The sequence below is a fragment of the Tachypleus tridentatus genome, chromosome 2, assembly GCF_004210375.1.
Source record: "Tachypleus tridentatus isolate NWPU-2018 chromosome 2, ASM421037v1, whole genome shotgun sequence".
In the NCBI taxonomy this organism is placed as follows: Eukaryota; Metazoa; Arthropoda; class Merostomata; order Xiphosura; family Limulidae; genus Tachypleus; species Tachypleus tridentatus.
The window spans coordinates 14,622,443-14,691,272 of record NC_134826.1 but is presented as its reverse complement, the minus strand read 5'-3'; the positions used below and the strand labels follow the sequence as shown (position 1 = coordinate 14,691,272).

General features: G+C 34.8%; 1 protein-coding gene across 2 annotated transcripts; it reads left to right on the top strand.

Annotated features, from left to right (window-relative positions):
* The first annotated feature begins 12,136 nt into the window (after window positions 1-12,136).
* On the top strand, window positions 12,137-67,003 carry LOC143238457 (ras-like protein family member 12). 2 transcript variants are annotated; one of them, XM_076478718.1, is made up of 6 exons: window positions 12,137-12,500; window positions 54,513-54,569; window positions 57,779-57,852; window positions 62,684-62,874; window positions 65,912-65,957; window positions 66,388-66,584. In XM_076478718.1, exons 1-6 carry the CDS (start codon window positions 12,428-12,430, stop codon window positions 66,430-66,432), a joined length of 486 nt encoding a protein of 161 aa, XP_076334833.1. In that variant the 5' UTR covers window positions 12,137-12,427; the 3' UTR covers window positions 66,433-66,584. The 2 variants fall into 2 exon arrangements, with proteins under 2 accessions (XP_076334833.1, XP_076334824.1); XM_076478709.1 differs by lacking the exon at window positions 65,912-65,957 and having other exon boundaries at window positions 12,145-12,500; window positions 66,388-67,003.
* The last annotated feature ends 1,827 nt before the right edge of the window (window positions 67,004-68,830 follow it).

Sequence of the window (68,830 nt, the reverse complement as noted above, 5' to 3'; positions counted from 1 at the left end):
CAACACACGTTCTTCTACTTAGTTTTAGCTTAGTTTCGACGACACCCACGTTCTACTTAGTTTTAGCTTAGTTTCCACAACACATACTTTCTTCTACTTAGTTTTTCGGTACAATTTACGTTCAATACAAGACTCTCGAGAGGACAGGGTCTTTAGCGTATTATGCGATGAGAAATAATGTGAACTAGCTGACTAGCAAATGGAGCTTGTTTGCATAGAAGTTATTCTGTTTCAAAGAAGCCAAGTCTTTATTAAAGTAATGCAATGTATTAACAATGTAAGTTCAATAGGCAGGCCATTTAATGGTAAAAAGCCGATTACTGCATTGCGGTCATACTGCTTTAGTGGGAGATCGTATGGTCTTGTGGGAATTGTAGGAAAGTCATCTTCCGAAATGCAAAGGGGAAGTGTTGTAGAATCCTGAACCCGAAATACTTTGTATATAAACATATCATTCAACGGGATGCAATCCATAGATTTGGTACATAAAACAGATTCTCAGAGGCAAATTTAGTGGAAATCGGTTGAATATTTACAAAAAAAATCAACATTTGTTTCTGTGTGTTTGGCCATCCTTGGTTTTCGAAACTTTGGAAGTAGGAAAGAGATAAAATAAGTTGAGAATGAATTGATTTTTAAAGACAGATTTGGCACCAGATTTTAGGATATCCAGTACAAATATTCGATGAAATGAGCAGATGTTTTGGAAAGCAAAAGCAATGAAATGCAAGACATCTTTTGCAGAAGGAGTGAACTAGTAAATCAATTAGTCGTAAGAGGAAGTTAATTCCTTGTTCCAATCAGGACAATTTAGCTTCTCCTCAGTGTAATACACGTATAATACATGGAAGAGAGAGAGGTTTCTGATTTATAATGTGGTAACTCTCATTATTTTTGTATGACATCATAATGTTCAAAATCAGTAGAATTCATAAGGGGCTGATACAATTTTCTTAAGAGCAAGGACAGTATTTCAAGATTTATGAAAATAGTGTTAACAGAATTCTGTAAACAAAATCGACATTTGCCATTTAAAAAGGCCAAAATAGCAGCGTTTGGGGCCAGTTTCTACGAATAATGTTTAAAACGTAAAACACTGAAAAGCGAGACAACAATACATGGAAACTGGTACTGCTTCCTAGCACGTTAAATGGCGAACAGCAACTATAACAAAAACTAACGTAATACAGGCAGAAACAACAACTTTCCGATACATAGAAAACATAGCATTGACAGCGAAAATTCAGTAGTATTTTAAAGGGAAAAATCCTGCACTAGTAGAAAACGTGCAATCAGTTATAAATTCCCTAAACTTAACAAAATTTCTCTGGAGTCTCCCTCTCAGTGGTAAGGTGTACTCTTGTAGTGTTCAGTCCTTGATATCCCCAGTGGGTTCAGTGGTAAGATTATACTTTAGTGGTGTTCAGTCCTTGATATCCCCAGTGGGTTCAGTGGTAAGATTATACTTTAGTGGTGTTCAGTCCTTGATATCCCCAGTGAGTTCAGTGGTAAGATTGGACTCTTGTAGTGTTCAGTCCTTGATATCCTTAATGGGTAAGATTGAACTCTTGTAGTGTTCAGTCCTTGATATCTCTAGTGGTTCAGTGGTAAGACTTCCTTGCTTTGCCCAGCATGGCCAGGTGTGTTAAGACGTTCGACTCGTAATCCGAGGGTCACGGGTTCGAATCCCGGTCACACCAAACATGCTTGCCCTTTCAGCCGTAGGGGTGTCATAATGTAACGGTCAATCCCACAATTCGTTGGTAAAAGAGTAGATCAAGAGTTGGCGGTGGGTAGTGATGACTAGCTGCCCTCCTTCTAGTCTTACACTGCTAAAATAGGGACGGCTAGCGCAGATAGCCCTTGAGAAGCTTTGCGCGAAATTCAATGCTTGTTGTGTTCAGTTCTTGATACACCAGTGGTATGGTTTTTTATTTAATACTTGTGGTGTTCAAACCATAATACGCCATCCTAGTGGTTTAGCGGTAATACCTGTACATTTGTAATATTCAGTTCTTGATACCCCCAGTGGTTTAGTAGTAAAACTGTAGTCTTGTAGTGTTCAGACCTTGATACCCCCAGTGGCTTAGTAGTAAAGCTATAGTCTTGTAATATTCAGTTCTTGATACTCCCAGTGGTTTAGTAGTAAAGCTGTGGTCTTGTAATATTCAGTTCTTGATACCCCCAGTGGTTTAGTAGTAAAGCTGTAGTCTTGTAGTATTCAGTTCTTGATACTCCCAGTGGTTTAGTAGTAAAACTGTAGTCTTGTAGTATTCAGTTCTTGATACCCCCAGTGGTTTAGTAGTAAAGCTGTACTCTTGTAGTGTTCAGACCTTGATACGCCCAGTGGTTTAGTAGTAAAGCTGTAGACTTGTAGTGTTCAGTTCTTGATACTCCCAGTGGTTTAGTAGTAAAGCTGTGGTCTTGTAATATTCAGTTCTTGATACCCCCAGTGGTTTAGTAGTAAAGCTGTGGTGTTGTAATATTCAGTTCTTGATACCCCCAGTGGTTTAGTAGTAAAGCTGTAGTCTTGTAATATTCAGTTCTTGATACTCCCAGTGGTTTAGTAGTAAAGCTGTGGTCTTGTAATATTCAGTTCTTGATACCCCCAGTGGTTTAGTAGTAAAGCTGTGGTGTTGTAATATTCAGTTCTTGATACCCCCAGTGGTTTAGTAGTAAAGCTGTAGTCTTGTAGTATTCAGTTCTTGATACTCCCAGTGGTTTAGTAGTAAAACTGTAGTCTTGTAATATTCAGTTCTTGATACCCCCAGTGGTTTAGTAGTAAAGCTGTAGTCTTGTAATATTCAGTTCTTGATACCCCCAGTGGTTTAGTAGTAAAGCTGTAGTCTTGTAGTATTCAGTTCTTGATACCCCCAGTGGTTTAGTAGTAAAGCTGTAGTCTTGTAATATTCAGTTCTTGATACCCCCAGTGGTTTAGTAGTAAAGCTGTAGTCTTGTAGTGTTCAGTTCTTGATACTCCCAGTGGTTTAGTAGTAAAGGTGTAGTCTTGTAGTATTCAGTTCTTGATACCCCCAGTGGTTTAGTAGTAAAGCTGTAGTCTTGTAGTGTTCAGTTCTTGATACCCCCAGTGGTTTAGTAGTAAAACTGTAGTCTTGTAATATTCAGTTCTTGATACTCCCAGTGGTTTAGTAGTAAAGGTGTAGTCTTGTAGTATTCAGTTCTTGATACCCCCAGTGGTTTAGTAGTAAAGCTGTAGTCTTGTAATATTCAGTTCTTGATACCCCCAGTGGTTTAGTAGTAAAGCTGTAGTCTTGTAATATTCAGTTCTTGATACCCCCAGTGGTTTAGTAGTAAAGCTGTGGTCTTGTAGTATTCAGTTCTTGATACCCCCAGTGGTTTAGTAGTAAAGGTGTAGTCTTGTAATATTCAGTTCTTGATATCCCCAGTGGTTTAGTAGTAAAGCTGTGGTCTTGTAATATTCAGTTCTTGATATCCCCAGTGGTTTAGTAGTAAAGCTGTAGTCTTGTAGTATTTAGGTCTTGATACCCCCAGTGGTTTAGTAGTAAAGCTGTAGTCTTGTAGTGTTCAGACCTTGATATCCCTAGTTGTTTAGTGGTAAGGTTTTACTATTGTGTTGTTCAGTACCTGATATCTTCCTAGTGATTCAACGGTAAGACTTCTACGCTTGTTATATTCAGTCCTCGTTACCCTCAGTGGTTCAGTGGTATATCTACAGGTTTGTGATACCTGTCTTGGGCGGAACATAAACAACCGACTGTTCAGCTTTGCACTTAAAAATAACCAAACCAGTCTTTGAAAAGTATTTTTCATCCATCATTTTATTTCCTTTTTCGATAAAATTCCGTGCACTATGAGTCTGTAGAAATCATCAAGTCAATTTAAGGTTACCTACTTTTAAAAATGGATTTACCTAAGTGACGACAGAATCGTTTTATTTATATTAATATGTCCACTGATAGGACAGCGGTATATTTACGTTTGTTTGTTTTTAAATTTCGTGTGAAGTTACTCGAGGGCTATCTGCGCTAGCCGTCCATAATTTAGCAGTGTAAGACTAGAGGGAAGATAGTTAATTATCACCACCTGCCGCCAACTCGTGGGCTACTCTTTTATCAACGACTATTGGGATTGGTCGTGCCATTATAACTCCTCCACGGCTGAAAGGGCGAGCATGTTTAGTGTTTACGTACTTACAACGTTAAAACCGAGGAAGGCCCGGCTATGGAAACAGTAGACAGTCTATGTGGCTTTGCTCTAAGATAAATAACTAAACAAACAAAATATTATTCAAAAAATATATAATATTTTTTTTTTCTGGTAGTTTAACAGTTAAGCATTGACAGGCACTATAGCTTATGAGATGTTATGTAACATTTCATATAAAAAAGTAAAGGTAGTGTTTTTGTCTTACGGGTCTACTTGTTTCATACTAACTAAACCTTTGCTAAACCTTGCACACAATGAATTCAAGTTATAAATCGTTGTCGTAGAACTGCATTATGTGCTGATGTCAAGTAAGTTAAGACTTACAAAAGGATGAGCAAATATTTCAGGTTTAGACCACGGTAAAGAACGAATAACTAATCTCAGACATTATATTTTAGAAATGTTTTAAAATAACTTTGATTACGTCGAAAGTCTGCTTAAGATGGATAGTAGAATCTGTAGACAAGTATGACAGTACAAAGTGGTGTTAACAAACATTATAGCCGTCGTCAACTTTACACGACTCAATGAGCCAAAGTTTTATGTTAATTCATACATAGGCTTAGTAGCGACATCTGGTTATCTGTTTAGAATATTCTTTCAAATATCTGTTCCAAAATACATACATTAGCGAAACTTGTCAGTGTCACGTTAGAATAGAAATGCTGTTCTAACACTAACGCATACATATTGTACAACATATATTTAAAATAAAGTAAAAACTTCATTCTTTGATTAACTCTCATAAAACGTTGAAATCACGGTAATTATAGCACACATAACGAGCAATTACAGATATCTGAAATATCCATACGAACTGAAAGTCAGTTACCCAATAGTTATAACAGAAAGACCAAACGTTATGAAACAGCACCTTAAGTGCCAGTTAAAGCTGTCAAAATAATGAAACTTTCTTTACTGAACCATTCTGTTATATTAACAACAATAAATGCTGCTGTTTCTCAGGTCGTTAAATGCGAAGATCTTGAAACTCAGTACGAAAATTTTTGGTTTTAGTTTACACTGATATTTTAAACAATCTATAAAATATCTGAGAATAAATGTTAAAAGGTGTGAAAAACACAAACAGAAGGAAATATATAGAAAATATTTATAGGCATAAAAAGTCTTACTTTTAATAAGATATGAACATAAATAAATCAGTTCTTTGCTTTAGAGTTGAATATTTTGGTTTCCATAACGAAAAGTCGAGCATCTCTATCACTTGTTACTTATTATTAATATTTATTTCGGACGACTCTCCAATTTATTATGTTACGTACGTCACATATTACTATTTCAAATAATCCGTAATTTGAATTTGAGCTTAGTAGCTAATTAACTGTTATTATGTATTAAATTTATATTATTTGCCAACAAGACTGAGAGACGCAATTTTGCCCGCCATGGCCAAGTGTGTTAAGGCGTTCGACTCGTAATCCGAGGGTCGTGGGTTCGAATCCCAGTCGCACCAAACATTCTCAACTTTTCAGCCGTAGGGGCGTTATAATGTGACGGTCAATCCCACTGTTCGGTGGTAAAAGAGTAGCCCAAGAGTTGGCGGTGGATGGTGATGACTAGCTGCCTTCCCTCTAGTCTTACACTGCTAAATTAGAGGCAGCTAGCGCAGATAGCCTTCGAGTAGCTTTGCACGAAATTCAAAAAACAAACAAACATACACACAATTTCCTTTTTTAATGCAAATATATTTTAATATATAAACATAAACAATATAATTTATAGTAACAATTATTAATAATAGTTATTACAAATTATGGTTTATATACAACAATTTTTACAAACTTACAAACAATACTGAGCCTTATTTCAGGTCTAGGACTGAATGTTTCAATGATGATTCAGGTCCACGACGAACAAGTTAATACTGAGTTGATACTGTCACACCCCTCACTAAAGCTTGCTAAGCTGATTAACCTCAGACGACTGACTTTCACCAATTATGATATTTAATGTCTCGTAATTGACTGAAGTTAAACGGTTGGTAATGTTCGAAATCTATAAACTTTCCCAGTAAAATGCTGTAATGTTTTGATCAATAAATGTTAATTAAAATTATACCTTTCTAGGCCTATAGCACATTGAGTGTAGCTTTCCAAATAATAATAATCTTCCTTGTCTCTCGGCGCGTCGATTTTTATATACCAATCACGCGAGTTTCTAGAATTTTCAACAATGATCTATTGCGTTTTTGTAAACAGACATTGTTGATTCTCATCTTTAAGAATCCTCTATAAGTATTGATAACAGGCAGGACATGTTCAATACACAGTTAAAAATCCATATCACGTGCATAAATGAAAAATATACGGAAACAAACGTAGGCACTAATATAAATATACAATAGTAAATCTGTTACGCACACTATACTATGTAACCTTACTTACTTATTGAGACTAGCCCACAGTAAACACCATATTAACATGGACAAGTGATGACGACACTGAGGCCAGAAGAAAATATTATCATGCCTCGAAGGACGAAATTTATATCCTAAAAAATCATTGTATGTTTAGGTGAAAGATCTTTAGCCAAATAATATCCATAGGGCAATACTGCATATTTTATGATTCTAGTTAAATATTGAATAATTGAAATACCAAGTGAAACAAACAGGGAAACTTAACTTAGTACTGAGTATTTTATTCTTTAAAATACCGCCATTTGTGATGTAATTTATAATAAAAAAACATATCTTTCTTCTATCTCAGACAAAAGTAATGTTTAAGTTTGCCCATTTTCTGGCCAGATAGAGAAGTGGGGCTTTCTTTGTGGTACGATGATATAAACTGTAATATGAAACATGGGCGTTCAAATTGGTTAACAAATCAATACAATGACAAGCTGAAAACTGCATTTCTGATTATACTAATTCTCTTCAGTCCGGATAGGTAGATGGTATCTTTCGATACAAAAGAATAGCGTGTTGTGTAGATAACAAAGTGTCTACCGTACCTAAATAAACTTAGAGTTTAATAACGTTCTCTAACAGGTTACTAGATATACATAGTGTTTTGAATCTTGTTTTACAAGGAGGCTATTAATTTGTTAACACTTTGTGTCTAAGCTTACAAACATTGTCACTAGATGGCAACATTGATATATCTACTGGACAACTGTACAAGTTTGTTTTTTAACGCAATAAAATGCTACGTAATGGTTTATTTGTGTTCTGCGCAATGTCAGAAAAATAACCTTAGATTTTAATGTTGCAAGTCAGCGAATCTAGTGCTGACCTAAAATTATTTTTATTTTGTTTATTGTTAAGTACAAAATCCGGCAATCATAACATGAAGTCTTATATATATAATTAGTGCATAGTGCAACATTCTGGTCTTTTGGGACCCGGCATGGCCAAGCGCGTTAAGGCGTGCGACTCGTAATCTGATGGTCGCAGGTTTGCATCCCGTCGCGGCAAACATGCTCGCCCTTTCAGCTGTGGGGGCGATATAATGTGACGGTCAATCCCACTATTCGTTGGTAAAGAGTAGCCCAAGAGTTGGCGGTGGGTGGTGATGACTAACTGCCTTCTCTCTGGTCTTACACTGCTAAATTAGGGACGGCTAGCACAGATAGCCCTCGAGTAGCTTTGTGCGAAATTCAAAAACAAACAAACAAACAAATCGGGTCTTTTGAATGTGACAATAAAAATCAGAGCTCAAATATTAAATGAAATCAGTCTGATGATAATATTACTTGCCTGAGCAAAAACCTTTACATTTAGTTTCTAGTGAGCTCTAATTAAAAACTAAAAGCATTTGCACTTTTCCTGCGAGACCGTCTTACAGTAGTCCATTAAATTAAATAAAAATGTGTTAAAGGTCTAAAGTGGAAAATCCTCAAGGCCAAAGAAAGGTAAGTAAACACTGCTAAAAGTATTTTATGCTCTAGTTATTACCTCAATGTTAAAACGGTCGAGAATTTAACATTTGCAAACAAGGACTACACGCTTAAATATGTTTAAATTTTAGGTTTATTTATTGTCACATGTTTGCATTTAGCGAAGTTGTGATCCTACAATAATATAGAATCCATCTTTAATGGTGTGATAACGCCTAAAACTGAAATGTTACACGTAAAAAGTAATGTGATAGTCGCAAAGTATCATTGTTCTGTTATAGCTTGGATATATTATTGCTTTATTTTTTAACATTAAGCACAAAACAATACAGTGGGCTTTCTGTATTGTATTAATCACGAGTATCGAAAACCGGTTTCAAGTATTGTAATTTGACAGACACATCGCTGGGAATGGATAAATTATTAAAATATTTGTAAACGTAACGTATGGTAATTTTATCTGTGACGTAACGTATATGACAAATATAAGCATATTTAACTGGATTTTACTGCCAGATTAATTATAAGAAAATAAGGATAGAGTAATATGATTCAGTACCTTTGAAATACTTTTATAAAAATATGGAGTCTGGATTGTTAGCGTGTTATTTCTAGGTAAAAAGAAAGATGAAAGAACTTGTAGGAAAATTTTGCATTTCCTGCTTTTCTTACCACACATCTCGAAGTTTGATGAGAATTCTATTGACTGATGTATAATGTGTTGAAAATTCATAATTTACTTAGCCGAAATACTAAATTGTAACTGAAAGTTATTCTATAATACAAATCGGAGAAAATTACATTGACCAAACCTGAAGTATTTTCTCTACCATATCGTGTTTCTACTCATTTAACATTGTTACTAATGGTTCGTGTTTCTAGTCATTTAACATTGTTACTAATGGTTCGTGTTTCTACTCATTTAACATTGTTACTAATGGTTCGTGTTTCTACTCATTTAACATTGTTACTAATGGTTCGTGTTTCTACTCATTTAACATTGTTACTAATGGTTTGAAACAATTTCCATAATATGATCCAGACAGTTTACAGAACATTTATGTAAACAGCATAAGCCCTTACCTACAAGAATACGTCTTTAAGATGCACAAACATATTACGTATGGTTTTGCGTTGTTTATATAATGATTTACTTGTCATTTTACGTGGTGTTTCACTTGTTGTGCTGGACCTTTAATGAAAAAATATAAGAAAAAATGACGTTCCCTGGATATCTATGGCTTGGGACTGGGTTAATGAAAAATACAAGAACAATGACATTCCCTGGATATCTATGGCTTGGGACTGGGTTAATGAAAGGTATAAGGACAATGACATTCCCTGGATATCTATGGCTTGGGACTGGGTTAATGAAAGGTATAAGGACAATGACGTTCCCTGGATATCTATGGTTTGGGTCTGGATTAATGAAAGGTATAAGGACAATGACGTTCCCTGGATATCTATGGTTTGGGTCTGGATTAATGAAAGGTATAAGGACAATGACGTTCCCTGGATATCTATGGTTTGGGTCTGGATTAATGAAAGGTATAAGGACAATGACGTTCCCTGGATATCTATGGTTTGGGTCTGGATTAATGAAAGGTATAAGGACAATGACGTTCCCTGGATATCTATGGTTTGGGTCTGGATTAATGAAAGGTATAAGGACAATGACGTTCCCTGGATATCTATGGTTTGGGTCTGGATTAATGAAAGGTATAAGGACAATGACGTTCCCTGGATATCTATGGTTTGGGTCTGGGTTAATGAAAGGTATAAGGACAATGACGTTCCCTGGATATCTATGGCTTGGGACTGGGTTAATGAAATGTATAAGGACAATGACGTTTCCTGGATATCTATAACTTGGGACTGTGTTAATGAAAGTTATAAGGACAATGACGTTCCCTGGATATCTATGGTTTGGGTCTGGATTAATGAAAGGTATAAGGACAATGACGTTCCCTGGATATCTATGGTTTGGGTCTGGATTAATGAAAGGTATAAGGACAATGACGTTCCCTGGATATCTATAACTTGGGACTGGGTTAATGAAAGGTATAAGGACAATGACGTTCCCTGGATATCTATGGCTTGGGACTGGGTTAATGAAAGGTATAAGGACAATGACGTTCCCTGGATATCTATGGCTTGGGACTGGGTTAATGAAAGGTATAAGGACAATGACGTTCGCTGGATATCTATGGTTTGGGTCTGGGTTAATGAAAGGTATAAGGACAATGACGTTCCCTGGATATCTATGGTTTGGGTCTGGGTTAATGAAAGGTATAAGGACAATGACGTTCCCTGGATATCTATGGTTTGGGTCTGGGTTAATGAAAGGTATAAGGACAATGACGTTCCCTGGATATCTATGGTTTGGGTCTGGGTTAATGAAAGGTATAAGAACAATGACGTTCCCTGGATATCTATGGTTTGGGTCTGGATTAATGAAAGGTATAAGGACAATGACGTTCCCTGGATATCTATGGTTTGGGTCTGGGTTAATGAAAGGTATAAGGACAATGACGTTCCCTGGATATCTATAGCTAGGAATGTTTTTAATGAAAGGTATACGGACAATAATTATAGTCCTATTAGCCTTACATCAGTTGTGGAAAATGTTTTGGATAGTTTAGTTAAAGATAGTTTGTAAAGTCATTTATCTAAGTTTGGAATTTTATGAGTTAGTCATCACGGTTTCACTAACGAAAAATCTTGCCTTACAAATATTTTGACATTCTTTGAACAGGTTGCTGCTTATGTAGATGAGAGTAAAGGTGTAGATTTGGTGTATCTAGAGTTTTCAGAAAGCATTTCTTTAAGTGCCACATTAAAGGTTTCTAAAGAAACCTATTTTTATAGGTGCGGAAGGTGTGTGTGTGTTTGTTTATAGCAAAGCCACGTCGGGATATCTTCTGAGCCCACTGAGGGGAATCGAACTCCTGATGTTAGCGTTGGAAATCCGTAGACTTACCGCTGTACTAGCGGGGGGCGTGTTAACTAACTGTATAGAAGAGTGGCTTTATGGAAGAAAGCAGAGATTGTTATGAATGATGTTCAGTCAAACTTGATTAATGTTGCAAGTGGTGTACCTCAGGACTCAGTCTTAGGGCCATTGCTCTTTACGATTTACATTAATGACACAGATGATGGAATGGTCAATAAATTACTGAAATTTGCTGACAACATTGAGGTCTTGGGTGTGGCTGTCTGTAAAGAGAATGTTGCTGCTTTACAAAGGGATTTAGATAATTTAGTGAGTTGGTCAAAAATGGCAGATGGAATATTTAATTACGATAAATAAAAGATGTTGCATGTGGGTTTTCATAAATTGAATTATAAGTACAATTTGGATGGGAATAACAGTTTCATGAAAGAAAAGGACCTTGATGTGGAAGTTTATCAGTCACCCAAGCAGTGTGCTGTTGATAGTAGCGTGGCAAATAGGGTTTTAAGTTTTATCTAAAGAACTATTGAAAACAAGTTTAAATTGATTATAATTTCATTGTGTAGGTCACTAGTTAGGCCACGTTTGGAATATTGTGTTCAGTTTTGGAATCTCTACCTTAGGAAATACATTGAATTGTTGCAAAGGGGTCAGTGAAGGGTTAACAGAATGGTATTTGGGATGGAGAGGTTGTCATATGAGGAGAGATTAAGATACTTATAATTGTTTTATCTTGATAAAAAGACGACTTGGAAAAATTCTGATTAATTGATTTAAGATTTTAATAGGAATTGGAAATGTTGATATATTCACATTTTTCATACTTAACAGCGAGAATTACAGAACTAGAGGACACTAAGGTAAATGTAGGTAATATAGATGCCATCTTTAGCTAAGATACGTTAATTTTTCTAATAGGTTGGTTGGCCTATGGAATGTTTTGTCTTCGAATGTTGTGGAAGCAGTAAATTTGAGTGAGTTTAAAAGAAAGCTTGATGTGTATATGAATGATCAGGACTGGTTTTAATTAATTTATTTAATACGCTAGTTTTAGTTTGGCTCAGAAGATTGGACAGCCAGATGGACCAACAAGTCTTTTACTGTCCCCAAACATTATGTTGTGTCACAACGACGTTTTCTGGATTTCTGTAGTTAGGGGAACTGATCCCTGGATCTCTGTAGTTAGGGGAACTGATCCCTGGATCTCTGTAGTTAGAGGGACTAATCCCTGGATCTCTGTAGCTAGGGGGACTGCACGTTTTAAAAGTCGGTATCTTGATGGCGGCTCTGTTCCCGCGCCGGTTCGCGTTTCTTACGTCCGCAACCATTGCGTGAAGTACCACCAAAGATATCACATTGACGTTAAGAGTTCGTACTGGCCAGCAACGTCGAAAGAAACGCAAAACGCGTTCATTCCTATTAGTAGCCATGACAACTCACATCACTGGTTTCCCTGAAGTCAATATCGCACTACTAGGAGCACTTGGAGTGGGCAAATCAGGTTGACATAAGAGACGTTTTATTAATATAATAACAATTATATAACATTCATTATAAATATCGATATATATAGCATAATTTATAGTGCTGATGAGATAATTATTTTTCTAAGTGCTATATAGGTCTGGTGGCTGGGATATTCGACTCGCAGTTTGAGAGTCTCACGTTTGAATCTCGACCCCGCGTACATATTCGCTCTTTCAGCTTTGGGCCGTTATAATGTGACTTTCACTCCCATTATTCGATTAGAGCTGCCCAAAAGTTAGCGACGGGAGGAATGTGAGAAAGTTAGCGACGGGAGGTGTTGCATTAACTGATTTCCTTCTAGTATGTTACTTAACATGAGTAACGGCTGACTAATCTCTGTAGTTAGAGGAACTGATCCCTGGATCTCTGTAGTTAGAGGAACTGATCCCTGGATCTCTGTAGTTAGAAGAACTGATCCCTGGATCTCTGTAGTTAGAAGAACTGATCCCTGGATCTCTGTAGGTAGGAGAATTGATCCCTGGATATCTGTAGTTAGAGGAACTGATCCCTAGATCTCTGTAGTTAGGGAAACTGATTCCTGGATCTCTGTAGTTAGGAGGACTGATCCCTGGATCTCTGTAGTTAGGGGAACTGGTCCCTGGATCTCTGTAGTTAGAGGAACTGAGTTAATTTCTTTTTCTTTTCACGTTTTTTAGTAAAAGGTATAAAGACGATGACGTCCCTGAATCTCTATAGTTACTGAGAACTGGGTTAATTTTTTGTATTAATTTTATGTTTTTTTTTGTGAACTGAATGGTGCAATCGCTGTTTTTTCAATTGTGTTTCGCATGTTGTTTTTCTCTATTCCAAAATTCTTGGTCTTAGCATAACTTTTGAGTCATGTTCATGTAATTCTCTAATATGCATACAGCTGATTTCTTAAAGCCAGAGTGTTGTGAGTCAAAGATAAAGTATATTTACACGTTCTGAGTTTTCTGTGGATGGTAACAAGTAAACTTCAGATTACTTTGTTGTTCTTTGCCATAGCAAGCGTAATGATAGTTGTTTAAATGGTTCAAAACTAACGTATACTTGTATGTTTCCATAAAATCACGGAACTGTGAGCTGGCGTATTACCAAACAACAACAACAACAAAAACTTGACAGCGTATGGTTCGTTTGTTTTCAAATTTCGTGCAAAGCTACATGAGGACTAGTTGTGCTAGCCCTCCCTAATTTAGCAATGTAAGACTAGAGGGAAGGCAGCTAGTCATCACCACCCACCGTCAACTCTTGGGCTACTCTTTTACTAAAGAATAGTAGGATTGACCTTAACTTTATAACGTACTCATGGCTGAAATGGCGAGCATGTTTTGTCTGACGGGGATTCGAACCCGCAACCCTCAAACTGCGAGTCCAGCGCCCTAACTATTTAGCCATGCCGGGCCTGATAGCGTAGGGAAGCGAGCTTCTTGCTTGTTTTTCAAAGATATCCATACCTAACGCCGCCATCATAGTTGACATAGGAGAACCCACGGCAGTGCCCCATATTTGTCGGAAATAACTATTCCTCTACTGGAATAGGGTACTATTTAAAAACATGCTTATGAGTTGTCAGATTTTGCAAAGGGGGAAAGTGTGAGGGCGAGAGGGAGGCAGCTAACACAGAACTGATGTAAACAAGGATCCAAGTGGCACCATTTCTAAGAATTGTGCAAACTCTTGTCCGTTAGATGAGTAGGGACGCTTCCGGTTTACGTTCTTGTCTCTCCTGTAGATGACAAGCGAGAGTTTTCGGTTAATGTTTAAATGTTTTAACAAATTGTACGTGGGTGAGTTATTAGAACATACAAAAGGATGTAGGTGGACGCGTTCTTCAGTTCAGTTGAACAGACACTTTTCGTGGAAATCGGATTAATTATGAAACACGTAATATTTTTAACTTTTAACCTTGAGATTTGATTGGCAGTCCTGAGGGTACTTTGTCCATCAGTTGTTCCAACCGTTTCGGTTTAATTCTTGAAAGATATTTTAAGCTTAACTGTTACATTACTATAACAACTATAAATAATAAAATTCTTAGCAGAAGAGTTAAAAGCTAGACCAAAGAATGCATCAACTAGAGATAATAATTAATATTAATTAAACAACAGAGTATGCCAACAGTACTAGATCTAGAATTATAAATTTGGTTCATTTAAAACTAAATAGTTTCATCGACAGAACGTTTCAGTCAGTAAATTTATATATATATTTTTTTAAATTTCGCACAAAGCTAGGGACGACTTCGTGTAGCTATGTGCGAAATTCAAACCATAATATTATGGATATTATTGACGAAAAAGTAAGAAAAATAATACCAATGAGTCAGTAAGGCTAACAAACAAACTGTTTTATTACTTGGATTATTTATTTGTGGTGTTGGATTACATCACATCAAAATCCCCATATTATTTGCACGAACAGAAGGCGGAACGAAGTGCACTTTCATATTTTAAACTTCACTGAGTTTCGACTCGTTAGCTCACAGGCGCTAAATGTTTTACCAATGATATATATTCTGAAGCCCTGCCCACTTCCACAATGACTTTGTGAAGCACGTGTCACTCACGAATCTAAATGTTTTTAGTAATATAACGTTACTGATAAACTGAATGTAATTTCCTCTTCATGTAAAATAGCTGATTTATAACAAATACAAGGAAAATGATAATAAACGAAGATCAGCTAAAGACGAAAATAATCCATAGTTACGTTATATTACTAACAACATTTAGTTTCATGAGCCTGATGGAGAGGGGGTGGATGACACGTGCTTCACGAAGACATAGACCTGAAAGTCATTGTGAAAATAGCTGATTTAATTTATTATCATTTTCCTTGTATTTGTTATAAATCGGTGCCGGAAGTTTCTTTTAAGTAGGTAATTAGGATAGGCTGGTTCTAAAAAAACGTATGGGCTTACAAAAATAAAGCTTCCACAGCAGTACTCGCGGTTGGCAAGCACACATTATATATATATATATATACAGTTTACGTCACGGTGCTGGGTTCTGTCAAGAGTTATTTGGGAGTGGAAACATGTCTTTCCAGATCTTTATCACTCTGCAATCTCATTACATTTTAAGCTCAGACAAGGTTCTAAAATATATCCTAAGTATTTCGTCGCTAGCCTCTGTAAATATACATCAGTTCTAGTAGTACCTCAGTTGTTTGGTTTACTCTGAATAGATCATCTGTGGGAAATCGTTTTTCTCCACCTCAGTTTCTCCAGTTAGTTCAAGAACGTACAATATTTCTTCAGTCAACTACGTTTCACTCAAATCCGCAATTGACTGGATCGTCTATTAAATTTGAGCTTTAAATAAATAATCACACAGTAAACATGAAAATTTTGTTTTTTCTAATTTCATAAAGCTACCACGCTATAAGGGTTTAAATAAAACTTCGGCCACGCATTAGTTGTTAAATATTTCACATCATTAACAGTGTAAAACAATGTGTCGTAAAACCGTATTTTCTTTTACAAACTCAAACTTAATTCTAAAAATTTAAATTTACAGAAAAGTGTCATGTTTTGTTTTTAAATTACTGTTAAAAAGGTCCCTCGTTGGTACAGCGGTAAGTCTTTGGATTTATAACGCTAAAATAAGTGGTTCGATTCCCGCCAGTGGACTCGGCAGAGAGCCACATGTGGCTTTGCTGTAAGAAAACACACACACCCTGTCAATAGGTGGGCTTGACTTTTCAAGGTTTTATGTTGTAATCCAACTAATAAGGCTTATTTGATTTTTCTTAAAACTCCATTTTTTTGAACGCTAAAAATGTTAATTAAAATATAGTTTGAAATAGGTAAGATGAAAGAAACGATAGATCTATACTTTACAAAAATACAAATTCCTTCTAACATAGTATATCAGTGTTACGTGAATTTTTGAGAACTCGCGATGTAAAAAGAAAATACGTTTGTTTTTCTTATATAAAGCCACATCTGACTATCTGCTATGTAAACCAAGGGGAATCGAAACACTGATTTTAGCGTTGTAAATTCAAAAACTTAACGCTGCCCTAATGAGGGAAAAAGAAAATGCAGTATACTGCTATACAAAACTACTAGGTCTTAATTTGTAGCAAAAACTTTGAGATTTTCTTTAAGGACAAACATAATTACAAGTAATATTATTTGGTGAGATAATGAGGTAGTCACATAATCTGAGGTGCTATAAAGTACCTTAGCAGCCTTTCTAATCCCACCCTGTAGCTAACGAGTACGTATGAAAGCTTTTAAGGTTACAAAAATCACATAGAATACTGTTTGTCCATTGTAAAAAAGCGTAGCTTTACGTTTAACAACAGATAAAGCACTTCTGTAGATTAACGTTTTATTTGTGACGGTAGAACACTCTCTTGGCGAGAGTTACCAAGTTTCGATCTCACGACAAGTAAAATTTGCTGGTTTACTACAGAAAGGTTGAAGACCAACTACCCGGGCCCCAAGCATGGCCAGGTGGATAAGGCCCTCGATTCGTAATCTGAAGGTCGAAGGTTCGAATCTCCGTCACACCATATATGCTCGCGCTTTCAGTCGTGAAGGCGATAATGTGACCGTCTATCCCACTCACTATTCGTTAGTGAAAGAGTAGTTCAAGCGTTGACGGTGGGTGGCGATGACTAACTGCCTTCTGTTTAGTCTTGCGCTGCTAAATTAGAGACAGTTAGAGCAGAAGGCTCTCGTGTAGCTTTGCGCGAAATTCAAACCAAACAAACGAACTAGCTGTCATTCACAATTTAAAGTTAGGCCTGAGTAAAGATACTGTTTCGAAAGGGAAGGGTTATGGAAACAAGGCACTTTGAGTTGTTAGAAAGTAAGCCCTTGATAGCAGTTGGTAGGAATATAAGCCTTTAGATCAGGTGGTTCGGCAATAACGTGACCTGAAAGAAAAATGTATTCAAACGCACAATAAGTGATATAATTCTAAATAATATATTTCATTAAAAATATTAATACACTGTACTTATTAAGCCTATTCTTCCCAGAACGTTACATTTCAGGTTTCGTTACACAGTTTACGAATCATGAATTACATTAAACAATTAATCCCTTATTCGAATTTTATACGAATTATTTTGTCATGAAGAAATTAATTAGAATACCCTGCCAGATTTAATTGATTAATGTACACACATTCAGTTTTGTTACTTCTTGGCATACTTGTTAAAAAGTGTATTTATCCTGTGACTGAAGCCTTGATACATAAAGATAATACTTACTGTATAACGTAATATATAATACTCTGCAAACTTCCTTAAGTGCATCTATGACTTGTAATTTTGAAAGTATTGTGTATCCGACCCATTCCTACTATAATTACTATCGTACCTGTGAGTGTGTGTGTATGTGTTTTTCTTGTAGCAAAGCCACATCGAGCTTCTTGCCGAGTCCTATTGTACCTGATGCGAGATTCAGTTAATTAACTAATTTTTTTTTCTAAGAGTAAAATTGTGCCAATAAACAACTAATGGTATGCTTATAAAAAGGTACCATCGTTACGTTTTATACGTGATATAATAATATAGTTTTAGTGACATTTTTCTTTCTCAGAAGTATGTTGGAATTTGATACGAGTTGTTTTCTCATGAAGAAATTAATTAATATATATATCCTTCGATTTTGAAATAATTGATAAACATATCCCTCTAGCTTTAATTAATTGATATACAAATTTCTCCAGCATTAATTAATTGGTATACTGTACATATCCCTCCAGCTTTAATTAATTGATGTACATATCCCTCCAGCATTAATTAATTGATGTATATATCCCTCCAGCTTTAATTAATTAATATACATATTTTTCCAGCTTTAATTAATTGATGCACATATCCCTCCAGCTTTAATTACTTGATGCACGTATCTCTCCAGGGATAAATATAATTAAATTTCCTGGAATTTAATGAGTACTGAAAACTAACAGAAAGATGATTTTTTTAGTCTCATTACTTTTTGGCACACTTGTCAAAAGCTTTGTTACATATACTACACTGAAGTTTTGATACATAAAGAATAACGTGTAGGTAGGCCTAGCATGGCCACGTGGTTATGGCACTCGACTCGTAATGTGAGGGTCGTGGGTTCGAATCTCCGTCACACCAAACATGCTCGTCATTTCAGCCGTTGGGGGCATGATATACGTGATGACCAATCCCACTATTCGTTGGTAAAATAGTGGCTCAAGAGTGTGCGTGTTTATCTTGAATATTTAGAAACTTGGGCCAGGTGGTTAAGTCGTTCGACTTGTAATCCGAGGGTTGCGGGTTCGATTTCTCGTCACACCACACATGGCTCCTCTTTTAGACGTGGGGGGCGTTATAATGTTACCATTAATCCCAGTATCAGTTGGTAAAGGAGTAGTCCAAGAGTTGGCAGTTAGGGGGCGATGACTAGCTGCCTTTCCCCTAGTCTTACACTGCTAAATTAGGGACGGATAACGCAGATAGCCCTCGTGTAGCTTTACGCGAGATTAAAAAACGAACTAAATAATTAAAACATCTTTACGATTATAGCAAGTTTAATTTATTCGCCAAGTCTAAAAACAACTAACATTCCACGTTACTCGCTTCCGAAACAATGGTGGAACACATATAAGTGTAAGACAAATGTCATTCAAAGAATACATCTTTCCGTATAATTCATCTTACGCTGCTGAGTTTATTATGTCCGTAACAGTTTTCGCGAAGAAGAAAATTTGTCAATGGTTATGGTTTATCGAGTGAAGCCAGTAAGAAGAGTTTCTCCGTGCTAGAAATAGAAAATTTTGGTGGTAAGTTTTTTCTTGATGTATAAAAAAAGGAACTGTAACATAGGAAGACAAGCACGTTTTAAAAGTCGGTATCTTGATGGCGGCTCTGTTCCCGCGCCGGTTCGCGTTTCTTACGTCCGCAGCCATCGCGTGACGAACCACCAAAGATATCACATTGACGTTAAGAGTTCGTACTGGCCAGCAGTGTCGAAAGAAACGCAAAACGCGTTCATTCCTATTAGTAGCCATGACAACTCACGTCACTGGTTTCCCTGAAGTCAATATCGCACTACTAGGAGCACTTGGAAGTGGGCAAATCAGGTTGGCATAAGATACGTTTTATTAGTATAATAACAATTATATAACATTCATTATAAATATCGATATATATAGCATAATTTATAGTGTTGATGAGATAATTATTTTTCTAAGTGCTATATAGGTATGGTGGCTGGGATATTCGACTCGCAGTTTGAGGGTCTCACGTTTGAATCTCGACCCCGCGTACATATTCGCTCTTTCAGCTTTGGGCCGTTATAATGTGACTTTCACTCCCATTATTCGATTAGAGCTGCTCAAAAGTTAGCGACGGGAGGAATGTGAGAAAGTTAGCGACAGGAGGTGTTGAATTAGCTGATTTCCTTCTAGTATGTTATTTAACATGAGTAACGGCTGACGCAGATAGTTCCCGGATACTTTGCGCTAAATTCAGCAAGTTAGTGTGATATTTCGAAGTAACAACCGAGTGATTTAAACACTGTGTAATTCAGTCAGATGTTTATCGAGATAATTAGTTAAAAGACGATAAAAATATCTCTTAGAGTAAAGACATTACTTTACGACATGACAAAAAAAGGTCTATCAGATATCCTATAAAGTGTTCTATTGAAGCAATTTGCTCAATGTGAGATACAAATGTATACAGTGGATTAAAAAAGCAGGAAGTAGTTGTTAGCTCAAAATTCATGTTTTACTTTTGAAGTTGTAAAGTTATATACTCGTGGCACAGCGGTATTTCTGCGGACTAAAAAACGCTAAAAACCAGGTTTAGGTACCCGTGATAGGCAGGACACAAATGACCCATTGTGTAGCTTTGTGCGAAACGTTGTTCGCTCCTCTACATAGAATTTTCTCCTCCCATACCAGCTGTTTTTACATATATATTGTGCTTAATTCCAAACAAATACTCATGGAAGATTTCGAATGGCTATTTGAATTTTTATACCTTGAAATTAAGAACTAAATGGGTAGTAATTTGTGTGTAAGGGACCTCAGAACATGACGTACAAATATGGTGATATTTCTTTAGCGTCGAACATGTAATAATCGGTTATAGGACATGAGTTAGAAAAACCCGTCATGACTGCTCGATTCCCGACTTAGAGGGTATGTGCATTTTTTAAAGAATGCTCTTAAAGAAAATATTGAAACACGTACGAGATTTCAATCTGTTTCTTTCCCTTTGGGAACGTTTATATTTAACTTCGGCGACACTTCAAAGCACGCACTTTATTTATTTGCACTTTTGTTCACAGTCACAGTTGCTAAATCAACTAACGTCAAAGACGTATTTTAAACATAGGTGGTGTTTGTTTGTTTCGAATTTTGCGCAAAGCTACTCGAGGGCTATTTGCGCTAGCCGTCTTTAATTTAGCAGTGTAAGACTAGAGGGAATGCAGCTAGTTATCACCACCCACCGCCAACTCTTGGGCTACTCTTTTACCAACGAATAGTGGGATTGACCGTCACTTTATAAAGCCCCCCACGGCTGAAAGGGCGAGCATGTTTGGTGCGACTGGGATTCGAATTCGCGACCCTCAGATTACGAGTCGAATGCCTCAACCACTTGGCCATGCCGGGCCCGAGTAGGTGGTGTTTCTTGCAGCTTAACGCCTTACTGACATCTTACTGATTTAATGTGTCCTATTGGTATTGTAGAGATCCTGAGTACCATTTTACTGACTTCAACATACTGGTGTTACAAAGTACCTTATTATGACATTAAGGATTACACGTAACTTACCAGCATCATGTAGTGCCTCATTACCACATTATGGACTTCCTTTGGTTTACTGTCATTGTGCAACGTTTAATTATCTTTATGCGGTGTTAATTATTGATACGGTTTATTGGCGTTGTAAAGTACCTGATTATTGCTTTATGGACTTAATGTGGAGCGGTATTTCAGATTCACTGATTTACCTTAGAGCAAATGGGCAGGATCTGCAAAAACAGGATATCCATTGAATACTTTATCATGATGCATAGGCCTGATTTTCACTGATTTTTAACTGTGTCTCAATCAGAAAGACGAAATACAAATTTGTGCAAATTAGAGCTAAGTTTAAAAGTGAAGTGTCTCTCAGTAGTCCTGTCCTACATTCAAACTTCAAGTTAGAAATGAAGACAAAGGTAAAAGTAAATTGCATTGATAAACAGAAATAAAAGCTTAAAGAACTTAGCTAAAGGTAAAATCTATTTGACGTCATAATTCGCAGCGCTAATTCTATATTAAACCTCCCTTAAACGAAAAACTGTCTGTAACGAAGAATCTGGTAATATATACAACACTCACTCCCTCGGACCATACAATCCACGTAACTGAGGGCCACTCTCAAGTCAACATCACCCTGCTTACCACGAGCACTGTTACTAAATTTAGCATATTTTCTGTGACAGTAACTCTTTATAATGGAGGACACACGTGACGTTTTTTACGGCTCTCAGAGGGGAAATTAGTGGCTCTCTTGATCAATATTCTATATTGAAACCAACACAAAGTACATTTGTTCTCACCCCAGTGTAAACACTTTTTCTAACGGTACAAACAAGTGAAACAAAGATCAACTTTAGAAAAATACAATTTAATAATGATAACCTAACCCTTTAAGATGAGGAGGAATAGCTAACAATAGTGCATATAACACAATATAAACAGTTTAACAAAGATGAGTAAACTAAACACATTGATAAACATATTACTTCGTCAAAATGAGCCCTTGAACAGAATTAAACAGACAATACAGAAATAAAACACTTGACCAGAACTAAATATACCATACTAGAAAAACCTTTAAGAAATTAAACCTACAATACAAAACTAGATTACTTGAACACAATTAAACATACGATACTAAAAAAACAAACAAATTAAACATACAATACAAAGCTAAAACCCTTTAACAGAATTAAACATACAATGAAAAATAAATGAATTGAACAGAATTAAAATATCAAATAAACTCTTCCCAAAAGGTATCCAGAATAAAAAAATACACAAAGTATGCAAAACCGAATCCCTAAACAAACAAAATAAACCACACTATTTTATATGAACAAGGCATGTAAAATTACTACGTATAAAATAAATCCCTAGTAAACAAAAATGAATGCTTCAAAAAAGTAACTTCATGTCAAATGAAAAATACAACGAAAACTTTCCTTTTTAAAATTGACTTTAAAGTACAAGACATAGAAAACTATTCAGTTCTTAATCGAACTTATAATATTTTATGGGACCCTTTTGCAAAATTAAAAAAAACAAACACACTTCAATATCACAATACATAGCGAAAAACGTAATGTTACATGAAATGAACAAAAACATTTTCAAAACTTATTTTGAAATATAAGTTACAAAACTTCTTTAATTTGTAACACTGATAAACACTGGATACAAAGTGGTACTTATGCCAGATGAAGCACAAATGTGGCTGAAATAGAGCGTTTTATAGACGTTTATATTTATATATATTTAAGCGTTTTACTTGTTTTCACTTAACGATAAGACGACTGACTAGTAAGTTCTAGCTTTTTCAGTATGTAGCCTGCTGTGACGTCAAGGGCGTTATTACTTTTGTTTGTACTAGCTTGTTCAATATGTAGCCTACTGTCACGTCAAGGACGTTTTTACTTTTGTTTGTACTAGCTTGTTCAGTATGCAGCCTACTGTGACGTCAAGGACGTTATTACTTTTGTTTGTACTAGCTTGTTCAGTATGCAACCTACTGTCACGTCAAGGACGTTATTACTTTTGTTTGTACTAGCTTGTCCAGTATGCAGCCTACTGTGACGTCAAGGACATTATTACTTTTGTTGTTGTTCAGGCAATGAGTTTTGTTGCAACTAGAAGAATAATGGCTCACAATTAGCTGGCTAATAACAAATATATCTGGAAGGGGTTTTAATTCTATTTCAAGTATTAAAAAACAGGACTGAAAACGCAGAACCAAACGAATTCTGACTGGTCAGAAAACTTGGCCAAAAGTGTGGGCTAAAGTTCTACTGTTACAGAGAATCTCTGCCACAAACATTATTGCCTTGGTGAAGTAACATTTCCACAGGCTTACACGTACCTCTTGCCTATAGAACGTGTACCACAACTACCTATGGACAACTCAGTCCACACAGAAGTTTTTAATTTTCATACTTGACTTACGACTATTTGTGACCTCCAGTTTTTTACCGTCATGGCAACAGCTTAAGCCTATCAAAGAACCCATCCAATTTTTTTTACTACTATCTGACCATCATACAAAATAAAGCCCGGTCCAGTGGGATAGACTGAAAAAATCGAGTATCTACAGTGGTAATCAAAAGACATTGGCCATCACACAGTCAATAACCTAAAGTTTCTGCCCATTATACCCATATCTCGTCATCCATTCGACCATTTCAGATACAAGCACTCTACAGAAAAAGACAACTACAAAACAACACCATGTGTTATTTCTTGTCTTTGTTTATAAATATGTATATGTATACATATATAGATACACACAGTTTGCATTTTATGGATTATAAATACAGCTTTTATCGAAATAATGTTAAAAACTATTCATAAAACTTAAAGTTTTTTGGAATATTTCAATCGACTTCAGTGATTATATTTAATCATAGCTAAATAAAACGATGGACACGCGAAGTTCTCCTGATATGGTATTAGTTTCTCCTGATATGGTATTAGTTTCTCCTGATATGGTATCAGTTTCTTCTGATATGGTATTAGTTTCTCCTGATATGGTATTAGTTTCTTCTGATATGGTATTAGTTTCTCCTGATATGGTATTAGTTTCTCCTGATATGGTATTAGTTTCTTCTGATATGGTATTAGTTTCTCCTGATATGGTATTAGTTTCTCCTGATATGGTATTAGTTTCTCCTGATATGGTATTAGTTTCTTCTGATATGGTATTAGTTTCTCCTGATATGGTATTAGTTTCTCCTGATATGGTATTAGTTTCTTCTGATATGGTATTAGTTTCTTCTGATATGGTATTAGTTTCTCCTGATATGGTATTAGTTTCTCCTGATATGGTATTAGTTTCTTCTGATATGGTATTAGTTTCTCCTGATATGGTATTAGTTTCTTCTGATATGGTATTAGTTTCTCCTGATATGGTATTAGTTTCTCCTGATATGGTATTAGTTTCTTCTGATATGGTATTAGTTTCTTCTGATATGGTATTAGTTTCTCCTGATATGGTATTAGTTTCTTCTGATATGGTATTAGTTTCTCCTGATATGGTATTAGTTTCTTCTGATATGGTATTAGTTTCTCCTGATATGGTATTAGCTACCATTTGTGAATTTTGTTTACATCTAATTTCACTTACTTGCTTAAATTTTAATTCATTTGAAATATTCATAGGTAAATAAAGAAACAAAAACCCGACAAAACTGTGTTTTCTTGAAAGTATAATGGGAGTCTAGCTGTCACCCTTACCTCTTCCATAAAAATACACTGCTTGATTAACATTTCAATGTCAAAATTGAAGAATACCTTCATTAGCATTAATGAAAAGAACAGGCTCATTGTTCTGTAAAATAATACTTGACACTCTAGTCTAGCAGTCACAATTAACTTCTCAATCAAGGTTTCAACATCCAGATCAAATCCTTTGTTTTCATTCAAACGTTGTGTATAAATTGTGTTCTGAGTAATTGATTCAATCGTGTCATGCAACACGCAAGAATGGCTTTAAGTAAATCTTCATTTATGTGTGCATTACCACACACACGCGCAGGTAGATAGTTAATTATACATATGTCTCAAAATTTACCCACTTTCGTTACTGTAACTTGATCAATTAACCAAACAGGCTGTATAAGTATCACTGACATAATTCAGCCAAACTAACGAAACTTCACAGCAAAATTCTTGTAGCCATGATTTATATTACTGTTATTACGAATTGTACATCAATACACACTAAAACTAACCTTGTCTAAGTACAACAGTTAGAGGTCTTGCAAGGCATTACCACACTGGGCCCATTCTGTAATTCTATTCGACACTACCCCGTATCCCAGCTGGTGTCTTCTTTAAACATCAGAATAGAAAACCATGACTGATATACACTGAAATGCCGAAACTTTCCGAACCTACGAGCCCCAGCACTAAATCTTTTAAGAAGCAAGCGATGCATCTGACAACAGTTCACGGAAAAATACAGTCACTGTCCTACACTTCTAACAACAGTGGTCTACCACGACATCACTATACGTAAGTTGATCCACTTGCTTTAACTGACGGTCACCAAATTTGTAGTTTGAGGTGAGAAATCTCACAACTCCCTCGCTACACATGACGGAGTTGTACTTATTTATTTGTACTGTGAGAGTCTTCCAAATACCTTATGATCTGTTCAACAGAACTTTCATTTTTTAACCTGATAAGATGAACCATCAATTTGTTTCTAGAAGTCAGTTGATAGTTCAGCAATCAAGAATAACAATGATCTTTTGCCTGCGTTTCTGAGTTTCTAGTAACCATAAGTAGATGTGAACATTGTCGGTGATCTATGTATTACATTGATTAGCACCAGTTGTACTAATCTATGTGATAATCAAACGGGTAACGTCTACATATGATAGCTTACAAAATAACTCAAACACCAAGGTCTGAAAATCCTCTCAATCAAATGATAATCATAAGTACAGTCCAATTTGTCAGACAATACCACCTAATAGCATGGAAACCAAATGATAATCACAAGTACAGTCCAATTTGTCAGACAATACTACATAATAGCATGGAAATCAAATGATAATCATAAGTACAATCCATTTTGTCAGACAATACCACCCATTAGCATGGAAACCAAATGATAATCATAAGTACAGTTCATTTTGTCAGACAATACTACCTAATAGCATGGAAACCAAATGATAATCATAAGTACAGTCCATTTTGTCAGACAATACTACCTAATAGCATGGAAACCAAATGATAATCATAAGTACAGTCCATCTTGTCAGACAATACCACCCATTAGCATGGAAACCAAATGATAATCATAAGTACAGTCCATTTTGTCAGACAATACCACCCATTAGCATGGAAACCAAATGATAATCATAAGTACAGTCCAATTTGTCAGACAATACCACCTAATAGCATGGAAACCAAATGATAATCATAAGTACAGTCCAATTTGTCAGACAATACCACCTAATAGCATGGAAACCAAATGATAATCATAAGTACAGTTCATTTTGTCAGACAATACTACCTAATAGCATGGAAACCAAATGATAATCATAAGTACAGTCCATCTTGTCAGACAACACTACCTAATAGTATGGAAACCAAATGATAATCATAAGTACAGTTCATTTTGTCAGACAATACTACCTAATAGTATGGAAACCAAATGATAATCATAAGTACAGTCCATCATGTCAGACAACACTACCTAATAGCATGGAAACCAAATGATAATCATAAGTACAGTGCATTTTGTCAGACAACACTACCTAATAGCATGGAAACCAAATGATAATCATAAGTACAGTTCATTTTGTCAGACAATACTACCTAATAGCATGGAAACCAAATGATAATCATAAGTACAGTGCATTTTGTTAGACAATACTACCTAATAGCATGGAAACCAAATGATAATCATAAGTACAGTGCATTTTGTCAGACAATGCCACCTAATAACATGGAAGCCAAATGATAATCATAAGTACAGTCCATCTTGTCAGACAACACTATTTAATAGCATGGAAACCAAATGATAATCATAAGTATAGTCCATCTTGTCAGACAATACTACCTAATATCATGGAAACCAAATGATAATCATAAGTACAGTGCATTTTGTCAGACAATACTACCTAATAGCATGGAAGCCAAATGATAATCATAAGTATAGTCCATTTTGTCAGACAATACTACCTAATAGCATGGAAACCAAATGATAATCATAAGTACAGTCCATTTTGTCAGACAATATTACCTAATAGCATGGAAACCAAATGATAATCATAAGTACAGTCCATCTTGTCAGACAATACTACCTAATAGCATGGAAACCAAATGATAATCATAAGTACAGTCCATTTTGTCAGACAATACCACCCATTAGCATGGAAACCAAATGATAATCATAAGTACAGTTCATTTTGTCAGACAATACCACCCATTAGCATGGAAACCAAATGATAATCATAAGTACAGTCCATCTTGTCAGACAACACTACCTAATAGCATGGAAACCAAATGATAATCATAAGTACAGTCCATTTTGTCAGACAATACTACCTAATAGCATGGAAACCAAATGATAATCATAAGTACAGTTCATTTTGTCAGACAATACTACCTAATAGCATGGAAACCAAATGATAATCATAAGTACAGTCCATCTTGTCAGACTATACTACCTAATAGCATGGAAACCAAATGATAATCATAAGTACAGTCCATTTTGTCAGACAATACCACCCATTAGCATGGAAACCAAATGATAATCATAAGTACAGTTCATTTTGTCAGACAATACCACCCATTAGCATGGAAACCAAATGATAATCATAAGTACAGTCCATCTTGTCAGACAACACTACCTAATAGCATGGAAACCAAATGATAATCATAAGTACAGTCCATTTTGTCAGACAATACCACCCATTAGCATGGAAACCAAATGATAATCATAAGTACAGTTCATTTTGTCAGACAATACTACCTAATAGCATGGAAACCAAATGATAATCATAAGTACAGTCCATCTTGTCAGACTATACTACCTAATAGCATGGAAACCAAATGATAATCATAAGTACAGTCCATTTTGTCAGACAATACCACCCATTAGCATGGAAACCAAATGATAATCATAAGTACAGTTCATTTTGTCAGACAATACCACCCATTAGCATGGAAACCAAATGATAATCATAAGTACAGTCCATCTTGTCAGACAACACTACCTAATAGCATGGAAACCAAATGATAATCATAAGTACAGTTCATTTTGTCAGACAATACTACCTAATAGCATGGAAACCAAATGATAATCATAAGTACAGTTCATTTTGTCAGACAATACTACCTAATAGCATAGAAACCAAATGATAATCATAAGTACAGTGCATTTTGTCAGACAATACTACCTAATAGCATGGAAGCCAAATGACAATCATAAGTACAGTCCATCTTGTCAGACAACACTACCTAATAGCATGGAAACCAAATGATAATCATAAGTACAGTCCATTTTGTCAGACAATACCACCCATTAGCATGGAAACCAAATGATAATCATAAGTACAGTTCATTTTGTCAGACAATACCACCCATTAGCATGGAAACCAAATGATAATCATAAGTACAGTCCATCTTGTCAGACAACACTACCTAATAGCATGGAAACCAAATGATAATCATAAGTACAGTCCATCTTGTCAGACAACACTATTTAATAGCATGGAAACCAAATGATAATCATAAGTACAGTGCATTTTGTCAGACAATGCCACCTAATAGCATGGAAACCAAATGATAATCATAAGTACAGTCCATCTTGTCAGACAATACTACCTAATAGCATGGAAACCAAATGATAATCATAAGTACAGTCCATCTTGTCAGACAACACTACCTAATAGTATGGAAACCAAATGATAATCATAAGTACAGTCCATCTTGTCAGACAACACTACCTAATAGCATGGAAACCAAATGATAATCATAAGTACAGTCCATCTTGTCAGACAACACTACCTAATAGCATGGAAACCAAATGATAATCATAAGTACAGTCCATCTTGTCAGACAACACTATTTAATAGCATGGAAACCAAATGATAATCATAAGTACAGTCCATCTTGTCAGACAACACTATTTAATAACATGGAAACCAAATGATAATCATAACTACAGTCCATCTTGTCAGACAATACTACCTAATAGCATGGAAACCAAATGATAATCATAAGTACAGTCCATCTTGTCAGACAATACTACCTAATAGCATGGAAACCAAATGATAATCATAAGTACAGTGCATTTTGTTAGACAATACTACCTAATAGCATGGAAACCAAATGATAATCATAAGTACAGTCCATTTTGTCAGACAATACTACCTAATAGCATGGAAACCATATGATAATCATAAGTACAGTCCATCTTGTCAGACAACACTACCTAATAGCATGGAAACCAAATGATAATCATAAGTATAGTCCATATTGTCAGACAACACTACCTAATAGCATGGAAACCAAATGATAATTATAAGTACAGTCCATCTTGTCAGACAATACTACCTAATAGCATGGAAACCAAATGATAATCATAAGTACAGTCCATCTTGTCAGACAACACTACCTAATAGTATGGAAACCAAATGATAATCATAAGTACAGTCCATCTTGTCAGACAACACTACCTAATAGCATGGAAACCAAATGATAATCATAAGTACAGTCCATCTTGTCAGACAACACTATTTAATAGCATGGAAACCAAATGATAATCATAAGTACAGTCCATCTTGTCAGACAACACTACCTAATAGCATGGAAACCAAATGATAATCATAAGTATAGTCCATCTTGTCAGACAATACTACCTAATAGCATGGAAACCAAATGATAATCATAAGTACAGTCCATCTTGTCAGACAATACTACCTAATAGCATGGAAACCAAATGATAATCATAAGTACAGTGCATTTTGTTAGACAATACTACCTAATAGCATGGAAACCAAATGATAATCATAAGTACAGTGCATTTTGTCAGACAATGCCACCTAATAACATGGAAGCCAAATGATAATCATAAGTACAGTCCATCTTGTCAGACAACACTATTTAATAGCATGGAAACCAAATGATAATCATAAGTATAGTCCATCTTGTCAGACAATACTACCTAATATCATGGAAACCAAATGATAATCATAAGTACAGTGCATTTTGTCAGACAATACTACCTAATAGCATGGAAGCCAAATGATAATGATAAGTACAGTCCATTTTGTCAGACAATACCACCCATTAGCATGGAAACCAAATGATAATCATAAGTACAGTCCAATTTGTCAGACAATACCACCTAATAGCATGGAAACCAAATGATAATCATAAGTACAGTCCAATTTGTCAGACAATACCACCTAATAGCATGGAAACCAAATGATAATCATAAGTACAGTTCATTTTGTCAGACAATACTACCTAATAGCATGGAAACCAAATGATAATCATAAGTACAGTCCATCTTGTCAGACAACACTACCTAATAGTATGGAAACCAAATGATAATCATAAGTACAGTTCATTTTGTCAGACAATACTACCTAATAGTATGGAAACCAAATGATAATCATAAGTACAGTCCATCATGTCAGACAACACTACCTAATAGCATGGAAACCAAATGATAATCATAAGTACAGTGAATTTTGTTAGACAATACTACCTAATAGCATGGAAACCAAATGATAATCATAAGTACAGTGCATTTTGTCAGACAACACTACCTAATAGCATGGAAACCAAATGATAATCATAAGTACAGTTCATTTTGTCAGACAATACTACCTAATAGCATGGAAACCAAATGATAATCATAAGTACAGTCCATTTTGTCAGACAATACTACCTAATAGCATGGAAACCAAATGATAATCATAAGTACAGTCCATCTTGTCAGACAATACCACCCATTAGCATGGAAACCAAATGATAATCATAAGTACAGTCCATTTTGTCAGACAATACCACCCATTAGCATGGAAACCAAATGATAATCATAAGTACAGTTCATTTTGTCAGACAATACTACCTAATAGCATGGAAACCAAATGATAATCATAAGTATAGTCCATCTTGTCAGACAACACTACCTAATAGCATGGAAACCAAATGATAATCATAAGTATAGTCCATTTTGTCAGACAATACTACCTAATAGCATGGAAACCAAATGATAATCATAAGTACAGTCCATTTTGTCAGACAATATTACCTAATAGCATGGAAACCAAATGATAATCATAAGTACAGTCCATCTTGTCAGACTATACTACCTAATAGCATGGAAACCAAATGATAATCATAAGTACAGTCCATTTTGTCAGACAATACCACCCATTAGCATGGAAACCAAATGATAATCATAAGTACAGTTCATTTTGTCAGACAATACCACCCATTAGCATGGAAACCAAATGATAATCATAAGTACAGTCCATCTTGTCAGACAACACTACCTAATAGCATGGAAACCAAATGATAATCATAAGTACAGTCCATTTTGTCAGACAATACTACCTAATAGCATGGAAACCAAATGATAATCATAAGTACAGTTCATTTTGTCAGACAATACTACCTAATAGCATGGAAACCAAATGATAATCATAAGTACAGTCCATCTTGTCAGACTATACTACCTAATAGCATGGAAACCAAATGATAATCATAAGTACAGTCCATTTTGTCAGACAATACCACCCATTAGCATGGAAACCAAATGATAATCATAAGTACAGTTCATTTTGTCAGACAATACCACCCATTAGCATGGAAACCAAATGATAATCATAAGTACAGTCCATCTTGTCAGACAACACTACCTAATAGCATGGAAACCAAATGATAATCATAAGTACAGTCCATTTTGTCAGACAACACCACCCATTAGCATGGAAACCAAATGATAATCATAAGTACAGTTCATTTTGTCAGACAATACTACCTAATAGCATGGAAACCAAATGATAATCATAAGTACAGTCCATCTTGTCAGACTATACTACCTAATAGCATGGAAACCAAATGATAATCATAAGTACAGTCCATTTTGTCAGACAATACCACCCATTAGCATGGAAACCAAATGATAATCATAAGTACAGTTCATTTTGTCAGACAATACCACCCATTAGCATGGAAACCAAATGATAATCATAAGTACAGTCCATCTTGTCAGACAACACTACCTAATAGCATGGAAACCAAATGATAATCATAAGTACAGTTCATTTTGTCAGACAATACTACCTAATAGCATTGAAACCAAATGATAATCATAAGTACAGTTCATTTTGTCAGACAATACTACCTAATAGCATAGAAACCAAATGATAATCATAAGTACAGTGCATTTTGTCAGACAATACTACCTAATAGCATGGAAGCCAAATGACAATCATAAGTACAGTCCATCTTGTCAGACAACACTACCTAATAGCATGGAAACCAAATGATAATCATAAGTACAGTCCATTTTGTCAGACAATACTACCTAATAGCATGGAAACCAAATGATAATCATAAGTACAGTCCATCTTGTCAGACAACACTACCTAATAGTATGGAAACCAAATGATAATCATAAGTACAGTCCATCTTGTCAGACAACACTACCTAATAGCATGGAAACCAAATGATAATCATAAGTACAGTCCATCTTGTCAGACAACACTATTTAATAGCATGGAAACCAAATGATAATCATAAGTACAGTTTATCTTGTCAGACAACACTATTTAATAGCATGGAAACCAAATGATAATCATAAGTACAGTGCATTTTGTCAGACAATGCCACCTAATAGCATGGAAACCAAATGATAATCATAAGTACAGTCCATCTTGTCAGACAATACTACCTAATAGCATGGAAACCAAATGATAATCATAAGTACAGTCCATCTTGTCAGACAACACTACCTAATAGTATGGAAACCAAATGATAATCATAAGTACAGTCCATCTTGTCAGACAACACTACCTAATAGCATGGAAACCAAATGATAATCATAAGTACAGTCCATCTTGTCAGACAACACTACCTAATAGCATGGAAACCAAATGATAATCATAAGTACAGTCCATCTTGTCAGACAACACTATTTAATAGCATGGAAACCAAATGATAATCATAAGTACAGTCCATCTTGTCAGACAACACTATTTAATAACATGGAAACCAAATGATAATCATAACTACAGTCCATCTTGTCAGACAATACTACCTAATAGCATGGAAACCAAATGATAATCATAAGTACAGTCCATCTTGTCAGACAATACTACCTAATAGCATGGAAACCAAATGATAATCATAAGTACAGTGCATTTTGTTAGACAATACTACCTAATAGCATGGAAACCAAATGATAATCATAAGTACAGTCCATTTTGTCAGACAATACTACCTAATAGCATGGAAACCATATGATAATCATAAGTACAGTCCATCTTGTCAGACAACACTACCTAATAGCATGGAAACCAAATGATAATCATAAGTATAGTCCATTTTGTCAGACAACACTACCTAATAGCATGGAAACCAAATGATAATTATAAGTACAGTCCATCTTGTCAGACAATACTACCTAATAGCATGGAAACCAAATGATAATCATAAGTACAGTCCATCTTGTCAGACAACACTACCTAATAGTATGGAAACCAAATGATAATCATAAGTACAGTCCATCTTGTCAGACAACACTACCTAATAGCATGGAAACCAAATGATAATCATAAGTACAGTCCATCTTGTCAGACAACACTATTTAATAGCATGGAAACCAAATGATAATCATAAGTATAGTCCATTTTGTCAGAGAATACTACCTAATAGCATGGAAACCAAATGATAATCATAAGTACAGTCCATCTTGTCAGACAACACTACCTAATAGCATGGAAACCAAATGATAATCATAAGTATAGTCCATCTTGTCAGACAATACTACCTAATAGCATGGAAACCAAATGATAATCATAAGTACAGTCCATCTTGTCAGACAATACTACCTAATAGCATGGAAACCAAATGATAATCATAAGTACAGTCCATCTTGTCAGACAACACTATTTAATAGCATGGAAACCAAATGATAATCATAAGTATAGTCCATTTTGTCAGACAATACTACCTAATAGCATGGAAACCAAATGATAATCATAAGTACAGTCCATCTTGTCAGACAACACTACCTAATAGCATGGAAACCAAATGATAATCATAAGTATAGTCCATCTTGTCAGACAATACTACCTAATAGCATGGAAACCAAATGATAATCATAAGTACAGTCCATCTTGTCAGACAATACTACCTAATAGCATGGAAACCAAATGATAATCATAAGTACAGTGCATTTTGTCAGACAATGCCACCTAATAACATGGAAGCCAAATGATAATCATAAGTACAGTCCATCTTGTCAGACAATACTACCTAATAGCATGGAAACCAAATGATAATCATAAGTACAGTCCATCTTGTCAGACAACACTACCTAATAGTATGGAAACCAAATGATAATCATAAGTACAGTCCATCTTGTCAGACAACACTACCTAATAGCATGGAAACCAAATGATAATCATAAGTACAGTCCATCTTGTCAGACAACACTATTTAATAGCATGGAAACCAAATGATAATCATAAGTATAGTCCATTTTGTCAGACAACACTACCTAATAGCATGGAAACCAAATGATAATCATAAGTATAGTCCATCTTGTCAGACAATACTACCTAATATCATGGAAACCAAATGATAATCATAAGTACAGTCCATCTTGTCAGACAATACTACCTAATAGCATGGAAACCAAATGATAATCATAAGTACAGTGAATTTTGTTAGACAATACTACCTAATAGCATGGAAACCAAATGATAATCATAAGTACAGTGCATTTTGTCAGACAATACTACCTAATAGCATGGAAGCCAAATGATAATGATAAGTACAGTCCATCTTGTCAGACAACACTACCTAATAGCATGGAAACCAAATGATAATCATAAGTACAGTCCATCTTGTCAGACAACACTACCTAATAGCATGGAAACCAAATGATAATCATAAGTATAGTCCATTTTGTCAGACAACACTACCTAATAGCATGGAAACCAAATGATAATCATAAGTACAGTCCATCTTGTCAGACAATACTACCTAATAGCATGGAAACCAAATGATAATCATAAGTACAGTCCATCTTGTCAGACAACACTACCTAATAGCATGGAAACCAAATGATAATCATAAGTACAGTCCATCTTGTCAGACAACACTATTTAATAGCATGGAAACCAAATGATAATCATAAGTACAGTGCATTTTGTCAGACAATACTACCTAATAGCATGGAAGCCAAATGATAATCATAAGTACAGTCCATCTTGTCAGACAACACTACCTAATAGCATGGAAACCAAATGATAATCATAAGTACAGTCCATCTTGTCAGACAACACTACCTAATAGCATGGAAACCAAATGATAATCATAAGTACAGTCCATCTTGTCAGACAATACTACCTAATAGCATGGAAACCAAATGATAATCATAAGTACAGTCCATCTTGTCAGACAATACTACCTAATAGCATGGAAACCAAATGATAATCATAAGTACAGTCCATCTTGTCAGACAATACTATTTAATAGCATGGAAACCAAATGATAATCATAAGTACAGTCCATCTTGTCAGACAACACTACCTAATAGCATGGAAACCAAATGATAATCATAAGTATAGTCCATCTTGTCAGACAGTACTACCTAATAGCATGGAAACCAAATGATAATCATAAGTACAGTCCATCTTGTCAGACAATACTACCTAATAGCATGGAAACCAAATGATAATCATAAGTACAGTCCATCTTGTCAGACAATACTACCTAATAGCATGGAAACCAAATGATAATCATAAGTACAGTGCATTTTGTCAGACAATACTACCTAATAGCATGGAAGCCAAATGATAATCATAAGTACAGTCCATCTTGTCAGACAACACTACCTAATAGCATGGAAATCAAATGATAATCATAAGTACAGTCCATCTTGTCAGACAACACTACCTAATAGCATGGAAACCAAATGATAATCATAAGTACAGTGCATTTTGTTAGACAATACTACCTAATAGCATGGAAACCAAATGATAATCATAAGTACAGTCCATCTTGTCAAACAACACTACCTAATAGCATGGAAACCAAATGATAATCATAAGTACAGTGCATTTTGTCAGACAATACTACCTAATAGCATGGAAACCAAATGATAATCATAAGTACAGTCCATCTTGTCAGACAATACTACCTAATAGCATGGAAACCAAATGATAATCATAAGTACAGTGCATTTTGTCAGACAATACTACCTAATAGCATGGAAGCCAAATGATAATCATAAGTACAATCCATCTTGTCAGACAACACTACCTAATAGCATGGAAATCAAATGATAATCATAAGTACAGTCCATCTTGTCAGACAACACTACCTAATAGCATGGAAACCAAATGTCAGACAATACTACCTAATAGCATGGAAACCAAATGATAATCATAAGTACAGTGCATTTTGTTAGACAATACTACCTAATAGCATGGAAACCAAATGATAATCATAAGTACAGTCCATCTTGTCAAACAACACTACCTAATAGCATGGAAACCAAATGATAATCATAAGTACAGTTCATTTTGTCAGACAATACTACCTAATAGCATGGAAACCAAATGATAATCATAAGTATAGTCCATCTTGTCAGACAATACTACGTAATAGCATGGAAACCAAATGATAATCATAAGTACAGTCCATCTTGTCAGACAATACTACCTAATAGCATGGAAACCAAATGATAATCATAAGTACAGTCCATCTTGTCAGACAACACTATTTAATAGCATGGAAACCAAATGATAATCATAAGTATAGTCCATTTTGTCAGACAATACTACCTAATAGCATGGAAACCAAATGATAATCATAAGTACAGTCCATCTTGTCAGACAACACTACCTAATAGCATGGAAACCAAATGATAATCATAAGTATAGTCCATCTTGTCAGACAATACTACCTAATAGCATGGAAACCAAATGATAATCATAAGTACAGTCCATCTTGTCAGACAATACTACCTAATAGCATGGAAACCAAATGATAATCATAAGTACAGTGCATTTTGTCAGACAATGCCACCTAATAACATGGAAGCCAAATGATAATCATAAGTACAGTCCATCTTGTCAGACAATACTACCTAATAGCATGGAAACCAAATGATAATCATAAGTACAGTCCATCTTGTCAGACAACACTACCTAATAGTATGGAAACCAAATGATAATCATAAGTACAGTCCATCTTGTCAGACAACACTACCTAATAGCATGGAAACCAAATGATAATCATAAGTACAGTCCATCTTGTCAGACAACACTATTTAATAGCATGGAAACCAAATGATAATCATAAGTATAGTCCATTTTGTCAGACAACACTACCTAATAGCATGGAAACCAAATGATAATCATAAGTATAGTCCATCTTGTCAGACAATACTACCTAATATCATGGAAACCAAATGATAATCATAAGTACAGTCCATCTTGTCAGACAATACTACCTAATAGCATGGAAACCAAATGATAATCATAAGTACAGTGAATTTTGTTAGACAATACTACCTAATAGCATGGAAACCAAATGATAATCATAAGTACAGTGCATTTTGTCAGACAATACTACCTAATAGCATGGAAGCCAAATGATAATGATAAGTACAGTCCATCTTGTCAGACAACACTACCTAATAGCATGGAAACCAAATGATAATCATAAGTACAGTCCATCTTGTCAGACAACACTACCTAATAGCATGGAAACCAAATGATAATCATAAGTATAGTCCATTTTGTCAGACAACACTACCTAATAGCATGGAAACCAAATGATAATCATAAGTACAGTCCATCTTGTCAGACAATACTACCTAATAGCATGGAAACCAAATGATAATCATAAGTACAGTCCATCTTGTCAGACAACACTACCTAATAGCATGGAAACCAAATGATAATCATAAGTACAGTCCATCTTGTCAGACAACACTATTTAATAGCATGGAAACCAAATGATAATCATAAGTACAGTGCATTTTGTCAGACAATACTACCTAATAGCATGGAAGCCAAATGATAATCATAAGTACAGTCCATCTTGTCAGACAACACTACCTAATAGCATGGAAACCAAATGATAATCATAAGTACAGTCCATCTTGTCAGACAACACTACCTAATAGCATGGAAACCAAATGATAATCATAAGTACAGTCCATCTTGTCAGACAATACTACCTAATAGCATGGAAACCAAATGATAATCATAAGTACAGTCCATCTTGTCAGACAATACTACCTAATAGCATGGAAACCAAATGATAATCATAAGTACAGTCCATCTTGTCAGACAATACTATTTAATAGCATGGAAACCAAATGATAATCATAAGTACAGTCCATCTTGTCAGACAACACTACCTAATAGCATGGAAACCAAATGATAATCATAAGTATAGTCCATCTTGTCAGACAGTACTACCTAATAGCATGGAAACCAAATGATAATCATAAGTACAGTCCATCTTGTCAGACAATACTACCTAATAGCATGGAAACCAAATGATAATCATAAGTACAGTCCATCTTGTCAGACAATACTACCTAATAGCATGGAAACCAAATGATAATCATAAGTACAGTGCATTTTGTCAGACAATACTACCTAATAGCATGGAAGCCAAATGATAATCATAAGTACAGTCCATCTTGTCAGACAACACTACCTAATAGCATGGAAATCAAATGATAATCATAAGTACAGTCCATCTTGTCAGACAACACTACCTAATAGCATGGAAACCAAATGATAATCATAAGTACAGTGCATTTTGTTAGACAATACTACCTAATAGCATGGAAACCAAATGATAATCATAAGTACAGTCCATCTTGTCAAACAACACTACCTAATAGCATGGAAACCAAATGATAATCATAAGTACAGTGCATTTTGTCAGACAATACTACCTAATAGCATGGAAACCAAATGATAATCATAAGTACAGTCCATCTTGTCAGACAATACTACCTAATAGCATGGAAACCAAATGATAATCATAAGTACAGTGCATTTTGTCAGACAATACTACCTAATAGCATGGAAGCCAAATGATAATCATAAGTACAATCCATCTTGTCAGACAACACTACCTAATAGCATGGAAATCAAATGATAATCATAAGTACAGTCCATCTTGTCAGACAACACTACCTAATAGCATGGAAACCAAATGTCAGACAATACTACCTAATAGCATGGAAACCAAATGATAATCATAAGTACAGTGCATTTTGTTAGACAATACTACCTAATAGCATGGAAACCAAATGATAATCATAAGTACAGTCCATCTTGTCAAACAACACTACCTAATAGCATGGAAACCAAATGATAATCATAAGTACAGTCCATCTTGTCAGACAATACTACCTAATAGCATGGAAACCAAATGATAATCATAAGTACAGTCCATCTTGTCAGACAATACTACCTAATAGCATGGAAACCAAATGATAATCATAAGTACAGTCCATTTTGTCAGACAATACTACCTAATAGCATGGAAACCAAATGATAATCATAAGTACAGTGCATTTTGTCAGACAATACTACCTAATAGCATGGAAACCAAATGATAATCATAAGTACAGTGCATTTTGTCAGACAATACTACCTAATAGCATGGAAACCAAATGATAATCATAAGTACAGTCCATTTTGTCAGACAATGCCACCTAATAACATGGAAACCAAATGATAATCATAAGTACAGTGCATTTTGTCAGGCAATGCCACCTAATAACATGGAAACCAAATGATAATCATAAGTACAGTGCATTTTGTCAGACAATACTACCTAATAGCATGGAAACCAAATGATAATCATAAGTACAGTGCATTTTGTCAGACAATACTACCTAATAACATGGAAACCAAATGATAATCATAAGTACAGTGCATTTTGTCAGACAATACTACCTAATAGCATGGAAACCAAATGATAATCATAAGTACAGTCCATTTTGTTAGACAATGCCACCTAATAACATGGAAACCAAATGATAATCATAAGTACAGTTCATTTTGTCAGACAATGCCACCTAATAACATGGAAACCAAATGATAATCATAAGTACAGTGCATTTTGTCAGACAATGCCACCTAATAACATGGAAACCAAATGATAATCATAAGTACAGTGCATTTTGTCAGACAATGCCACCTAATAACATGGAAACCAAATGATAATCATAAGTACTTTCCATTTTGTCAGACAATACCACCTAATAACATGGAAACCAAATGATAATCATAAGTACTTTCCATTTTGTCAGACAATACCACCTAATAACATGGAAACCAAATGATAATACTTTCTTTCCGTCGTTGGTTTCATCATCAGGTGACCATCCTTGCTTGAAGTAATTGAATAGTCCAAACTTCTTGTTAACCACCGAATAGATTGAAAGGATAACAATGCCTTATTTCGTTATTGGTTTTTCAACTAACTGATTTTCCTTGATTCTAGTAACCATGTGGTAGCCACATATTGTAATCCACAATTTGTCGAATAAAACTACCCAACAACTCACTTACAAATTGTGATTGTATGCTTAGTGGTTAGCTACACCAGTATCATTTCACTTAGCTTTTGTTTAGTTTGTTTCTTTTTCCTTCATAAGTTGTGACTGATAACTGTTGGCTTAGCTTGTTTCTCTTTCCTTGTTAAGTGGTAACTGGTAACTATTGGCTTAGCTCGTTTCTCTTTCCTTGTTAAGTGGTAACTGATAATTATTGGTTTAGCTTGTTTCTCTTTCCTTGTTAAGTGGTAACTGATAATTATTGGTTTAGCTTGTTTCTCTTTCCTTGTTAAGTGGTAACTGGTAACTATTGGTTTAGCTTGTTTCTCTTTCCTTATTAAGTGGTAACTGATAATTATTGGTTTAGCTTGTTTCTCTTTCCTTGTTAAGTGGTGACTGATAACTAGTAGCTTAGCTTGTTTATCTTTGTCTAATGGCTACAACTTAACGTGTTTATATCTTCCATCTGATCTAGCCGTCCTTAACTTAGAAAGGATATTTTAGAGAGAAAGTAGCTATTCAACAACACCTTTTGCCAACTCTTGTGCATCTCTACTCGCATATTGAGATAGACTGCCAGTTTATAACACCATCACAACTGAAAGGGCAAGCATGTTCAGTTATGGGATTTGAACCTACGATTCACAGATTACCAGTCGAGCACTATAACTACCACATTATTCTGTGAATAATTTTAATTTGTGCCGCATAATCGACGTGTTTTTTTCTGCATAAATATTAGTTTTATGGTGCATAATATCAAATAATTGATCGTATCATTTTGATTTATTTTTCCATATACAAAGATCGAGGTCCTATTGTTTATGTGTTTAGCCTTTTGATAACTACAAAACGCGAACTATTTTTCTGATTATCACAAACGGAAATGATATGACACGATTAAGCGTTAACTATTATCTGAGTTTGGTAAAACTTTTATTATTCTTTTTGTTTGTTTGTTTTGGAATTCGCACAAAGCTACTCGAGGGCTATCTGTGCTAGCCGTCCCTAATTTAGCAGTGTAAGACTAGAGGGAAGGCAGCTAGTCAACACTACCCACCGCCAACTCTTGGGCTACTCTTTTACCACCGAATAGTGGGATTGACCGTCACATTATAACGCCCCGACGGCTGAAAGAGCGAGCATGTTTGGCGCGACGGGGATGCGAACTCGCGACCCTCAGATTACGAGTCGCACGCCTTAACACGCTTGGCCATGCCGGGCCGAACTTTTATTATATTTAAACTACTATAATAACACACTTATGTTTGTTTGTTTTGAATTTCGCGCAAATCTACACGAGGGCTATCTGCGCTAGCCATCCCTAATTTATCAGTGTAAGGCTAAATGGAAGGCAGCTAGTCATCATCACCCACCGCCAACTCTTGGGCTACTCTTTTACCAACGAATAGCGGGATTGACCATCATGTTATAACGCCCCCACGGCTGAAAGCAGGAGCATGTTTGGTGAGACGGTGATTCGAACCCGCGATCTTCAGATTACTAGTCGAGTGCCTTATCCACCTGGCCATGTCGGGCCTTAATATAAGTAAACATTAGTTACCACGTGTAAGGGACGTGTAGGGTTCAAATTCCCGTCTCACTGTTAACTTAGGGGCGGCTAGCGCAGATAGCTCTCGTGTAGCTTTGCGCGAAATTCCTAAACAAACAAAAACAACCAAATGTGAGATTTCAACACTGTTTAAAAGAAACCATCTATATAGTCAATTCCAGTTTATGCTTTTAACTGCGAGTACACATTATTTTTCTATTTATTGAGTGATAGCAGATTCATCGTAATGAACGTTCTTTCATTTTTCTTATATTTTTACACAGTTTCGATTAACCTTTTCACTCCTAAATGGCTTATCCGATAATGTTTTTTATTGTAATAAATTACCCTTGCTAGAAATAACAAAGTAAAAACAATCATGGTATTTCAAATATTCTTATTTTAATACTAACTTCAGCACCGAGGCCTATTTCAATTAAAATATTTACAAATTACAGGAATTAATATGTTGGATAATAATTTGATTATAGAATGGTTGCAATTACTGTTAACTGTTTCATTGATCGTATAAAGAAACATGGAATATACAGTTTTGCTTCACCAATTCCTGTTGACAACTGAATTAGCCAGAGTGAGAATACTTATTATTTTTAAGAATCCCCATATACTTGCACCAAGGATATGCATGTCATAAGGGTTCTACTTGAATGAACATACTGGTACAATTTAGGGTATAAAATAACTGTTATGGTACCCTTCATACAGTGTCTTAAGCATACAGTCTCCCCAGTGACACAGCAGATTTACAACGCTAGAATTCAGGTTTCGATGACCGTGATGGGCAGAGTACAGATATCTCATTGTATAGCTTTGTGCTTAATTGAAAACAAAGTTAAGAAATAAATAGAAATAAAATAACAAGGAACTGGTATATGCCAGAAGAAATAAACTTAATAGCAATCCACAAATAAAACTTGATAGAAATAGTGTTTAACACTATATATTAAGTTTTGTTGTCATTTCACGGCCCAAAAAGCGTAGAAAATTGTCATAAAAGCTTTACGTGATGCTGGTTGGACTATTCTACAAATTGCTGCAATCTTGAAATGCTCCCCAAACACTATCAAGTACACACTAAATCATGAGACTGGGACAAGTAAACTTAAAAATAGAATAGGAAGAGGCAGAGCACCTAAACTCAATGTTACTGATGTTAAGTATCTTTGTTTATGTAGCTTCGCGACAGAAGGAGGTCTGCCTCTGATGTCAAACATGAGATAAACAGCTATCTACCAAATGACAGAATAGCGTCCAGATCTACAGTTTCAATAAAACTTAACAAGAATAGAATATTTGGTCGTTTAGCAGTTGAAAATCTTTAATTCGATTTCCAAATATTTTCAAGAGACTGAAATTTGCTAAAAAGTACAAAACTGGTCTGTTGATTATTGGGAAAAAGGTGTTATGAACGAATGAATCCAAGTTTGAAATACTTGGTTCAAAGCGTTTGTTGTACGTTATGTGGAAGTAAGGTGAGAGATACTGACCTAACTGCATAGCACCACTCATGAAGCATTGGGGAGGCAGTTTGATGGTTTGGAGGTGTTTTTTTTATGCTGAGGCAACAGGAGATACTTGTAAAATAGATGGAATAATGGACCACCGCAAGTACCATCAGATACTGATCCGTCATGGTATACTGAGTGGTTTGCTTATTATGGGTAAAGGATTCGACTATCAAGAAAGTAATGACCCCAAACACTCATCCAACCTATCCAGAAGTTACTTGACTAAGAAAGAAGCTACTGGAGTCATTCAAACGGTGCAATGGTCCCCCAAAAGCCTCAATCCCAGTCCAATTGAGCAGATCTCGGATTTGATAGATCAAAAACTTAACAAATCAAATTTACTTCGAAAGAAATTTTATGGGAGTTTATTAGAGACATTTGGAGTAAATTTCCAAGGGACGCTTTGATTAAATATGTTGCAACAATGTCTGAAAAATTGTCTACGGTTATTATAATAAAAGGAAGACACATAAGATATTAACTATTTGCTGAACTCAAGCACTTCCACTGAATTTATGTTGTACTAAATACGACACAACGGCTTGCATGCATTCATTCATTAAAAAATGTAAATAATTGTGATAAAACAAAATAATGTGATACATAGATATATGAAAATTTGGACATAACATAATGTTTAGGGACAACAAGGGACCTATTGTTCCATCTCGGTTGCCCCATTCTTTAAGCCAAACAAAAAATTATTTTAAAAAATTTGAAACTAGCCCTTATCATTCATATATTATCAAGTTTTCTTTTAAACTCACTCAAATTTTCTGCTTTCACAACATCCAAAGGCAACTCATTTCATAGACCAACCATTCTATTTAAAAAATAAAATTATCTCACCTGAACGCAGCTTCTATCTTGCTTAAATCTATATTTGTGTTCCATATGCTTAAATCTATATTTGTGTTCCATAGTTCTATAATTCTGTTATGTATGGATGATGCATCAACATTATAGATTATTTTTACAATATTAAACACGTCAATCAGATTTCCTCTAACTCTTCTTTTTTCAAGAGAAAACAATTTAAGGATTTCAATCTCACCTCATATGACGACCCCCTCCATCCTAGGAACCATTCTGGTAACCCTCCTTTGAAACATTTCCAACAGTTCAATGTATTTCCTAAGGTAAGAAATCCAAGACTGAACACAATACTTTGAACGTGGCCTAATTAGTGACGTATGCAATGAAACTATAGTCTCTTTAGATTTATATCTAATATTTCTGTAGACACAACCTTATTCGCTTTACCACTAGCAACAGCACACTGCTCAGATGGCTTAAAAGACTGATGAATGATAACATCAGGATCACTTTCCTTCATGACACTGATAAGGGTATTCTCATTCAAATTATATTTGTAATTCAAAGATACTCCATGATAACCTACGCGCAGAAACTTGCCTTTCTCATAACCAAAACCCATCTGCCATTTATTTGCTCAGCTCACTAAATTATCTAAATCCTTTTGTAACACAGCAGAATTCTCTTCACAGTCAGCAACATCCAAGGTTTTAATATCATCAGCAAATTTTAGTAACATATTGACCATTCCATCATCTGTGTCATTAATGTAAATCGTAAAGAGCAATGGCCCTAAGACTGAGTCCTGAGGTACACCACTTGCAACATTAATCCAGTTTGACTGAACTCAATTCATAACAATCTCTTCTTTCTTCCATAAAGCCACTCTTCTATACAGTTAGTTAACTTATCCCCCACACCCATAGAGATAAGTCTTTTATGTGGCACTTCGTCAGTGCTTTCTAAAAATCCAGATATCACCAAATGTACACTCTTACCTTCATCTACATATACAGTAACATTTTCAAAGCACGTTAAAAGATTTGTAAAGCAAAATTTTCTCTTAGTGAAACCTTGTTGATCATCCAATAAAATTGTAAACTTTGTTAAATAATTTTGCAAAGTATCTTTTATTATAATTTCCGAAACGTTTTCCAGAACTACTGTAAGACTAATGGGCCTACAATTACTAGCACAACTTTTATTACCTCTCCTGAAGAGAGGAGAGACATCAGCTATTTTTATGTCTATTGGTACTCGTCCAGTATTCAAAGGCTTACAAAAAATTGTAGCAAGTTTCCCACATATACAATTCTTGACTTCATTTAAAACCTTTGGGGAAATGTTATATGGCCCAGGAGCCTTATCATTGTTCAAACTTCCCAATTTTATTTTAAGAAGCTCAGACTTTATGCAGTTGTCTTTTTCAACTTTGTTTTCATCTATTAATTGGTCAAGATGATGAATACTGCTTAGATCTTCATTAATAAAAACTGAAGAAAAAGTAGAATTTAATAACCTAACCCTTTTATAATCATCAGTCTTCCTTTATTGCCCTTCAAGGGTCCTATTTCCATCCTCATCTTTGTTTAACTCAAATGTACTTTAAAAAAATCATTATTGTTAATTCTTATGTTTTACCCATTTGTTTTCACGCACCTTTAGAATGTCCTTGTTTCCTGTTTGACCCCATTTACCTTGATATTCTGTAAACTTCTATATCTTCTATAATGCCAGTTAATTTTAATGTTTTAAATGTATTATGGTTTTTTTAATTTTATCTCCTATGCTTTTTGAGAGTCAACCTAATTATTTTTTACTTCCAGTTACCATTTTCTTGCTATAAGGAATTCTTTTAATTTTGAATACTGAAAACAAAATTAAGAATATTCCACATTTACTCAGTGTTTCTCTGCTGCTCAATTCACAACAGATAATTATTGTTGCTTTTTTGAAATTTGAAATCAAAGTATCATTGTTAATGATTATCATATGCAGCAAAACACCAAACAACAATGATTACTTGTACCCAGATGTTGCCCAGTTTGTACCCTCTTTGGCTATTCTAGCTGAGTAGTGACATTTATCACATTAGAATGACCGTACGACTGAAAGGACAAATATCTTCTATGATTGAATTCGAAGCCAGATTGCGAGACAAGTGCCCCAACCGACAATTGTTTGTTTTGGAATTTCGCACAAAGCTACTCGAGGGCTATCTGTGCTAGCCGTCCCTAATTTAGCAGTGTAAGACTAGAGGGAAGGCAGCTAGTCATCACCACCCACCGCCAACTCTTGGGCTACTCTTTTACCAACGAATAGTGGGATTGACCGATATTATAACGCCCCCACGGCTGAAAGGGCGAGTATGTTTGGCGCGACGCGGGCGCGAACCCGCGACCCTCGGACTACGAGTCGCACGCCTTATGTGCTTGGCCATGCCGGGCCTCCCAACCGACAAGCCATGTTAGACTAGAAACGTAAAGCTTGAAAATTCGGACGTAATGATACCTTATTACCTTTTCTTATGGGCTGTGCCAGTATCATGGAAATGCTCATCCAAGGATGGCTGTAGCAGACAACGAAATTGACCGTATCTATACATTACTCAACAGTCTACTAAAGTAACCTATGAGACATCGCAAAGGTAAAACAAAAATAATAATATTGCAACTTTAGTGCATAAAATGCAAATAATAAGATTTGAAGCTATACGTTCACTTAATGTTGAAAAGACGGAGACAGCCACCATTACATATATGTTTAATGGTAGATTACCAGGAAATGAAACAGGACTAGTGCTTTAATTAACAGTAGTTGTGCGGATAATCACTAGTCATATGCAGTGAACAGTAATGTAGTTGACATATCCTGGAAGGTTATAGTTCGTCAATGATTTCTTCTCTGATCAAATGTATTTTCACGTAGTGCTGATTGACACAGCCTAGAAAAGTGTGGTTGTGCTACAGGTGAGTATTTTATCAGTCCTGAGACATTACCTGTATCACAAAGGAATAGAATAGTGGCGAAACTTCTATAAATAAGTTGGTTATGAAGAGACGCGATTTTGTCATGTATGTCTGTTGGACAGTGCCGTCCGCAGGTGTTGAAGGATTAGTCATGCACCATTAGACAAGAAGCCGTAGTTGACTGACATTTACGAAACCTAAACTGAAAAGATAGTTCACGGGTATATATATATATGTTACCCACTTATAAATATATTTAGAACACGAAAACCCCAGGATTATAAAAATATTAAAATTCGGAGATCCAGAAAAACCTTGAAAATTATTTTCTTTTGAGATTATGAATCTTCATTACGAATGCGAAGTAATTTAGTGTTAACTTTGTATTTAATGGTAACGAAGCGTTAGTGTGAATTACATTTTAATGGTAAATTATTATCGGCATTCTTCTATATGTAAACCTGATTTAGGTAATCTAGTGTTACAAAATGTGCTTCTTTGTTCTTGAAATAATGCCAATGTGTCATTTAAAAACCAGAAAAACTTTCAGTTGGTTTAGTTTGGTGTTTGTTGACTTCTCTCAGGATATCTTTAAATAAATTATCTGTGTCAGTGATTTTGTGTTCTTTCTGTTCTTTATTTTAAATGCACCCTTGAACGTCTTATCTCCAAGTGGTATGTTAGCGATTCTTAATGTGTCTTTGAACAACTTACCATTGTGTTGTATATGACTAACTGTGTATTATTTCAATTGTTTACTTGTCTGTAACCATTCACCACTGTGTTGTGTATAAATAGCTTTGTATTATTTCAGTTGTTTACATGTTCATAACCAGTTCACCACCGTGTTGTGTATAAGTAACTGTGTATTATTTTAGTTGTTTACATGTTCATGACCAGTTCACCACTGTGTTGTGTATAAGTGACTGTGTATTATTTTAGTTGTTTACATGTTCATGACCAGTTCACCACTGTGTTGTGTGTAAGTAACTGTGTATTATTTTAGTTGTTTACATGTTCATGACCAGTTCACCACTGTGTTGTGTGTAAGTAACTGTGTATTATTTTAGTTGTTTACATGTTCATGACCAGTTCACCACTGTGTTGTGTGTAAGTCACTGTGTATTATTTTAGTTGTTTACATGTTCATGACCAGTTCACCACTTTGTTGTGTATAAGTGACTGTGTATTATTTTAGTTGTTTACATGTTCATGACCAGTTCACCACTGTGTTGTGTATAAGTAACTGTGTATTATTTTAGTTGTTTACATGTTCATGACCAGTTCACCACTGTGTTGTGTATAAGTGACTGTGTATTATTTTAGTTGTTTACGTGTTCATGACTAGTTCACCACTGTGTTGTGTATAAGTGACTGTGTATTATTTTAGTTGTTTACGTGTTCATAACCAGTTCACCACTGTGTTGTGTATAAGTCACTGTGTATTATTTTAGTTGTTTACGTGTTCATGACCAGTTCACCACTGTGTTGTGTATAAGTGACTGTGTATTATTTTAGTTGTTTACGTGTTCATGACCAGTTCACCACTGTGTTGTGTATAAGTCACTGTGTATTATTTTAGTTGTTTACGTGTTCATAACCAGTTCACCACTGTGTTGTGTATAAGTCACTGTGTATTATTTTAGTTCTTTACGTGTTCATGACCAGTTCACCACTGTGTTGTGTATAAGTAGTGACTGTGTATTATTTCAGTTGTTTACATGTTCATGACCAGTTCACCACTGTGTTGTGTATAAGTGACTGTGTATTATTTTAGTTGTTTACGTGTTCATGACTAGTTCCCCACTGTCTTGTGTATAAGTGACTGTGTATTATTTTAGTTGTTTACATGTTCATGACTAGTTCACCACTGTGTTGTGTATAAGTGACTGTGTATTATTTTAGTTGTTTACGTGTTCATAACCAGTTCACCACTGTGTTGTGTATAAGTCACTGTGTATTATTTTAGTTGTTTACGTGTTCATGACCAGTTCACCACTGTGTTGTGTATAAGTGACTGTGTATTATTTTAGTTGTTTACGTGTTCATGACCAGTTCACCACTGTGTTGTGTATAAGTCACTGTGTATTATTTTAGTTGTTTACGTGTTCATAACCAGTTCACCACTGTGTTGTGTATAAGTCACTGTGTATTATTTTAGTTCTTTACGTGTTCATGACCAGTTCACCACTGTGTTGTGTATAAGTAGTGACTGTGTATTATTTCAGTTGTTTACATGTTCATGACCAGTTCACCACTGTGTTGTGTATAAGTGACTGTGTATTATTTTAGTTGTTTACGTGTTCATGACTAGTTCCCCACTGTCTTGTGTATAAGTGACTGTGTATTATTTTAGTTGTTTACATGTTCATGACCAGTTCACCACTGTGTTGTGTATAAGTAACTGTGTATTATTTTAGTTGTTTACATGTTCATGACCAGTTCACCACTGTGTTGTGTATAAGTGACTGTGTATTATTTTACTTGTTTACGTGTTCATGACTAGTTCACCACTGTGTTGTGTATAAGTGACTGTGTATTATTTTAGTTGTTTACGTGTTCATAACCAGTTCACCACTGTGTTGTGTATAAGTCACTGTGTATTATTTTAGTTGTTTACGTGTTCATGACCAGTTCACCACTGTGTTGAGTATAAGTGACTGTGTATTATTTTAGTTGTTTACGTGTTCATGACTAGTTCCCCACTGTGTTGTGTATAAGTGACTGTGTATTATTTTAGTTGTTTACGTGTTCATGACCAGTTCACCACTGTGTTGTGCATAAGTCACTGTGTATTATTTTAGTTGTTTACGTGTTCATAACCAGTTCACCACTGTGTTGTGTATAAGTCACTGTGTATTATTTTAGTTCTTTACGTGTTCATGACCAGTTCACCACTGTGTTGTGTATAAGTAGTGACTGTGTATTATTTCAGTTGTTTACATGTTCATGACCAGTTCACCACTGTGTTGTGTATAAGTGACTGTGTATTATTTTAGTTGTTTACGTGTTCATGACCAGTTCACCACTGTGTTGTGTATAAGTGACTGTGTATTATTTTAGTTGTTTACATGTTCATAACCAGTTCACCACTGTGTTGAGTATAAGTGACTGTGTATTATTTTAGTTGTTTACGTGTTCATGACTAGTTCCCCACTGTCTTGTGTATAAGTGACTGTGTATTATTTTAGTTGTTTACGTGTTCATGACCAGTTCACCACTGTGTTGTGTATAAGTAGTGACTGTGTATTATTTCAGTTGTTTACATGTTCATGACCAGTTCACCACTGTGTTGTGTATAAGTGACTGTGTATTATTTTAGTTGTTTACATGTTTTTGACCAACTTCTTTGTATAATTTTGCTTCTCACATTATATCAAGATAACTAATGTGTCGTGTCATAGTGTTAATTGTCTTATTACTTAACTACATAACCCTATATTTTGGGTTTCATTTACTATTGCCAACATAATTAATAAAGATTTGTTTCCTGTCTCTTGGTAATAGCTTTAATGACAGTGACAATTTGTAATTGGTAATAAACTTGTGATCAGGGACTCATTTCGCATGCAAGTTAAGGTTTTATTTTTAAAGTATATCTTATTCATGTTCTGGTATATACATATTATTTGAGATCTTCTATATGGACTTCAGTTGAATAGTATTTAATACGTTAGCTTTAACTGCTGCGCATCAAATTAAAGTTTCAAAGAAACCTGACTTAGGATTTTGCTGTAAAATAGTGTAAAAATGAAAACAAACAGGACACATAAAACGGGTTGACTCCTGTTTTACCATGATTGTTTCGAGCGAATTTTTGTATTGCGATTTCCACTTTTTCCTTCAGTTTTATGAAGTGTAAACCTTTATTTCTTTTGTGTCTCCTTCAGATAAGTCACCGTTTTAACATGGATCTTTATTATCATGTCATACGCAAATCAAAATCAGAGCCCAGGCGTTTAAATATTTAGCACATATAGTGAAATTTAGATACCACGAAAATCGTGAAATCATAAACCGATAACTTCAAGATAGATGGCGTTATATCAAGATGTGATTGCTCGTTTGTTTGTTTTTTGAATTTTGCGCAAAGCTTCTAAAGGGCTATCTGCGCTAGCCGTCCCTAATTTAGCAGTGTAAGACAAGAGGGAAGACAACTTGTCATCACCACCCACCGCCAACTTTTGGGCTACTCTTTTACCAATGAATAGTGGGATTGGCCATCACATTATAACTCACCAACGGCTGAAAGGACGAACATGTTTGGTGCGACAGGGGATTTGAACCCGCAACCCTCAGATTACGAGTCGAACGCCTTAACCCACGTGGCCATGCCTGGCCAAATGTGATTGCTTAAGCCTACAACAGTTGCGGGAAAGTGATTGTTCTGCAAAGAAACATTAGGTCCTACTACCGCTTATCACCAGTTGTAGGGCCTTACTTTTGCTTCATTTTACTTTCATGTATTATTTCTTTCTAAAACTGTCTGCAAACAGCGAAGAGTGATATTCATATGAAACGTTGTGCCCTTCTAACTTATTAACATGTTTAATACTTATTATTGCTTATTCATCTTTCTTTAACATGGTAGACCAGCGAACAGAGGTTCAAACTGGAAGACAGGATATTCCCATAGAAATGTGTGTCACAGCAGACACCTCTAAAGCTCAGGGCATATCTTACATCGCACATTATAGTCTGCATTTTACTGATCCTTTTAATTTATGCAGCGGTTTTGTGGTAGTTGTTAAAGTCTGTTTTTAATAATTCATCTATGAGCATTTCATTATTCCTATTTCAGATTCAGAAATTAAGAATTAGTTGTATGTCCGTGATACTGTATGTGCTATAAGTGACTGATGCAATGTGAAATGTTTGTTCTCACTCATGTTCTTTAGATACAATTTGAGTATTCACAACTTTACTGTCATTTTATCCACTAATTGGTATCTTATTTTAAGTGAATTTCGCTTGTGTTTTGATATTTTGATTATGTTACGTGTAATGTTTGGCTGGTTGCTGCTGGTGTAAAACAGATTAATTTTGAGGTATTACTATTATGTTTTATTCTTTTTATAATTTGTTTATCGGTAGTTTATTTTCTATTATTAGAAATATGGTTTGGACTTGGTTGGTTTGGTGTGATAAATGTTTTGTGTCATGCTTTCAACTAATGTCATTCTTACTTGTATTGTAACTTTCAACTAATGTCATTCTTACTTGTATTGTAACTTTCAACTAATGTCATTCTTACTTGTATTGTAACTTTCAACTAATGTCATTCTTACTTGTATTGTAACTTTCAACTAATGTCATTTTTACTTGTATTGTAACTTTCAACTAATGTCATTCTTACTTGTATTGTAACTTTCAACTAATGTCATTCTTACTTGTATTGTAACTTTCAACTAATGTCATTCTTACTTGTATTGTAACTTTCAACTAATGTCATTCTTACTTGTATTGTAACTTTCAACTAATGTCATTCTTACTTGTATTGTAACTTTCAACTAATGTCATTCTTACATGTATTGTAACTTTCAACTAATGGTGTAGTATTCTATATGTATATTGCGGTGCTGACTTATGACTTCCATATTATAATTTGGTAAAGATGGTTTATTCACCGTGTTGTCATACTGTATTATTTCGAGTATTGTAATATACAATAACGTAAATTACCTTACATGATGTGATTGCTCGATATTCTAACCTCTGCTTTGTATTGGATTTAAATCAAAATAAACCTGAAGTTTCTGCTAGATTTATGATGCTGTTTTAAAGTTCTTTAGAAAGTTTATTTTGATTTAAATTGCTTTTGCTTTCTTTTATTTTGACTTGTGCTTGGTGTGTATACTGTAGGTATAGTTGTAAAGTGGTTGCCAGATCTAATGAGCTGATTGGTCAAGCTATGGACCTGTAACTTGTGGGACTAATATTTTATTATCTTTCTGATCATTTCGTCTTCTTCTTACCATCAGAGACTTTTATTAGCCAATCAATCTGTATCTCACCTTAAAGCCAATCAATCAATATTTGTTTCTCCAAGTCCTGAGTTCAGCTATTAAATATTTGATTTAGTTCATTATTTAGCTACTATTGCGACAGTACTGTATGTTTTAATTCTATGTTTCTTATCTGATAAATATTTGTGTTTTTACTGTTTTACCTCTGATTTATCATCTTAAAAACTTCACATAAACTATCCGTTTTGTTCTTACCAACTAACTTTCCAACCTTTCTGTTATCTGCAGGCTTTAACAAAGTGTTAACTAATAAATCTTAATCAATAATACGACAGTGTTAAGTGACATTACAAAGTCACGAATAAGTTATTGTTACTTGTTTCTAATCTTAACAATAAGAATAATGAAAACTTAATGAAGGTTCAAACTGACCCAACAAACAATTTTGGAAAGTAAATGGCTTGATATATTAAACATATACCATGAATATTAATTATATATTTTTGATTATCTTTAGAAGATAAGACGAACTATTTTCTTGATTCTAACAGACTTTTTGAAGGTATTCTTCTAGGACGTGGATTAATTATGGATTATATTTTACAAATATTTCCTTATTACAGCCTTGACTGTGAAATACATCACAAAACGATTCATCAGTGAATATGACCCTGATTTAGGTAAGTTATTTAGTAGAAAAAGTGCATGAGTTATAGTTTTATTCCATTGTGTTCAAATTCGTAACCACATTGTGATCAGGCACATACAATGTGTTATCTCCTACATTCTTCTATAATTCATCTATTGTTCATCTACTAACAAATCAAGTCAACGTATTACATATTATTTAATTCTCTCAACAAGGTTTTCCCAAGGAACTGGTTGCTAAACATGTGATTGTATCAATACAATATCATACATAAGAACGCCATTTTCTCGCGGAAGAACACACTCTACATAAAATAGCAAGCTAAGGTCACATTGCCCATTTTTTTTGCATCACTGGATTTGTTTACAGTCTGACGCTTCACTTGTCCCACAGTCCCCTGCTGGTACAACGGTAAGTTTTTGGATTTACACTGCTGAAATCAGATATTCGATTCCATGAGCTGGACACAGCTGATAGCCCCATGTGGCTTTGCAATAAGAAACACACACTTGTCCAAGAAATAATGCCAAAACTAATAATTTTTCTTTCAAGGCTAATGCGAGGAGTAATTTTGACGATAAACATAACGTGTAAAATTAACCAACTGTATTCATTCTGAGCTGAAAATAACGACATAAAACAGGTGAGAGCAACAGAGCTTCTTGTTACCAACTTATTAAGTGATGTTCGTTAAAAATTAATTTTCATGAAATTTTCACAGAATCTTCAAGAGTGAAACGCATTTCTCTCGTTTTCGAGTTTTTTCTCACGTAAAAAAACTGGCCAAGCGGGTTAAGGCACTCGACTCGTAATGTGCGGGTCGCGGGTTCGAATCCCTGTCACACCAAACATGCTCGCCCTTTCAGCCGTGGGAGCGTTATAATGTGACGGTCAATCCCACTATTCGTTAGTAAAAGAGTAGCCGAAGAGTTTGCGGTGGGTGGTGATGACTACCTGCCTTCATTCAAGTCTTACACTGCTAAATCTGGGACGGCTAGTGCAGATAGCCCTCGTGTAGCTTTGCTCGAAATTTAAAAGACAAACGTAAAAAACAAATAAAGAGAAATTGACAGTTAGTGAATCAACACGTCAGTCCAAGAAAAGCTTTGATTAAAAAAACAATAATTAAACAGGGGCAATTGAAGTAGATTCGCTCTACAAGGAAAATTATTACTGAAGTTTCCATGGAGGGACAACAGTAAGCTTACGAACTTACAACGATATAATCCATCGTTCATTTATGCACAACAGACAGCCAAATGAAATTTTGTTTTAAAACAAACAATAACCGAAAAAGTTCTATAATTTTTTACTTGATATAGAACTAAAAATATATTGTTAACTTATTTACGGTTACTTCTAAATAGCTAAAATGCTTTAATATGAAAATAAGTAATTTCCAACTAATTAATTTATTGATTAGTTTAATACAAGATAATTTCTTTATCTTGTTTATTCTTCAGATAATTGTTTGTGTGTGTGTGTATGGGGGTAATTAAGTATACGCGGTTGTTATAAGGTTTTAAATTACACTTTATATGACTAATTTTTGACTTTATGGTAAAAACGATGGGTAAAAAAATGTCCGATATTTTTAAACTATTTTATTATAGGTGGCGTATATAAGCCATTTTTTCGTTTTATTTCATCCCCCGCTAGAACAGCGGTAAGTATTCGAATTTATAACGCTAAAATCAGGAGTTCAATTCCCCTCGGTGGACACAGCATGTAGCTTAAAGTGACTTTGCTATAAGAAAATACACAATTACACACACTCGTTTGACTTCGAGGAGCAAATTAGAGAATTTATACCGAATTGTAAACACATTTAAAGAACTCTTACAACAGAACATCAGTAAAAAGTTCACTTGTATCATAAACTAATGTTTCTGAATTAAACGCTAGCTTTTAATAATTTTCTACCTAAAGGTATTAGCGTTTATTTTATGAGTGCTTAGATTTGTTGGCTCGTTTGTTTTCACGTAAGGCGCTGGGAGAGCTATCTGCGTTAATCGTCTCTAATTTAGCAGTGTAAGACTAGAGGGAAGACAGCTAGTCATCGCCACTCTTGGGCTAGGCTATTCTTTACCAACGACGAATAATGGGACTAACTGTAACGTTATAACGCCCTCACGGCTGAAAGGGCGAGCATGTTTGGTGTGACGGGGATTCGAACCCGCGCCCCTCGGATTACGAGTCGAGCGTCCCTATCACCTGGCCATGCCAGGCCGTATGAATGCTTATAATAACTTGAATTTCTAGGTCACTAGGTGATTAAGTTGATTTCTGGGTCACAGGGTGATTAGGTTCATTTCTGAGTTGCTGGGTGATTAGGTTGATTTCTGGGTCACAAGGTTGTTATGTTCATTCCTGGGTCACAGGAGGTTCATTTCTGGGTCATAGGAGGTTCATTTCTGGGTCACTGGGTGGTTAGGTTGATTTCTGAGTCACAGAATGATTAGGTTCATTTCTGGGCCACAAGATGATTAGTTTCATTCCTGGGTCACTGGGCGATTAGGTGCATTTCTGGGTCACAAGGTGATTAGGTTGATTTCTTGGTCACAGGGTGATTAGGTTCATTTCTGAACCACTGAGTGATTAGGTTCCTTTCTGGGTCACAGGAAGTCTAGGTTCGTTTCTGGGTCACAGGGTGTCTAGGCTCATTTCTGAGTCACAAGGTGATTAGGTTCATTTTTGGGTCACAAGGTAGTTAGATTCATGTCTTTGTTTCAAATAACTTAAATAATATGTGATATTTTAGCGTTTTTTTACTTAAAGACAAAACTACACGATAGGTTATCTGTTTTATGCCTACAACAAGTATCAAAACCTGAATTTTAGCGCTATAAGTTCCTGGACTTGCTGCTAAGTCAGTCACTTGGAGGCAATATTTTGTTATTCCTAAAATTAAAATGTAATAATAAATAAAATATAAACAAAATGATCTTTATTAACAAATGAAAACGAATTATATCAAAATAACGTAAACCATTTGCTTTTATATGAAAAAATAAAGTTGTTCTGAGGTAGATTTATGAACAACCACTAAAATATGTAACGTACTTTACAATAGGTTCAAATCACACAAATTATAAGTAACAGAATTATTGCATTCGGATAATTTACTTTTTAGTCGAGTGTCGTTCTTGGATTATTTTCTTAAATTGAAAAAAAACAAAACGAAAGAGATGATCCGGTTAAATGTTAAATGAAGACTTGACCTTTTTATGTTCGTTGTAGAAGACACGTATTGCAAGATCGAAGTTCTTGACCACCAAGAGGTCATTGTTCGATTGATGGACACTTGCGATAAGGTATGGTTTAGAAAAAGTCGATAACGTGATTCTATCGAAAATATGTGTGTGCATGTGTGTTTACATCTATATATATGAAATACTTACTTAAGTATATTTTATTTATTACGAACAGGAGCACTCTAATCACTGAGCCTAGAAACTTAGGACATATCACAGATTCCATGTGCTAACAAAACCCCTAATATTTAAGTTTATATCAAATAATCCGTTCGGAAGAAATGTTCTTTATTTCATTTTATGAACATTGCTCCAGTAATTAAAAGAAACTTTTAACACAACTTATGGCTTCTTATTTGAAATGGAAGTTTACGTATTTTTGGGCCTGGCATGGCCAGGTGGGTTAAAGCATTCGACTCGTAATATGAGGGTCGCGGGTTCGAATCCCAGTCGCACCAAACATACTCACACTTCCAGCCGTGGGGGCGTTATAATGTAACGATCAATTCCACTATTCGTTGGTAAAAGGATAGCCCAAGAGTTGGCGGTGGGTGGTGACGACTAGCTGCCTTCCCTCTAGTCTTAGACTGCTAAATTAGGAGCAGCTAGCGCAGATAGCTCTCGTGTAGCTTTGCGCGAAATTCAAAAACAAAAAAACTCGTATTTTTTCTAGAATCGCGTCCTTTCTTTTCTGGTTATTTATTTTCTATTCCAGAAAGAGGGATACAAATGTATGTCTGCTTTTCTTGTTACAAGTATATTGACGTCACGAAAGGTTTAAGTGTGATAGTAAAGTGGGAATCGCTATTGTTCTTTTATTTCTTAAATACACTTAAACCTGATTACGTATGATAATACAATTCTAGCGATGAATGTTTTTTTTTGAATGCGGCATAGCTCGCGTTACGAAGACATGAAGTGTTAGTGAAAAGTTAATATGATAAACCATTACTATATGGCCCCTCATAAACGTATGGGTTATTATATTTTTCAGAAATGCGAAAAAAAAAGTACGAATAAACTATTATATACATTTCGAATTTATTAGTTGAATATCCTATATTAAAACTTCAATAATTTCGATTATGATAATTATGGGTGTGCACTATAATATATACATATACCCTGCGATACTTTCAATAGTGCAACATTTTTAGTACATAATAGTCTGTACCCTGTGATACTTTCAATAGTGCAACATTTTTAATACATAATAGTCTGTACACTGTGATACTTTCAATTGTGCAACATTTTTAGTACATAATAGTCTGTATCTTGTGATACTTTCAATAGTGCAACATTTTTAGTACATAATAGTCTGTATCTTGTGATACTTCCAATAGTGCAATATTTTTAGTACATAATAGTCTGTACTCTGTGATACTTTCAATAGTGCAACATTTTAGTACATAATAGTCTGTACTCTGTGATACGTTCAATAAGTGCAATATTTTTAGTACATAATAGTCTGTATTCTGTGATACTTTGAATAAGTGCAACATTTTAGTACATAATAGTCTGTACCCTGTGACACTTTCAACAAGTGCAACATTTTAGTACATAACAGTCTGTACCCTGTGACACTTTCAACAAGTGCAACATTTTTAGTACATAATAGTCTGTACCCTGTGACACTTTCAATAAGTGCAACAGCTTTTATTTTGGTTTCGGGTTGTTTTTATAATAACAAACTAATATTTAATCAGAGGTTTGGATTTACTGTGTTTATTGTAGTTCCTCCTTCTGTTTTTGTTTTATATCAGTATTAATATTCTATATATATATACACTAGTCGTATCTGTATCTACTAACATCAGAAATATAACAAAGATAATATAAAAATGTTAAGTTTAGCATAGCGTTTGTGGCTAAAGTGCTGGTAGCAGTTTACAAAAAACCCATAATATTAATAATTCATGTGTTTCCCATAGTAATTCAGTACTCTCGATAACAGTGATTCAGTTTGAAATCTGCAGCATCAAACTTTACTATTGGCAGCAGTAAGCTGGTTGGGAAAATAGAATACGTTTAACATCCTAACTACGTTTCTATAAGTATTTATTATGATGTATACAAAAGTATGTATATTTCCACACTGTGGTTCTCGTATACGGATTAATTGTTGACTGACTTTTATATACAGTATCTTATGAATGTTTTCCTTTCTAATTACCACCAATGTTAGAAAGTCTCTGTGTTTTCATTGGTTTCTTGCATCTTCACAGCCAGAAAGTTGACAACGTGGAATTATTGGCCGAACACTCACATAAAAATGCAAGGTAATCATCAGATAATATATCTTCCCTGATTGGCGAATCTAGGGAAATTTATATTTTCTTAGCGCCTATCGTCTGTAAATTTTCCCTCACCTGAATCTCAGTACTATGTAGAGATAACATAGCTCTGTTCAAATTATGGTTCGTGTATAATTAAAAATTTCAAAGGGTTGGATTTAATTTGCAATCCGTTTGAGTTTTATACGTGTTGTAGAACAGACTATTTTTTTTCTAAGTGCATCCTTGTAAACAGTTGATCAGTTTACAACTGACTAACAGATAGGAAGTCACAATGAGATGTAAGTTTCACAGAGTTCTGACGAATTAGCTTTTACTTTCATTGATATTTTTTTCTTACGTTCTCAACTCTCTTTTGTTTATTGGGTTAACTCACTTTCAGAAATCTTCAGCCCAACAATATCACAGAAAGATAACAGAGTAGCATTAGTGAATAATAAACATTGTGCAAAAGTTTGTTCTCTGTTTGTTCGTCGAATTACTGTCTACTTCGAGGCTATTCTGTAACTGGTACAGCTTTAGCACACAATTCTTTCGTAATGTAAATGACAGCTCAGAATAACATTGTTTTTTTCTTCCATAGCAAGCGACCCGCATCTACATCTACAATTCCTCACAAACATGAGTACGACTGCTATCTCACGTTGAATAAAACAGTGAAATATGAAACATTAAATACATAAAATAACTACTAAATGTCAATACTCTAGTAGTATAAGGCAGGTGGCAGCACTGTCTCTGTAGAATGGCTCGGACAGTTCATCGAAATGACATTTAAAAATTTTCTCAATAGGTCATCATAACTTTACAGTACTATACAATGTTTCCTTTTATAACAATATTTATGTAATGACTCAGTCACAAGTTCTATGAATGTCTGTAAACATCACAGTAAAATGTTCTTCTTTCTGTTGCTTCTGTTTTTAATTACATGATAACTGAGGTGACATATTTTCATACGGAGTATCCGCTGTTATAAACATTGTTAAAAACTAGAAGTATTTTTAAGTCATAATTATAGTGTAAACAATGTTATTAGTAACCCCTAAAAGTTAGCTTTCTTACAGAAATTTTATGTTCTCTAAGAAACTTAAGTACAGGGGGAAACAGGAATCCAGTCAATAATAGATAAACACTGACTAATACATTTGGAATCTCATTGTATTTAGAACTTGGTTCTAAGTACAACGTTTCTATGTCTATTAGAGAATTGCATAAAGACACAACTAAAATTTTTCAGAAAAGAAAAGAAATGTAGAAATGACCAACATCAAACTCTAAACACATTGTAAAGAAGACAGTAGGAACCAACATCAAACTCTAAACACATTGTAAACAAGACAGTAGGAACCAACATCAAACTCTAAACACATTGTAAACAAGACAGTAGGAACCAACATTAAACTCTAAACACATTGTAAACAAGACAGTAGGAACCAACATCAAACTCTAAACACATTGTAAACAAGACAGTAGGGACCAACATCAAACTCTAAACACATTGTAAACAAGACAGTAGGGACCAACATCAAACTTTAAACACATTGTAAACAAGACAGTAGGAACCAACATCAAACTCTAAACACATTGTAAACAAGACAGTAGGGACCAACATCAAACTCTAAACACATTGTAAACAAGACAGTAGGGACCAACATCAAACTCTAAACACATTGTAAACAAGACAGTAGGGACCAACATCAAACTCTAAACACATTGTAAACAAGACAGTAGGGACCAACATTAAACTCTAAACACATTGTAAACAAGACAGTAGGGACCGACATTGAACTCTAAACACATTGTAAACAAGACAGTAGGGACCAACATCAAACTCTAAACACATTGTAAACAAGACAGTAGGGACCAACATCAAACTCTAAACACATTGTAAACAAGACAGTAGGGACCAACATCAAACTCTAAACACATTGTAAACAAGACAGTAGGGACCAACATCAAACTCTAAACACATTGCAAACAACATACTAGAGATGATATTTATATCATCCCTATGTAACAGCACAGGCAAAATTTAACATGTGACAACATATATAGCTATTTAACCAAAATTGAGTTTAACTTGTCTAATTTTTGCTTGTTAACGTTCTACTATATCACGTGTCTGTGATTTTACGTAGAGACGATCTTTTAGACATCCTTACAATCTTGTTTACATGATTTATCAATGTTTGATATTAGCCATCCTTACATTTACTTCCTTTTTTGAAAAGCGTTTTTTTTTTTACTTGTAACTTTGAACAACGGATTATAATAACATGTTAATAATAGTAAAAGTAAGAAATTAGGATTCGAAATAGAAAAAATATCTTACAACGTTAACCATCCATTTGTGTTAAAGTAACTCTCAAGCGTTGCACGTTCTATCAAGGAAGTTTTGAGTATTAATTACCTCGCTATGTTTTCCCGCCTCTTTTCCTAGAGTAAGTTTGTGTTGAGTTTTTTTAAATAAAATCGATCTACATGAATAAACACTTATGCATCAAAAATATCTTGTCGCTATCTTACTTCCAAAGTACATTCTGCTACAAACAGCTTTTAAAGGAAAATACTAAACACCATTTTCTTTAAATTAGGAAAGGAGAGAACCGGGAAGATATTTGAAATGGGCCGACTCCTTCTTTGTCGTTTATAGCATTACGAGTCGCCCAACGTTTGAATATGCCCAAAGATACCTTGATTTGATCATTCAGAACCAAAGAAATGGAGGAAACCCAGAGTGTTCCTTAGTGTTAATCGGAAACAAAGTAGATCTGGAACGCTACAGGTAAAAGCATATAAATATATGAATATAAATATTTTATAAACGCATTACAGTTCCCTGTGTTTGCACGAATATACACAAATCAATTAATTACAAAAACTATATACATATAATGTCTGGTCACTTTATTAAGAGCTATGTACACTTTTAGACTTGAGTCTAACAAGTACCACAGTAGCTAAAACAATTTCATGGGTAAACAGCTTCAGCCGCCAACAACAAACCATAACAATAACCGATAGACATTCAATGGAAGGCGATTCTTATCATTCTCCAAGCGTACTTTACAAAGAATGTTACAACTGCTCTCAGTTAACAACGAGAAGAAAAGCGCCTTGAGCTGTCTAAAGAGCCTCAAACATTGGACTAATAAGAACTTCTGGAAGATGATGCACTTCAGTGAATCACGCTTTTCCATTTCTTTTGTTCAGATGGAAAAAGACAGAAACAGCTACAAGAATGATTCACTACTCTTGTGTGGTTCTAATTATCCAGACCTCTGGTGTTAGAATAGTGTATTATCCAGACCTCTGGTGTTAGAATAGTGTGTTATCCAGACCTCTGGTGTTAGAATAGTGTATTATCCAGACCTCTGGTGTTAGAATAGTGTATTATCCAGACCTCTGGTGTTAGAATAGTGTATTATCCAGACCTCTGGTGTTAGAATAGTGTGTTATCCAGACCTCTGGTGTTAGAATAGTGTATTACCCAGACCTTTGGTGTTAGAATAGTGTATTATCCAGACCTCTGGTGTTAGAATAGTGTATTATCCAGACCTCTGGTGTTAGAATAGTGTATTATCCAGACCTCTGGTATTAGAACAGTGTATTATTCAGACTTCTGGTGTTAGAATAGTGTTTTATCCAGACCTCTGGTGTTAAAATAGTGTTTTTGGACATGTATTTCTGAATATCTCGGACCCCTTGGTCCGTTTTGGCAGAATGAATGATAAATATAACAGCTTACTTCAGCATAATTTATGATCGAGTACATCCAGCTGTACCTCCAATGTACACTTTTGGGAATGGATACTTACAAGAAGACAATGCTTCCATCTCCAGTTCCTAAATTCTGCGTGTAGTGTTTGAAAACGTTAAGAAGACTTTAGGTTTCTTCTGTGACCACCATAATTCTTGGATCTTAATCTAGCTGAGCATATCTTTAACAATTGGTCTTCTCCACTTTGTCCTTGAGAAATAAAAGTCCATCTTTCGAAAGCGCTCTGGCGTAAGAGTTTGATCATCTTATATTGGACCTTCTTAAGCCTACATGTCTTTCTGACATCATTCCAAATAAATATGAAGGACACATTCGCTATTGCGCTCCTCTGCATGCCTAACTCCATTAATTTTGTAGAATATTAATGAATGAAAGGGAAACACCCTCCAGAACAACTTCCAGCACCTCGCAGATTACCATGAATGATTTCGATAATTAGGGCAGGAAATGGTATAGCTCCTAATAAAGTACCTAAAATAATTACGAGAAACATAACTTTGCTGATGTCCTCATATATACCTCCTTATGAGATAAAATATAAGAAGTTTCTTCACATATTAATGTTTCTATGACTGACCCTTTTTTATATGTAATCCTACCAGTCAATATATGTACTCGCTTTTCAAACGTCATCGCTATTTATGTTATAAAATTAATCGATTAATTAAGACACTATGAATTTTACTTCACCGTTAACTGATGTCAATTAAAATCAAGTAGGACCTTTAGAAAAACGTTTACTTTTTAATTGTACCCTTACTTGGTCTTCTGATTTGTGTTTTATTTATGAACTGTACCCTTACTTGGTCTTCTGATTTGTGTTTTATTTATGAACTGTACCTTTACTTGGTCTTCTGGTTTACGTTTTATTTATGAACTGTACCCTTACTTGGTCTTCTGGTTTACGTTTTATATATTTGAACAGTGACTTACTGTCTTATTAAAATAACTCAAGTATAATATTTAAAGGGTCACATATCTTAATTTTAAGATGTTGCTTTTCAGCAATGGATTTTTCTATTTTCTAAAGTAAGTTTTGTAAAAACAACTTCAATGTTCAAATATTAATTGTGTTACACCTTTCTGCTCTTTACATCAATACACAAGTTATCATTGAAAGTATCTCACAGAAGACAGCAGTTCAAGTGAAACAGTTAGTGTTTTTTGTTAGTTTTTTGCTAAACCTAAGTAAGGCCCCCCAGTGGCTCAACGGTATGTCTGCGGACTTACAACGCTAAATTGCGAATTTCGATACCCGTGGTGGGCAGAGCACAGATAGCCCATTGTGTAGCTTTTTGTTTAATTCAAAACAACAAAAACGACCTAAGCAAGATGTACCATTTGTTATTACTTTCATCGACGGTATTTATTATGTCAAATGGTATTTTTAAAACTCTACTATTTCTTATTATTATACATTTCATTATGCAGATTGTTTTACAATGTTAGCTTAATATTCATATTTAGAACTACCCTGAATCTCCTAGCTACCCGAAACTCAGTTGGTGTTATTGATATTATTGTGGAAAAAATACCCAACAGCGAGAGCAGTATTGGTGAAACAATGTATTCTACTCTTGATAAGTGGAAGCGTAATAAACGTATAATTAGTTATAATGACCACGAGACTGATTTTCAATTTCGCTTCGAGTACATAACTTTCTCTAAGTTGAAGTCAATGCTAATTACCTAAGCCTGACCTCCCCTTTCTCACAAGAAAAGACAGAGGTTACTTTCTAAAAAACCTTTCTTATAACCTCTAATAAAATATCTATTAAATGAAATATAGAACGACCTTTTTATTATCTTACAATAATATATATACCTAGCGTCTATTTTAGTGCCTATATAAGTAAACAAACTCCTACTTCATCTGTTGAATGGCACCACAAACAAAAATCCATATAAATTTGCACTTACTAGGTATTCAAAATTCAAGTAATTAGAAAGGTAACTGTAGTTGTATGTGCAACAACCATTTCTTTATAATTATGTATTATAAACATTTCTTATTCTGACTTAATTTTCGTTCCGTTTTTAGTGCTTCTCCTTCCTGGTCAAACAACTATACTTTAAAAGATTCGCTGGTATGTAACATTGGTTTCATCAATGACGACTCTCAAGAATATTATTAAATAACTTTTTCAGAAAACTGTAAGGTGGAACTTCAAGATAAAAGTTCTTTTCACTGGTAACTTGTAGCTTCTTTTTTGTTAGGCACGTTTCCCTTCGAGGTTCCATAACTTCCAGTACTATATCTTTGTAATTTTTAACATTCTGCTTTTATATCCGAAGAAATGAGATAGAAAGAACTGTCGCTTTACAGGAAGTTTTTATTGACAACACTTCATTTGCTTATTTGTGCCTATTTTATCAATAATTTATTTCATTCATAAAGAAATATGTTTTTGAAAGAAATTTATGTACAGAAGAGTGGATAATCATTGTTAAAAATTACCACGTTTAAAATATTTTGTGCTTTAAATGCTACTGCAATACGTTATTTGTATTTTTTAGACAAGTAAGCAAACTAGAGGGTGCCACCTGCGCAGAAAAGTATGATGCTGTATTCTTTGAAACTACCGCAGCAGAAGACTATGACGAAGTTGAAGAAATTTTCCATAAGGCATTAAGAGTCGTTCTTCAAGATCAAAGTCGATTTGTATCATTAAAACATCTTTATATAGCAGAAGACAAAATGGCTTCCAATTTGAATCGTAATTCCTTACCACGTAATCTGAGATCTCATATAACAGCGCCATCTAACTCTAAGCTTCCTTCGGTGTCGAAAGATCGTAAGCCTGACGAAAAAAGTTTTCTACTTATGGACAGAAATCCAAAGTTTAAGCTGTTTAATAAAGGATTTAGAATATTTCAATCTTAAAAGTTAAACAAGACTCTGAAAGTAATGAAAAGTTACAAAATGAATAGGTCTTAACCACACTCTTTGGAGTTAAAGTTCACTATATAAACACTTCGCTTGCTCATAAATCTTATTAGAAGTGAGTACAACCTGAAGGAAAGGGCACAAAAGGTGAGAAAGGGACGAATTTGGGATTTTACAATGTGTATTTCTGTTGTAAGTGTATTAGACAAACTTTATATTGATAACAGTAAATTATTTCTTTCTTCATATGAGAAATTATAATTAATTTTACACTTATAATATACACGTATTTATACACATTTCATGAGCTATATAGATTACTATATGTACTTGTATGTAAAAATTTGTAAAAAAAGAAGTTGTATTTCTTTCATCAAGTTATCCAATTTGTACAAAGGTTTAAGACGTTAGAAAAGATGAGAAATACAAGAGCTCAAGTATGCTTTTCCCCTTCTGTAAAAACAGAAGATTAAGGCCAAGACAGGTTCCATATCAGAATAATTCACATTTTTCTGATTTGAATTAACACTGAAAGTAATTTTCAGATAAATTAATAAGAAAATGAAATTAACTGCTGCAGATGATCAGTGTCGGATTTAGAGGAAGTGCAATCCACGCAGTTGTACGAGACGTATCTCTTTTGAATTACTAGAGGAAGGAACCTCCGGCATCACAGTTTTGTATGGAGACCTCAAAAGATTCACATCTGGCCTTGCAAGTATGCAGTGTTATATATACACACCCACACATACAATTTTTTCTGTATACTGAAAAATATTTGTATCTCTTCAAGTAAAAACTCGTTAATGCGTTTTTCTTTATTTCCCAGGACAACTTCCAATAATGTTAATTTTACATTTGTTCACGATATAGATGGCATCTCCATATAATTATATTTGAAAGCAGTAGTTAATGTTAGGATTTGCACTAACTGATAAAAACACGGGTCGAAAAGATGGGAATTTTGCTGAAAAGTGATGACCAAGGAACAGTGTTTACTATTGAAGCTGCTTCACTTGTAAACTAAATTCTCAAGTGTTTATGTGTGTGTAATTAAATTATTGTTATTTTTTCATGTGTATCAAATATTATGCAAGCTGACTCGTATCCTTTTACTTATTTTAAGACTATTTTTTCTGCTTTGCATCTATTTTTTTTCGATATCAGCGCCATCTTTAAACAAGTTCAATCTTTAAAGTGCTGTTGTTATTACACGGGATAATAAACATTAAAAGGTGATACTGTTTAAAGGTTATATTAACTATTACGTAACAAAGTTACTTTTATGTTGTGAAAAATCCTTCTTTTATCAAATTAAACCACAATTCAAAATATTTAAACATTTTACTTTTTAATAAAAGCGTATAACGTGAAACGGTTAATTACTGAACATAAGGCATTACATTATCCAATGAAACTGAGACACCCAGGAAGTTGTGAAACGAATAATACTTACTGAATGGTTGACAAAACTAACGCTGAGTGATGTTAGCATGACAACATTCAATCATCCTAAAGAAATACAAATGTGTCACGACATCTAATTTATCGTTTTAAAGGGAATAGGAAACTCCTGCCAAAGAAAATATTAATTCTACCATATGCTATCAAGAGAGTTATCATTCCAAATTCTGTGCACGTGATTGCTCCCACCACCACCTGAAGATGAGAGTGAAACTGATGAAAGTGATTCAAACTAAGCCCTTTTTGTACATTCTGTTCTTGGGGCGTCCTGTCGCAAACTATATCCAATGTCCCTTAAGCGTTTTTGAGTGAAAAAAGGGTTAAAGGGAAACTCATGCCAAATGTTTTGTCTGCCCCAAATACTCTGTTCACTGATGTACTACCTGAGGAACGGACTGAAGTACTTATTGGAGTTTGATGTTGCAAAAACCACACAGAAAACAATTTGTATCGAATGACAGGGGTAAAGATGAAAAACTATACCAGTTGTATCAAACTAGATGTGATGAGCATTTTGGAAAACACATTTATAAGCAAAGAAGGTGAGGTGGGATAAACTTTGATAGGTGTCCCAAGCTAATGATCATGGACACTTTAATCTTACTGAAC

Excerpts from the sequence above, each read along its gene's own strand:
- LOC143238457 (XM_076478709.1), top strand. The coding sequence starts at position 12,428 with ATGACAACTCACATCACTGGTTTCCCTGAAGTCAATATCGCACTACTA. Across the intron at positions 57,853-62,683 it reads TGATGGACACTTGCGATAAG|GAAAGGAGAGAACCGGGAAG; the intron begins GTATGGTTTAGA and ends TCTTTAAATTAG. Across the intron at positions 62,875-66,387 it reads GTAGATCTGGAACGCTACAG|ACAAGTAAGCAAACTAGAGG; the intron begins GTAAAAGCATAT and ends TGTATTTTTTAG.